The sequence below is a fragment of the Solanum verrucosum genome, unplaced genomic scaffold (assembly GCF_900185275.1).
Source record: "Solanum verrucosum unplaced genomic scaffold, falcon-dt-bn FXZP01000038.1, whole genome shotgun sequence".
In the NCBI taxonomy this organism is placed as follows: Eukaryota; Viridiplantae; Streptophyta; class Magnoliopsida; order Solanales; family Solanaceae; genus Solanum; species Solanum verrucosum.
In genome coordinates this window covers 5,354,668-5,426,756 of record NW_026020564.1, presented here as the reverse complement: position 1 = coordinate 5,426,756, position 72,089 = coordinate 5,354,668, and the positions used below count along the sequence as shown (strand labels likewise).

General features: G+C 32.5%; 8 protein-coding genes across 10 annotated transcripts; 3 read left to right on the top strand and 5 right to left on the bottom strand.

The window, feature by feature from the left end:
- Positions 1-5,745: 5,745 nt before the first annotated feature.
- Positions 5,746-10,680, bottom strand: LOC125810257 (U-box domain-containing protein 5-like). Its single transcript, XM_049489769.1, has 4 exons — positions 10,610-10,680; positions 6,993-7,175; positions 6,424-6,531; positions 5,746-6,166 (listed from the first exon to the last, which is right to left on the bottom strand). The coding sequence occupies exons 1-4, from the start codon at positions 10,664-10,666 to the stop codon at positions 5,792-5,794; spliced, it is 723 nt and encodes a 240-aa protein (XP_049345726.1). The 5' UTR covers positions 10,667-10,680; the 3' UTR covers positions 5,746-5,791.
- Positions 10,681-16,127: 5,447 nt separating this feature from the next.
- On the bottom strand, positions 16,128-20,739 carry LOC125810256 (U-box domain-containing protein 5-like). 2 transcript variants are annotated; one of them, XM_049489768.1, is made up of 6 exons: positions 20,722-20,739; positions 20,262-20,326; positions 19,410-19,595; positions 18,737-18,844; positions 17,253-18,361; positions 16,128-16,927 (listed from the first exon to the last, which is right to left on the bottom strand). In XM_049489768.1, exons 2-6 carry the CDS (start codon positions 20,316-20,318, stop codon positions 16,177-16,179), a joined length of 2,211 nt encoding a protein of 736 aa, XP_049345725.1. In that variant the 5' UTR covers positions 20,319-20,326; positions 20,722-20,739; the 3' UTR covers positions 16,128-16,176. The 2 variants fall into 2 exon arrangements, with proteins under 2 accessions (XP_049345725.1, XP_049345724.1); XM_049489767.1 differs by lacking the exon at positions 20,722-20,739 and adding an exon at positions 20,465-20,482.
- A 15,419-nt stretch (positions 20,740-36,158) lies between these two features.
- LOC125810359 (uncharacterized mitochondrial protein AtMg00810-like) lies at positions 36,159-36,614 on the bottom strand. The gene has a single exon (XM_049489859.1). It carries the CDS (start codon positions 36,612-36,614, stop codon positions 36,159-36,161), a length of 456 nt encoding a protein of 151 aa, XP_049345816.1.
- An 8,431-nt stretch (positions 36,615-45,045) lies between these two features.
- Positions 45,046-46,229, top strand: LOC125810358 (late embryogenesis abundant protein At3g53040-like; the record flags this gene model as incomplete). The annotated part of the gene is made up of 4 exons (XM_049489858.1): positions 45,046-45,268; positions 45,353-45,417; positions 45,481-45,663; positions 45,757-46,229. Coding segments are annotated over exons 1-4 (927 nt in total), but the record flags the coding sequence as incomplete, so codon positions are not given.
- LOC125810314 (uncharacterized) lies at positions 46,230-46,550 on the top strand. The gene has a single exon (XM_049489821.1). It carries the CDS (start codon positions 46,230-46,232, stop codon positions 46,548-46,550), a length of 321 nt encoding a protein of 106 aa, XP_049345778.1.
- Positions 46,551-46,704: 154 nt separating this feature from the next.
- On the bottom strand, positions 46,705-47,013 carry LOC125810313 (60S ribosomal protein L6, mitochondrial-like). Its single transcript, XM_049489820.1, has one exon. The coding sequence runs from the start codon at positions 47,011-47,013 to the stop codon at positions 46,705-46,707; it is 309 nt and encodes a 102-aa protein (XP_049345777.1).
- Positions 47,014-59,903: 12,890 nt separating this feature from the next.
- Positions 59,904-64,591, top strand: LOC125810254 (protein AE7-like 1). Of its 2 annotated transcripts, XM_049489761.1 has the most exons (6): positions 59,904-60,043; positions 60,786-60,889; positions 62,113-62,212; positions 63,512-63,557; positions 63,866-63,955; positions 64,149-64,591. In XM_049489761.1, the coding sequence occupies exons 1-6, from the start codon at positions 59,927-59,929 to the stop codon at positions 64,169-64,171; spliced, it is 480 nt and encodes a 159-aa protein (XP_049345718.1). In that variant the 5' UTR covers positions 59,904-59,926; the 3' UTR covers positions 64,172-64,591. The 2 variants fall into 2 exon arrangements, with proteins under 2 accessions (XP_049345718.1, XP_049345719.1); XM_049489762.1 differs by lacking the exon at positions 64,149-64,591 and having other exon boundaries at positions 63,866-64,142.
- An 869-nt stretch (positions 64,592-65,460) lies between these two features.
- LOC125810357 (RING-H2 finger protein ATL11-like) lies at positions 65,461-65,871 on the bottom strand. Its single transcript, XM_049489856.1, has one exon. The coding sequence runs from the start codon at positions 65,869-65,871 to the stop codon at positions 65,461-65,463; it is 411 nt and encodes a 136-aa protein (XP_049345813.1).
- Between the last annotated feature and the right edge of the window lie 6,218 nt (positions 65,872-72,089).

The following is a 72,089-nucleotide window of genomic DNA, read 5'->3' as shown; positions in this document are numbered from 1 at the left end:
GAAAATGAGCTAACTTTTCCAAGCAACGGAGAGCGACAAAGACAAAGGTTTGTTATTTAATTCAATAAATATATTTGTTAATGAAAATGATAAATATGTGTTACTTGTTAGACTACGGTGATAAATATATTGTATTTGTTTCACATCGAGAATATATATATATATATATATATATATATATATATCACTTTTTAACAAATAAAATAATACATAAAATGTTACCTCTCATAAAATTATCTAGAATTTATTTCAATATTATAATCTCTTTATCTGCCAACAAAACAAGCCCTATATAGGATAAACCAACTTCAGAATGATTGAGAATGAGAAACCATAAACAACATAGTTAATATTTAAATTAAAGCACATTATTTGAATAGATTTTTAATCCCCTTCATATGGGTGTGCCCCCCCACCCACCCACCCACGCCACCTTTTTTTAGTTCATCATGGCTCCACCTTCTTTACCTAATTAATCATCAAATCAATCAGTAGTTCAATTAGTTGATTATCTGAATTTATATTTATTTGATGAGGGTTAAAGTTTTCATTTATTAGTAAGTCCTTTTCATTTCTCCCTTTTAAAAAATTAATCAACCTTGCACAATATCATTTCGCAAACACCACATCATTATCCAAATACAACATATATATATATACTAAATTTTTACAGATATATATATTTTGATTGAATCAGTAAAAAAAAATAGAAATTTTTTCATATGGAAATGAAAATATGTTTTCTATAATGCGTTTTTCTAGTAAATTGATTCGATGAAAATGAGATGGAAATTTATGTTTTATAAAATAAATTTTCTATTAATTTGTGATGAGAAAACCATTATTTATAGCGGTGATAATACATTTGAATTAATTGATTAAAATCGTTTGATAATGTATTTTATTAAAGTATTTGTGAGTATTAAAATTGCTTTTACTAATAAGTATTATGTGTTTGGATTTAATTAAGTGTACATTGAAATTGATAATAGCTTAATAAGTAGTATCTATGTTTAATCAGGCGGTCGAAATTAACTTATTTTGAAAAGTATTTCTTATCAAAAGTGTTTAGTAATTTCGTTTATAGTTTGTGTCTGGCCAATATTTTCGAAAATTGATTTTAAGTGAAAAATTACGAAAAAAGGAAGTTATTTACTAATTATAATTTTGCAATGCATGCATGATTTTTTGTATACGGGTAATCTTGTCCTAAAAAAGATCAAAAATGTTATTTTTTGGCAGAGCCGTAAAAAAGGGCCGGCCCATCCCCATCCGGCCCAAGCCTCACGGGCCAAGGAATTTGAAGGGTTAGGCCAGGCCGGCCCTTAATTTGGAAGGGCCTGAAAATCTTTAACCCAACCCAATTCTAGAAGGGCCGAGGGCTGGGGCGGGCTAGCCCTTCTTTTTTCATTTTTCATTTTTGTTCTTTTCAAACTTATAGTTCTACAACATCAAGAAAATGAGAAGATTTTCAAATCAAATATGACAAACAATGGTGTTGTTTCAATAACACTAGCAAAAAGTTTAGTGTAATTAGCATGTATCTTGCATACCAGATATGCGAGCGAAAAAAGAGAGTGACAAGCAAGATGGGAGGGAGGCGAGGGCGCGAGATTTGTCTATATATCCTAGACACATGCGAATCTACTTGGATAGAGTGTATCTAGAACAAATTAACCTAATTTTGAGTCCATATATTCTGAGATACATGTAACTGGACGTTCCACAATATGGTAAGATTCATAATATTACAACATAGCGTGTATTTAAGTAATTATATTATATACTTGAGAGATTATTGTAAGTTACTTAAATAAATAGTTTTGACCCATGGGCTGACCCCAGCCTGGCCCTAATCAAGCTTCAAGGGCCAAGAGCTTATATGAGTCGGGCTTATAAGCTCTAGTTTTAAATTGACTTGAAAAATCATATCCCAACCCTACCCCAATAACGGGTTGGGTTGGGCCGGCCCCATAGACTAAGCCCGTTTTGACGGCTCTAATTTTTTATGAAACTATACTTATCCATCTTATGTCATTGTTTCCTAAAAACTTAATCAAACACCTTCATTTCCTAAAATAAATACTTTAAATAAATAAGTATTTTTGATCTTTTGAAAAGCTTGGCTAAATAAGTTAGTGGTAGACTGGTAGTTGACATATTTGTTAAACAAAGATTTTTTCATGTCAAAAAATTTACAATATTCTTAAAGCTATTCAGAACATATAAAGTAAAAATATTTTTTGATTAATAGGTTACCAATGCAATACTAATAATCAGTAGCTGATTCGTGAGGACGATCAGTCACATGGAACTAAGACAACGCCCAACATACTTTAATTGGAGGTGGCAACAGTGCGAAAATTTCCACAATAAATTATACTTTGTCTCAATTAATATTATACGTTAATTTAAAATTGCTATAAGACCTCATAAATTAACTTCAAATTATTAATCCTATCGGAATCCAAATAACTCCCTTGCATCATGTTCTTGATTAGTGGAGAAAATCTAGAGTACTCCTATATCCACTCAACTCTTATACTATGATTTTTGAAGGGATAAAGAATAAGTCTCCAAGCAAGTCAACCAATTGAATTCATTCATGCACCTTATCCACTTAAGAGTAGTAAAATATCCCTATGTTCACTTTTTCTTGTCACACTTTGACACACAATCATTAAGAAAATTATTATTGATATAGATATTTTATCAAACTATTCTATATTAAATGATGTCTTGAAAAATGATTTGAAAAATAAATATTTAATGTTGAGGGTAAAACATAGAAAAAACTTATTGACTTTTCTTGATATGTCAAAAGTAACAAGTAAAAATAAAAATCTATTTTAGAAAGAAATGACAAATAAAAATAAACGGAGGGAATATTATTCTTGTTTAAAGATTTGGGGTGTGGAGAAGTCCAAAAGAGAAGGAATAAACTTTTCTTTTTGGGTAATTGAAATAATTTTGATGTGATATGAATGATGAAAGATGCAATGTTTCCAAATATTATTATAATCAATGATGATGTTTTTTCTTCTCTCTTTCTAGTTGGAAAGCCAAAATTTAGAACAAAGACAATGAACTAATTATATGATGTGTTTTCTTTCCAAAAATGGTTACTAGTTAGTGCGTCCCTTCGAAAAAAGGAAGTAAAACCTTTTTATTTTTTTGCTTTTGGAGGAAGTGAGTTGAATAGGTGGAAGCTTTTGAATGACTCACCATTTCAAACTTTATTTTCTTTCCTAAATCCATTTCCCATATTCCTAAGTCATTAAATTGTTTGTATATCGAAAATCGAAAGATGTCAAATAAACTACTCTCTCCGTCCACAATTGTTTGGCACGTATACTAAAAATAGATGTCCAAGATTAATTGTCAATTTAAACAATCAAGAAATAATTAGTCACTTTTTTCCAATTCTGCCCTTAATGATTGTGTAGTTCAATTGAAAAGTTATGTGGACTTTTGATATTCTTGATATAGTAGGGTTATATTAGTCAAATTACACCTTCTATTAAATTTTCCTTGAAGGATGTGCATGACCTTATCCTGACAAACAATTGTGGACGGAGGGAGTAGGATAAAAGAAGTAATAGGTATATATGGGAAGGAGCAATAATGGAATCTTGAAGTAATTGCAAAATTATTTATATGTGACTTATAGTTCATGAATTTTTGATCAATCGCGTGGAATCAATCACTGATGCATGCTTCTAATATGTTATCCATATCACGCCCAAAAACAGATCCTAAAGGCCTGCCAGGTGTTATAATTTTGAATCTCTTGAATACCAAACTAGAGGTTAGCTTAATGGTTTAGTGCATTCAAAATTCACTTTAATTTGAGGTTCGAAATTCAAACTTCGAGTACTATATTTTTATTTATCACGTAGCAATCGTCAAGTGTTGTGTATTTTTACTTTTAATTTTAAAATTGTTCGATTTGGTGTAAAGAAGGAGCTCAAAGTACTATATATATTCAATTGCATCACATGATTTCATCAATGGAGTATAAATATATGTGAAGAATTAGTAAAATTTTAACAAAAAATAAATTTTGAATCCACAATTTTTTATATGTATATAATTGATTCAATGATAAAACTTAAATTTTGATTTTGATTTCACCTCTAACATATGTTCATATTAAATTCTCAAAGAGTAAATTAGGCCCTACATTAATTATTCCTATCTAATATATGGTGGACACCAACAAAAAAGTTGAGAACAACAGAAGGGCAACCATACTTGGGTGTCCTACAAATTAAACCAGTACCCAAAGTTTCATAAAATTATAATCCTGTTTGATTATGATTTCTCAATAAATTATATATACATATCAAATGAATTATTATTATTTTTAGACAATCTAAGATTTGAATTTAAATTATTGAGTTTTATCAAATCTATAGCTAAAATTACATCTTTGCCCTTGAAAGTTGGGACCTATTCTCATTGAGTAAAGGCTTTACACACCGACATGAGTTGTGGTGCACTGGTAGGACTACTCCATCCTTAACCAGATGTTTCAGATTTTAAGTCATGGGTATGAAGAAAATCATAATAGGAGTGTCACCCCGAATGAGTCATGTAGTGCGTGATCTAAATTTAGTCGGAGCTCCAATACAGGCTCCGGACACCAGATGAAAAAAAAGCATTTACACTACTGCTCCAAACAGCTATGTTTGGGCCATACACACAAATGATCCATTGCACCTGAAGATCAATCTGAATATTACAATCTTCAAGTAGGCCTAACTGATTGTGCAAGTTAGTGTTCCAAACTTACTTGCGTAGTAGAGATGGCAATAGGACGGGACGGGTTTAGAGTGGGGCAACACATGCAGGGCAGATTTTATGCAGGGCGGATTGAAACAAAATAAGTCGAATTGTTATCTTAAAGTTTTGAGTTGAATGCTTAGATTCTTTCGACATTCCATGAGCTGGTTTTTCTCAAACGTCAAATCCCTAAACCGAAAGAATAAAAAAGGCTAAAAATATAAGTACTTTTTTTCTTTGAAATGTTAAATATTTTCTCAAAGCCACGAAGTTTGGTTGCATCTAATGATCTATGTAAACAATTTAAATGTAACATATTTGGGAAATTGGGATCATATAAAGTATACTAATCTAAGTTGAGGACCTATCAGAAACAACTTACTCCATAGAGGTAGATGTAAAGTCTGCATATATCTTATTGTCCTAACACACCAGAAAGGATTGGACATGTATCACTCCCTTCAGCAAACCATTTCTGAATCCGAAATCTTTCATACGTTTGTCCAGACGCAATTACAACAGGACCATACATCAATCTCAAATAAAGACAACAATGACATACCCAATATAATCCCACAAGTCCAATCTAGGTAGGGTATAATGAATGCAGCCTTAACCCTACTTTGGGAAGGTAAAAAGGTGGTTTCCAATCGACCCTCAGCTCAAAAGACAAGCATGTAAGGTAAATACAATAGCAAAGAAGAGAATAGTAGCAACGACACATAATACAATTACTGAAACAAAAGAAATAATTGGTAATACTACAGTTGAATAATAAGATAGTAATAATAGCAATACTAAAAAGGGAACTAGACAACGCTATACCTACTAACCCTCTACCCTAATCTTCGACCTCCATATTTTCCTATCTACAATCATGTCCTCGGTAAATTGCATCTAAGACATGTCTTGTCTAATCATATCTCAAAGACAAAGGACATTTCAACTCACTCGGTGTTAGAGAGCTCCTCAGAACGTCTACTTCAGCACCGTCAAGTTGGCATCTCTAATGAGAGTTCACTTCACACTGGTTGTAAAATGGGTAAGAGTCTTCCTTGTGAGTTTGCTCTGTCACAATTGATTTTCCATGCTTATTAAGGAGCCTAAGAAATATTGATAAGATCCTCCTTTTCGTTGTCTCACCCTCACCAACTCTATCCATCATCTCTTTTATGGATCGTTTTTCAATTGAAAGAGCTTTTAGAGATGTGATATGAAGCTTCCACATAGCAACTTGAATTGCCTCAAAGGCATATTCTTCAGCTGAATCTGTTGTGTTGACATACCGATGAAGTAATTCCTTTATAACCTTCCCTGCCTCCTCTTCAGATGGGTCCATGCTGAATATCGCACCCCTTAGTTCAGCAATCAGTTGTAAAATCTGCAGCCAGTATTTTTCATTAAAGTGGAATGCCACCAAGAAAATACAATAGATATGGAGATTAGTTGAAAATAATGTGCAGCCAAATGAGCATTACGGACTTTGTCATTTAGTTGAAAATTCTACTAACTAGCATGCACCACGGGCTTGTATATTCACTTATAGAACTGAAACACATCAAGAATTATGCAATCAAGACCACCAGAAATAGAAAATATGCATAGATGAACCTCTCATAGGAATGTTTTCTGACTGACCTCTGCAGCCAGCGATACTGGAACCATATTTTGCACCTGGTTTAAGCTTTGCTCAAACATGTTTCTTGATTTCTTACATCGTGAGAGTATAGTATCTCCTGTGAATGCCTGGAAACGCAATATAGATTGTTGTTTAGTGACTGAAGATAATAGAGTATCTTCATTGTATGTTTATAATGTTTAGAAGTGTTACATTGGTCATGCAAACACTTAATTGTATAAACCGATGAATTGTGTTAGAAATGCTATGATATGAATGTGCCTCTACCATCCTACCCGTCGCACATAGTCTTAGACTCCCTTCCTTGACTAGCCTAAGCTGCTGGCCTCCATGGAAACATAAACAAGATAGCATTAAGAAAAACCCCTTGTATATTGATGGAAATTCCACCAGTATGTTAAGTTCTGTACTAGTTCAACTGACTAAGTTTTGGAGGAATGGGGTCAATGTAGCATTACATAAGAGATATATTTAACAAAAAAAAGTGAAGTATAGCTTATTTGGGAGGTAAATTTAACAAAAAACTCAACAAATAACTAGTTGGTTTAGCTTGTTCCAGAATGCATACCAAGTATAGCTTACTAGATTCACTGCAGTGCTGATGCAGTGTCTTAGCTTTGTCAATTTCACTGTTCAACCGACAAAGTGCCTCTGTTCCGGAGCATCCAGGACGGACTGCTTCAATTTCAGGAAGTAATATCGAAACTCTAGTTACAAACTGAATTAGTTCCATGCACATTAGATGATGCACCTGTCATCATCATAACCAACAGGAGATATTAAGTTGATTTGCAAAAGGAAAATATCAGTTTAAAGCTTAAAGCAAATGGCACCATAATATGGGATAAATGACAAGGAAATATTCAGGAATTGACTGATACATCAGTGCATTTAGAAAACTAACAATGTTCAACTAAAAAAATCCCAGCCAGCAGAATTTTCCCAAGAGGCAAAAACCTTTTGGTTTTAATAATTTTTCTGTTCCCTCATGGAATTCTAACTACTATATATTTTAATACCGTGGTGTCTGGGCCAGCTTGTGTGTTCCTCGACTAATACCCATGGGCACATGTTACCTCCCTCCGACACATGTATTGGGTGACTCTGTCCACCAACGTTTGGAGCGATGAAAAGTGTTGAAATAAAGATGCAGAAACGACGAACAAAAGCCACACTTTTGGGAGAAATTTCCTCTTCCTTTTCTATTGTTCAATATTCACAATATCGCCCTTCATTACAATAACTCCTTCTCTTTCCTAATTGAACTACAATGATTCAATTACCATAATTATTACAATTACATAACTACCATAATACAATTTATCATAATATTTACTACTTTACTCTCCTCCCCCCCCCCAAGGTGGAGCATGAGGATCCATATGCCCAATTTGCCAAGGAGATGTTCATATTGCGACCTTCCGGATACCTTTGTAAAAATATCAACCAACTGATCATTCGTGGAACATAGCTTGAAGATATACGACCGGCCAACGGCTCATCTCGGACATAGTGACAATTCACTTCAATTTGGTTTCATGTCGGGGTGTTCGACTACAGAAGACATACATCTCATAAGGAGAATGATGGAGCAGTATAGGGAGAAAGGAAGAGGAGCTTACATATGATGTTCATTGACCTAGAAAAAACTTACGATAGACCCTGGAGTCTAAAGGCTTCAGGTTGAGCAGGACTAACACAATATACTTGGAGTGTAAGTTCAGTGATGTAACTCACGTGTCATATCTCAGATGTGGAAGTGAGGATTAATGCACAAGTCATATCAAACAAAGGAAGTTTGAAGTATCTGGGGTCATAATTCAAGGAAATGGGGAGATCGACGATGATGTTACATATCATATTGTAGCGTGGTAAATGAAATTGAAAATCGCATCTAGTGTCTTATGTGATAAGAATGTACCATTAAGACTTAAAGGCAAATTTTATAAATTTGTCGTCGGGCAAGTTAAGTTGTATAGGGGGGAGTGTTGGCAGGTCAAGAACTTGAATGTTCAAAAATTAGGAGTAAAGGAAATGAGGATGTTGAGATGGATGTTAGAAATACTAGGAGAGATAAGATCAGGAACGAAGTTATTCGGCATAAGGTGGGAGTGACTTTCGTGTTGGACAAGATGACGTAGGGAGGCTAGATGGTTCGAACATGTGAAAAAGAAGATGCACATCTGCTCCAGTGAGGAGGTGTGAAAAGTTGGCTATAGTGGGTCTTGGGTAGACGTATTAGACAGACACTCGTGCAATTTACTAAGATCATGACCCAATATAGGAAGAAATAGAGGTAAAAAAACTAGGATGGAAGCTAGTAGGTAGTTGAGCGTTATCGAGCTCTCTTATCAGTATTGTTATTATTACTATATTATTTGATTTGGTATTACTTGTTGTTTTCATTGCTTCATTTACCGTATTATGTTTCCCCTAGCAAGTTTTTTCGTTGCTTTTACTACTTTCATTTTCATATTCCCTTTTTCAAACTGCTTTGAGATGTGTTACTTAAGCTGAGGGTCTATCGAAAGCAACCCTTCTATCGCTATGAGGTAGGGGTAAGATCTACGTACACTCTACCCTCATTAGACCTCACTTGTGAGATTATTTTGGGTATGTTGTTAAATCTGTAACATAAAGGACATCTTTTAGCCATGTTGAATCATTCAGCATAAGGGAACCCTCTTTGGTGGCAATCGAGTTGCTTCCGTCCAGAAGTCCAATCGGACACTTTGGAATGTCCTGTTGATCACATAATCCTTCTGGATTACCTGTTATATGATTGGTGGCCCTAGTGTCAATGATCCAGTATTTATTTTCAGGTCTACCATCCATCTTGTCATTTGTATTCAATCTTTTAGCTTTCAACATCTCGATCACAGTTTTCCACTCCTCAAGGCTCAGTTCTGGTTGTTCCATCGAGCCTATGTTCATCAATCTTGTGTTCGGTCCTCTCCCATCTTTGGTCACTACAACATTGGCGCGACAATTGGTTCTTCCTCGTCCAACGCCTAGACCACCTTTCTGCTACTATGGTTGACCTCTTCCTCTGCAACCTATTCTCTCTTCACATTTTGGGTTGTTTGAACATTATTCTGGGTAACCCGTGAGTCATTAGCATATTCTTGCTTCATGTCCGAGTTGCTTTTTATCCCTTATTTTTTGAGAAAGTTCTTGTTCGAGTTTCTTACAATGTTAACATACCACATTATTGTTTCTCCCTCACCTTGGTTCCGGTAAGTGTAGCCTACTTGTAGTGCAAACGCCATTGTTCCACTCCGATCATCTTTTCCACAGGCGACACCCGCTCTTCCTGCACCATCTTTGAATAGACGGTAAAGAAGATTGGACCTCACTGTTCCATAGGTTGTTTCATCCAATCCCATCAGAAAAAATGTACCCTTTTTCTTCTTCTCTTTCGATCTCTAGAATTGCTCCCAGATTGCCTCCACTGGGACTCAAACCTAAGACCTCATAGTTCTCAACCCACTTCGTTGAACCCTAAGCCACACCCAAGGGGCCATTCTAACTAAGGAATCATTTGATGTAAGGTATAAGATATAATAATCATAGGACTAAAATGCAGGACTATTTTATCCTGTTTTTGGTTGGAGGTCTTAGGCAGTCCTGAGATTATTTATCCCACAATTTATACCTTAGTGATGAGATATATAACTTATCCCGGGATGACTTATTCCCAACCAAACAACCCCTACTATTAGGGGTCGTTTGGTTTGAATACAAATTATGTTTGAATTAGTTATGATATGAAAAGTTATGTTGGAATAAGTTATGATGTGATTAGTTTTACTAAGATTATTTTTTATTGGTTGTTTGGTTTGTCATATTGAAATAATATGCATGGCATAATTTCTAATAATAACTTGTTTGTTTGCAAAAACGCCCTATAAGAACAAGTTGTTTGTTTATAAAGGAGGGTTTAAGGGGTACTTTTGTTATTTCACATTTTTATCCTAGAATAAGTTATCTCGGAATTAGTATTCCACCCACAAGTAGGGATAACTTATCTTGAAATTATTTTTCTTTATCTATCACATCAAACGACCCCTTAAAGTAAGACTTCTCATTACCCTCATTTTTTTCTCAATTTCTCACCCTTTGGGAATGTAAATAAGGAACTAGAAAACAGAGAAAAAGAGAGGAGGAGCTTAGAACTCATAATACCTTAATAGCATGATGAGATGGAGGTGTCTCACTTACTTCAGCAGCATCAATCCACATGATAATATCTGGTAAAAAGAACACAAAACTTAGTGTCACATTTGACATAGTACTAAATATTATCAAGAAGATGCAAATACAAAGGACAAGAGACTAAGAATTTCAAGAATGCTTACCTAGGGGAGAAAATACAAAAACCCTTTTCTTCTTAAGATGAAAAACAAACTTCCAACACTAAGCCCAACTCCACAATTCAGAAACTCATAAAATTCCCAGAAAAAATTTCAAAACTTGGGGTTCAAATAGAGATTTCTTTACATAAAAAGATCCAATTTTTCTCCTTATTTTTCAAATATAAGTCATTTCAAGAGAAACCCACAATCAAGAAACACATTCATTTGCATTTTGCTTTATGAAAGTTAAAGCACTCAGCCTCAGCGTTTAAAGTGTACAAATTCAAGGCATATAAAGTGAACTTTTGGATGGGTCCTATTTATAAAGTAGTTATTTTGGTCATGTTTAAATTCAGCGAAAACCCCTCATTTGATACCTTTTACGGTAGTAGAATCAATCTAAAAGTTGTATAAGTTGTATGTTCGATGAAATTCAATAGGTTTTTACCTCAAATTTAAGGGCGAATTAAATGTACCGTATTTTATGACAGAGAATTTTCAGGGTTCAAAATATGAAAAAGTAATTTAAAATAATGAAAAGAGATTAAATATCTATTATATATACATAAAAATAATTTTAATCATATATAAATAATATAATTTTTTACCAAAAACTCGACTTGGCTTTGACATTGATGGTACTGGGTTTGAATTTGTGATAAATTATTTATGCATATTGGATTAAATATCTTAATACAAATAAAATTGGGAGCAAAGTAATTAAATTATGTCATATTCGTAAGCAAAACTATAGCTTTGTCACTATTCCTGCCCTTTGGTATCAATAAAAGGAAGTTTTATTGCATGAGTTTAATAGCTCATCTATCATAAGATTAATAATTCATTTATTTTAATTTATTTGTCTTTTTTTTTTAAATTTATCTAAAAAGAATAATATTTTTTGACAATTTTTTAATTGTAACTTTTTATTTTGACATGTTTAAAATTATGACATCAAAACATATTTCTATATATTATACATGTTTTAGATTAATTTGTAAGATTTAAAATCTTTTTTATTTTTTAAAATTTTATACTAAAATTAAACAAACAATCGGAGAAGTAATATAATTGACCATTAATACCAAAAGAAGGCGAATGGAAGAAAGAGCATAGACTTTTTTATTTGCAAGTGTCTTTTCTCTGTTTTTCTTACTCACACGTACCTTCCAAAGTTTATTTTTATATAATATATAAAAAAAAAAGAAAAAAAAAACATCTCTAGCTAGTTTGAATAAAAATCTTCCTACCCCTACTTTGTCTTTCAGTCGTACGTTCCTAGAAAATTATTTTTAGATATATTGGAAAAAGCTCAAAACTATTCTAAATTATTCGAAATGGCTTAAATTTATCTTTAAATTATATTTTGAATCAAAATTACTCTTTCTGTCAAACTATTGAGTCATACATATTCTTCTAATTAACAGAAGTATGATAAGTGCCACTTGAAAACCTTGACCGCACTGACGATATGAATCGCGTATGTGGAGGTGAGAGATGCTTGGCGCTTATGTGGCATCCATGTGGCACCTAACACACTTCTGTTAATTAGAAGGAAGGGTAAGTATGACCCAATAGTTTGATAGGAAGGGTAGTTTTGAGCCGGAATATAGTTTAAAGGTAAATTTAAGCTATTTCGGATAGTTTAGTGGTAGTTTTGAGCATTTTCCGTAGATATATTGATATGGAGAATTTTAATAGCTTGATTGATTCAGTAATTAATTGACATAATATATAGATATGCTTTTAACTTAGTTTTAGCTTGTATTAATGTCCTTAATTTTGAATGTATACAAATAGGTACTTAAATTTGTATAAATTTAAATAAGTAGATATATGTGTCATATCTGGCGTTATATGTGTATTAAGTCACATAGAACGTGTGTTTATTTGTTCAAAATTTTACAAGTTTAAGTATTTATGTGTATGTATTCAAAGCTAAAGGGCATAGATGTCAGTTGAGGTCAAGTTAAAGGACATGTTTATGTATTATGCCCAATTTTTACATTGTTGGCGAGGATTGAATTCTCACCTTGTAATGTCCTTTATGTTTTCCCTTTTTCGATATGATATACTTTTATGTGATGTAATTTCTTTTTGAATCTTTTTTTAAAAGACATAATAGATAAACGTGTATTTTAACTTAGTTTCAGTTTGCATCTATTTCCTCTAACTTTGGATGTGCACAAATAGACACTTAAGTTTGTATAAAATTGAATAAGTAGACATGTGTCCTATATGACGTCCTATATGGTCAATATGTCTCCTACGTGGTATTCTAAGTGTATTATGACATACACGTGTGTGTCTACTTGTTTAATTTTATACAAATTTAAGTTCATACTTGTGCACATCTAAAGTTAGAGAGTATAAATGTCAATTAAGACCAAATTAAATAGTGTGTATTTATTATAAAGATCAAGTTACATGACATGTTTATATATAGGAGCCTTTATTTATAATAATAAAATAAAATAAAAATATTTATTTTTAATATTAATAAAATGATTTATAGTTAAACGTATGTCTATGTCTTGTTTTAGGTCATATTTTTTTTTAAATAGTATATATATATATATATATATATATATATATATATATATCCGATGTTTCATGTTAATTGAAACGGAGGAAGCACTATATATTAATGAGAATCTTGATCTTTCATTCATATGTAGCTGATAAAACACACAAAAGGAGGACTTAATTAGGAGTGTGTTTAAAATATTAGTTTAAAAATATTTATATGTAATCTAGCAAAATACTGTGCAGATAAATGAAAAGCAGGGATTGAGGGTTTTGAGAGTGGTAGTCGCACGGGTCGGGAAGGTCAAGGCATAGGGTTGGGTGGATGGGGACGAGACAATATTTTTCTTCTTCTATATTTTTTAAAAAGGAAAATAGGAAATGAGACTATAATGTGGAGAATCGAACTCTTACCAATAAAGTTTAAAATGTCATTTATAAACTTGTTTTTCCAACTTCTATCAGAAAAGTCATTTTATTCATTTTAAGAAACTTGTTTTTTCAGGAAAAATATTTGACCAATCAAACATGAAAAAAGTTTAAAATATTTTATAAAAATATAAAATATACCCTAAATGTGTGCTATTTAAGAGAGAGAAAAAAAGGAAAAAATATCCTCTCTACCCTTTCTTTGTATTATTTGATGATAGAAAGGAACTCTAATTTGAATGAGAATCCTCCTACCCTTCCTTTGTCTTTCACTCATTTCCAACTTTGTTTTCTCAAACAATATATAGTTGACTTATTAATCTTCTACTTGACTAATTAAATACTTTTTCAATATACAGCTCCAAATTTGCAAAATAAAATTAATTTAAATTCTCATTTTATCGATTAATTAGAAGTTTTATAACATAAGAAGGTTATGGAATATCTAAGACCAAATTACAAATTTTCTATTCTTTTTTAATCTTCTTGCCTATTCAAACTTTGTCACTTAAATTGAAATAAGTGGAGCAAGTTATATTACTAATAATTACTTTATTTGTCCTTATTTATGTGACATTTTTTTATTTTTTAGTCGGATCAAAAGTGAATACTTATATATTTCTATATTTAATAGGGGAAATACGCAAATAAGCAAACATATGCTAGTTAATTAGCTAAGTTATAGTTTGAATTAATTACCACTCGCAACCTCTTTTTAGCTAACATATACTCTCCTCTCTTCCTCTCTTCCTCTCTTCCTCTCTCTCACACATCTCTCCTCCTTTATACATATACAAAATATGCATATACATACAATTATGTGACATCTATACAAATACAATTCGCTTCTCTACACTCTCCTCCCTCTCTCGCTCGCTTCTCTCCTCCCTCTCTCTATCTTGCTTGCCAGATATATAAATACATACTTATACCAGTTACATATATACAATTATCTTACATATATAATTCGACAGATATACAAATACAATTCACCTCTCTCCACTCTCTGTCCTCTCTCACTCGCCTCTCTCCTCCCTCTCCCAATTTCGCTTGCATCTCTCCTCCCTCTAACATGTAGCTACGAATTGTAATTAGCAAACTATAGTTATGGAGCCTAGTTTTAAGTCATTTTTAGTGGCTATTTGTGAAATTTCCCTATTTAATACTCCCTCCGTTTAAAAAAGAGTGATCTAGTTTAACTTAGCTCGTAGTTTAAGAAAATAAAGGAAACTTTTCAATCTCGTGGTCCTAAATTAAAGTTATGTTACATATACCAAAATTTCCTTTATTTTTGCAGTCTTAAACATGTCACGTATTGGAAAGTTGAAATTAAAGTGTTGCAAAAAAAAAGAAATGTTTCATTCTTTTTTAAATAGACTAAAAATGAAAGGGAAAACTACACAAACTGGACCCATACAACAAAATATTTATTCAAATTGGACTCAATCCAATATATTTACCCTGATTGGACCCACTGCTCAAACTATTTACCCGAGTTTCCCTTATTTTATTCACTGAATCATTGCTTCTTTGATACCATCGGAGTATATAATATACATTTTAATGGTATCTATATACTCTGATTGTATCAAGCAGTAATTGAACAGTTTTTTTACTTAACCACCGTCTCTTCCTCCTTGATACCATCAGAGTATATATATATACTCTAATGGTATCAAGGAGTAATTCAGTAGTATTTTCACTGAAGTCTTTCACTGTGATACCATCAGAGTGTATATATATATTAGTGGTATCAGGCAATAAACGTGAACTAATAGTTAAAAATAAGGAGGGGGGGGGGGGTATGAAAGTAAGGAATAATCACTTGTAAATAGTTTCTATTTTTGGGGTACAAGTATTTTTTCCCCCCAAAAAAATAGGTTTTTCTTTTTTAAATAGAGGGAGTAATAATTTAACTTTTAAACTTCTCATAGTACTTTATAGAATAACAAATATCTCTTTAATTTTATTTTAGAAATTTTTTTAAAAGTTTTGGCTTCATATTCTTGTACCATTTTCTTTTACTTAGATACATAACATTTTTTTGTGGGCCATATATTTAGAAGTTAGCCAGTTTTTTAAAAATTTAATCAGTGATCAAGATAATTTGTTTAGATACAATTTGCTTTCAGTTTCTAAGTTGACTAAAGAATTACAATGTTACTTATTTTTTCCTGACTTTTGTGCTTTTCATGATCTCTTTATTGGTATTCAGTGACAGAGTCAGAAATTTGACAAAAGGTTTACAAATTTTCTTCTCAATTGCATTAAGCCTGTGCAAAATTAAGTATACACTCATTACAACTAATATTTAACCTCTACACACCACATAATTTTTCGATGAAGGGCGTGCACCAGACCACCCTTCGTGTAAGGTGGCTCCACCCATCTAATACATGTTTATTTACAAGAAATCAGCACACTACAGAGAGTTTTGAGCATCTATTTTTTACTTTTAGCAACAGAACCTTGTTTCGAAAATAACTTCCGGAGTAAGCCTGGAGCCTTTGAACTGGATTTTCGCTGAGTATAGACGACGGTAGAGACTTTAGAAATGTCAACATCTGCAACTGAAGATTCTCCATTATTATTAAACAGGTTCAGTAACTTCAAAGCCATTGCCTTCCCATTGCTACTTCCGTTGGCATATATATTGGCGAGATCAGAAAAGACTCGTTCATCCGTGTGGATGACAAGCTTACAGTACTGAACGCATTGAGAGCACAAAGAGAGAAGGAGAGACACTGCATGCTCCTGATCCTCGAGACTATCACTGTCGAGTAGCTTCACAACTGAAGGAATGCATCCATCGGTCTCAGCTACGGAAGCTGTAGCAACTTCAGTGATACACAGGTTTTTCAAAATAATAAGAGAGTCTCTTGCTAGAGCTGTATCTTCTAGAAAAGGGATCAACTTGGGAATGACATCTGAAAGTGTGATGAAGGAAACAATTCTGCTGTTTCCGGACAAGTTACATAATATTTTGATGGCTGGTTCGTGCAATTCCCTGTTCTGCAGGTCATCAAGCATCTTTAGAATGGGCGTCAGAGCACCCGAAGCCACAATTTTTTGTTGACAATATTGGTGGCAGGACGACACCTTCAATACAGAAAGGGCTTCTTTGGAAACCTCCGTTCCAAGAAATGATACCAGAAGTGCAAAAGTGTCGTCATTCAAATATGCCAAACTGCTCCTGATATGAAAGAACCCGTGTAGGATTAGTATGAGGAAACAAACACAACACTAAAAGAGCAAGAGAACCCAAAAACCAAACGAAACAGCAGACAAGTTGAGCTTGCATCATTAAACATTAAGCATGACTTTTTTCTTTGGGAGACGTTATGCTGGACTACTACTTAACATTCTAGTATCATATTCAAATTCTGAACCAGAATGCTTCTGAAAGGCCTTAACCAACTGGAACAAATTCATTTCACACTCTAGTAAGCTTTACCTTAAAAAGCGTAGAACCAATTTCACAAAAATTATAATACAAAGGGGGCGGGGTAAAGGTTTACCTGCATTTCTGCAGAACTGTTGATAATGATAGACATCCCAGTATTTGGGAATTTAGATCATTTAAATCATGTGCATCTTTCAGAAATCTAATCATAGCTGGAACAAAATCCTCGAATGACATCCAATTGCAAGCTTGATCATTATATTTGAAAATGTTACTAATTTTTCCGACCAAGATGCATTGTGACCCCCAAGAAAGTGAACTGAGCCTGGTTAAAGGATTCAGGTCCATATCTTGAAATTGAACTCTGTGAATACTGTCATTGCTTTCCTCTGAGATCGCATCGAAGTTGCTTAGTGTCTTAGCATAGGACACTCGACCAGCATCTGAAGATTCATGAGATAAATTGCTGAAGCTGGGAAGCAGTAGATTATTCATTGAGCTGCTCAAGCTAGCAATCGAATTAGAACGAGATTCCAACAAGTGAGCCCCTGAAGCCTCCATGCTGGGGTCGGGAACGCTAACTCCATGTGTTGCACTCCACCTTGATATTAGGTCCTTCATTGTGTGATTCGGGATCAAAGATAAGTTAGCCAATTTCCTTCTAGTTGTTGGACATGTATCATTACCTTCAGCAAACCATTTCAGAATCCGAAATCTTTCATATGTTCGGCCAGATGCAATTACAACAGGCTCATACATCAATCTCAAAGACAAAGGACATTTAAACTCATCCGGTGGTAGAGAGCTCCTCAGAATGTCCACTTCAGCATCATCAAGTTGACATCCCAAACGAGAGTTCGCTTCACATTGGTAAGAGTCTTCCTGCTGAAGAGAGCCATTCTCTGTTTGCTCTGTCACTATTGATTTTCCATGCTTATTAAGGAGCCTCAGAAATATTGATAAGATCCTCCTTTTTGATGTCTCACCCTCACCAACTCTATCCAGCAGTTTTTTTATGGATCCTTTCTCAATTGAAAGAGCTTTTAGAGATGTGATATGAAGCTTCCACATTGCAACTTGAATTGCCTCGAAGGCATGCTCTTCAGCTGAATCTGTTGTATTAACATATCGGCGAAGTAATTCCTTTAGAACCTTCCCTGCCTCCTCTTCAGATGGGTCCAAGCTGAATACCACACCCCTCAGTTTAGCGATCAGTTGTGAAATCTGCAGCCAGTTTTTTTCATTAAAGTGGATTGCCACAGGCCACCAAGAAAATGTAGTAGAAAAAAGAAAGGAAAAAAACACGGAAAAGACGATGAAACCTCATGGAGAAAAGAAAGCAAGAACATAGAGAAACAACATACATGGAAAAAAAAATACACTATGGATATGGAGAAATTAAATTCCATATAACATAATGCACAGCCAAATGAGCATTACGAACTTTGTCATTTAGTTGAAAAATCTACCAACTAGCATGCGACACAGGCATGTATATACACTTATATAACTGAAACACATCAAGAATTATGCAATCAAGACCACAGGAATAGAAAATATGCATAGATGAACCTCTCAAGGGAATATTTTCTGACTGACCTCTGCAGCCAGCGATACTGGAACCTGATTTTGCACCTGGCTTAAGCTTTGCTTAAACAAGTTTCTTGATTTCTCACATCTTGAAAGTATAGAATCTCCTGTTAGCGCCTGAAAACACAATACAGATTGTTGTTCAGTGAATGAAGATAATAGACATAGAGTATCATCATAGTGCATTCATAATGTTTAGATGTACTATATTGGTATCATACATACACATAATTGCATAAACCGAAGAACTGTGTTAGAAGCAGGAATGACAATACTTTGAATGTGCCTCTAACATCCCACCCATCCCATATGGTTGTACACTCTTCCTTGGACTAGCCTAAGCTACTGGCCTCCAAGGAAACATAAACAAGATGACATCAAGAAAAAACCCGTGTATATTGATCTAGAATGGAAATTCCACCAGAATGTTAAGTTTTGTACCAGTTTACCTAACTAAATTTCTAAGAAATAGGGTCAATCTACCAATACCTGGGAGATATACTTTACAAAAACAGCCAAGATGAAATTAGTCGGCTGCACACAAAGTATAGCTTAGCTGGTAGATCTCCCATTATATTTGAGATATATTTAACAAAAACAGTTTAGTTAAATATTTGGAAGATAAATTTAACACAAACACTCAAACAAAACTGGTTGGCTTAGCTTGTTCCAGAATGCATACCAAGTATAGCTTACTAGATTCAGTGCAATGCTGACGCAGTGTCGTGGCTTTGTCAATTTCAATGTTCAAGCGGCAAAGTGCCTCTCTGCCGGAAGAGCATCCAGGACGGGCTGCTTCAATTGCAGGAAGTAATACTGAAACTCTAGTTATAAACTGAAATAGCTCCATGCACATTAGATGATGCACCTGTCGTCATCATAACCAACAGAGATATTGACTTAATTTAGAAAAGGGAAATATAAGTTTAAGACTTACAGAAAACGGCACCGTGGTATGGGAGAAATGACAAGGAAATATCCATGAATTGGTCATTTGCATTTAGAAAACTAACAATATTTCAACGACAAAAACCCCTGCCAGCAGAATTTTCCAAAGAGGAAAGAATCTTTTGTTATAAATAATTTTTCAGTTCCCTTTATGGAATTCTAACTAGGACCATTTTTTTTTTACACTGTGGTGTCAGGGGACCTCCGATTCCTACCAGCACAGGTACTATGTAACTCTGTACACCAAGGTTTGGACAAATAGAGTAGTATTTTGCTGCCGGAAACTGAACCAGAGACCTTATGGTTCTCAACCCACTTCATTGACTCCTCGGCCACACCCTCGGGTGCCATTCTAACTAGGACTATTGAAATCTCCTAATACTGGGAAAAGCCTCTACCTTTAACTATGTAATTAACCAAGAACAGGGATTAATAACTACTTGTGCTAAGAAAAAGCCTGCTTTTAGAGTAAGCTCTCTCATTCCACTAACAGTATAGGAGCAAAATTTAACCAATTTCTCACCCGTGGGGATGCAAAAATGGAACTAAAGCACAGAAAAAAAGAGAAGAGCTTAGCATCATATACCTTAATAGCACGATAAGACGATGGTGTCTCACTTACTTCAGCAGAATCACTCCACATGATAATTTCTGGTAAAATTGAGCAGAAAACTAAGTGTCAAATTTAACATAATACTATTTTTTTTATGATCAGTTAACATAGTAGTAATAAATACTATCAACAGCAAATGAATACAAAGTGAAAAAAGAGAAGTGATTGTCAGCTACAAATCAAAAACAGAAGCCTTGAAATTACAATGATAGACAATTTTTTGGTAATAACAAAATCCTTCAACTGAATTTTTTTCTTTTTCCAATACTCTTCAAAGACAATCAGAACTGTTCATTTGTAAGAAATATAACCAAATCTTTATCCAATTACAAAGCTTTCCAGAGGTAGCAATTCCAAATATTGAAAACAATGAATATAACAAAATGACCATCAAATTCAGAATTTTAAAAAAGTGAATATTTTCCATAGTTACCAAGAACTAAGCTGACAAAAATTTCAAGAATTATCACCCCAGAGGAGAAAAATAAAGTACCCCTTCTCTGCTTAAGATGAAAAACAAACTTCAACACAGTTTATTCAACTCTTCAAAACTGAGCCAAACTCCACATTTGAGAACATGGGGTTAAAAGAGAGATTTCTCTACTTAAAAAGATTCAATTTTTTTGCTCACAGTTCAAATTTTATATAAGTCATTTCATCATTCACTTGGTGGGCATGAACAGAAACCCCAGAATCAAGAAACACATGGGCAAGAACAGAAACCCCACAAACAAGAAACACACTTATTTGCATTTTGCTATATAACACATTCAGCTCAGCCTTTAATAAGCCTTCAAAGTACAAACCCAATTAAAAAAGACCAACACAAAATGCCAAAACTACACATATAACGACCTGTTCTGACATTGGTCCGTCAATGTGGTAAAGGCGGTAACTTTATGGTCGTCGAAGACTTGAGACAAGAATATATAAGAAAAAAAAATCTCACAATTATTTTAAAAAAAGTTTCATATCTAAATTAATACGTCTCGCCTTTGAATTTTCATTTATGTGACTCTTTTTTTTTGCTTGACATGTTTTTTATATATGGTTTCAATTTATATTTTCAGTTGGACTTGTTACATGTGTTAGTTATGTATTGCTATTTTTATCACAGTGAAATTATTTTCCGTGTGGTAATTCATGTGGCACTTCAAAAATAAAAGGAAAGAAAGAAAGAGGTGTAATACACACACCAACAAATATTATTTGAGGCGCGTTTTTCAAATTTATTAGCGATAATTTAAGAGTGTTTCTCATATTTTGAATAGCTTAGATATGAAACTTTTTTAAAAAATGATTTAGGTGTGTTTTTTACACTTCACTCTTATTTTTCTTTGAGCAAATGTATTGGAAAGAATATCTTCATCTATGACCATATAAAGGTAGGATACGCATACACTCTACTCTTTTTAGACTTCAATATTATATGGGCTTATTATCATTATTATTCTAATAAGGGAAAACTATGCGTATAAGCAAATATATACTAGTTAATTACTTAACATAGTTATAGTTTTTCTTAATTACAATTCATGACCTACTTTTAGCTATAATTACGCGGCTCAATTTTTTAGTTATGTATAATTCACACATTTGTATAATTCCGAATTGTATAATATAATTTGTATAACTTTTGTATAATTCGAGATTTGTATAATATAATTTGTATAACTATTTACACTTTTGATGGTTGTAATTGTATAAAATCATTATTTCGAGTTTATACTAAAATAACTGAATTATATAAATGTACCCACGAATTATGCAAACGAGACAGCTTAAACTGTAGCTACAGCCCGTAAATATGCAAACTATAGCTATGAGCATAATTAAGTTTATTATAGTGGCTATTTGCGAAAGTTCCTCTAATAATAATTCGAATTTCGAGAGTCAAATAATAAAAATTAATTATAATTTATTCATATGTCTTTTAAATATTTTAAATTTTGTTAAACTTTATAACTTATAATACCTTTCATGTATAAATTTTTAAAATTATATTAATTATTTTCAAAGTCTTAAAGACAAATACAATATTCAAATACTCCCTCCCTTCATTTTACTTTTCATTGTTTGACTTTACAAACTCATTAAAAAATTTTATTATCATACTATGCCTATTAATTGATGTTTTATTAGGTTTTCAAGAATGGTTTGGAGAATACGAGTAGTATTTAATGCTAAAGGTAAAATATGAGAAGAATAATTGTCTTCTCTTAATATGTCAAAAATAACAAATAAAAATGAAAATTCATTTTAAAAATAAATAACAAGTAAAAAAAATGGAAAATAAGTGATTAAAATTTTAAACAAATTAATTTTTAAAATTCAAACTACGTAATGAATATGACAGGAACAAAAGTAGCAGATTCTCTTGAATGTTTGGTCAACAACACTGTTGCTAGTGATTATATTTCCTTTTTGCATGGTTTAATATATTCGCATAAGAGGTGATTAAATTTAAATTTGCATGATGTTTTTTTTTTATAAAGATAATTTTATATCCAAAATGTTCAAATAAACAATACTTATCATTTCAATATAATATTTATTCGTTAATTTGTATAGTTGATATTTTTTACTTTTTTTACTTTATTATTTATTGTTATATAATTGACTAAAAAGAGAGCGCTATAAATTTTAAAGAACCTTATGCTATAACAAATTAACAAGTACCAATAAAAAAAATTGACTAATCAGTATCTCTTTTTTAAAATGTGCTCCAAAACTCCACCAAATTTGAACTTGTGTCTCATGAATCTCGTAGACTCATTTATTAGGAAAGCACGCAGTTTCTAACAATTTTTATTTTTTATACTTAAGCTTCAAACTCAAATTTTTTAATTAAAAATAAAAAGATCATATTGACTGAATTACGACTTATATTAGTAGTATATATATATTGATGTGATGTGCTTTTTTTTTGGGTTCAAAGATAGTGCTGTTGATAAACACAATGAGACTAATTGTGAGGGCCAAAAATAACAAACCCTTTTTTTGTGGAAAAGTTTTTACAAGTATATTTCATCGATCCTTCTTTTATACTAGATATAGGATCCGTGCCAGCACGGGGCCCAATATATATTATTTTTTTATTTTAATTTATGTCATATTATGGAATTTGAGAAGTTATTGAAATTTTTATATGATTTTAAAAATATTTTAAATTTTTAGCTATTGTGATTTGTAGTACTTTTTTTTTAACATAATTTTGAAAATAATATTTATTACTCTGTTTGTTCTAATTTATGTGGCACACGCAGAATATCAAATATTAACCATTTTTTATATGTCTCTTTAATATATTAAGTTGTTAATTATTGTATTTTATAGTACATTTTGAACCTAATTTTTTAATAATATATGTTATTTGCCATGTCCCAATTTATGTGGCATTAATTGATAGATTTGTTGGAGTCGAGAGATTTATTTTGTTAATTATTGTAATTTATAGTTTTTTTCCGTCAATTTCAAACAATATATGTTGTTAATTGATAGAATACTTTTAATGTAATTTTTTTAAAAAAATATGTGTGACTCTCCATGTCCCAATTTATGCGGCACATGTAAAGTTTTGACAATTAACCAAAAATTTAATACATTTAAAAAAATATTTTTAAGTCGTTAAATTTTAAGTAATTTAAATTGTTGTATTATTTATTACAATTTATAATACTTTTAAAGTAGTTGAAATATTGTACTATTTATTATGATTTATAACACTTTTTTATTAATTTATGTCATATTATGGAATTTGAGAAGTTATTGAAATTTTTATATGCTTTTAAAAATATTTTAAACTGTTAGCTATTGTGATTTGTAGTACTTTTTTTTAAACATAATTTAGAAAATAATATTTATTACTCTATTTGTTCTAATTTATGTGGCAGATGCAGATTTTCAAATATTAACCCTTTTTTATATGTCTCTTTAATATATTAAGTTGTTAATTATTGTATTTTATAGTACATTTTGAACCTAATTTTTTAATAATATATGTTATTTGCCATGTCCCAATTTATGTAGCATTAATTGATAGATTTGTTGGAGTCGAGAGATTTATTTTGTTAATTATTGTAATTTATAATTTGTTTTTCGTCAATTTCGTCGACTATTTTTTTTATTAATTATTGTAATTTATTGTTTCTTTTTCTTCAATTTCAAACAATATATGGTTATCATATAATCCATTTTATGTGGTACCAATAGAATTTAGAGAGTCAATTAAATTTTTTATATAAGTTTTAAATAATTAAGTTGTTAATTATTGTAATGTATAGTATTACTTATATTATTTTTAAATACATTTAAATATTATATGTTAGGTTTTTTATCCTAATTTATATGGCATTGATAGAATTTAAAGTGTCAAATAATTGTTAATTATTGTAATAGATAATATGGAGTATTTAAGTCATTTATAGTATAGTAATTAATATATAATATGTAGTATTTAAGTGTTATATTATGGAATTTGACAAGTTATTGAAATTTTTATATGCTTTTAAATTAAATTGTTAGCTATTGTGATTTGTAGTACTTTTTTTTTTACATAATTTTGAAAATAATATTTATTACTCTGTTTGTTCTAATTTATGTGGCACAAGCAGAATTTCAAATATTAACCATTTTTTATATGTCTCTTTAATATATTAAGTTGTTAATTATTGTATTTTATAGTACATTTTGAACCTAAATTTTAAATAATATATATATGTTATTTGCCATGTCCCAATTTATGTGGCATTAATTGATAGATTTATTGGAGTCGAGAGATTTATTTTGTTAATTATTGTAATTTATAGTTTCTTTTTCGTCAATTTCAAACAATATATATTGTTAATTGATAGAATACTTTTAATGTAATTTTTTTAAAAAATATGTGTGACTGTCCATGTCCCAATTTATGTGGCACATGTAAAGTTTTGACAATTAACCAAAATTTTAATACATTTTTTTTAAAAAATTAAGCCGTTAAATTTTAAGTAATTTAAATTGTTGTATTATTTATTACAATTTATAATGCTTTTAAAGTAGTTTAAATATTGTACTATTTATTATGATTTATAACACTTTTTTTAAAATTTATGTCATATTATGGAATTTCAGAAGTTATTGAAATTTTTATATGATTTTAAAAATATTTTAAATTATTAGCTATTGTGATTTGTAGTACGTTTTTTTAACATAATTTTGAAAATAATATTTATTACTCTCTTTGTTCTAATTTATGTGGCAGATGCAGAATTTCAAATATTAACCCTTTTTTATATGTCTCTTTAATATATTAAGTTGTTAATTATTGTATTTTTTAGTACATTTTGAACCTAATTTTTTAATAATATATGTTATTTGCCATGTCCCAATTTATGTAGCATTAATTGATAGATTTGTTGGAGTCGAGAGATTTATTTTGTTAATTATTGTAATTTATAGTTTCTTTTTTGTCAATTTCAAACAATATATATTGTTAATTGATAGATTTTTTGGAGTGTACTATTTTTTTTTATTAATTATTGTAATTTATTGTTTCTTTTTCGTCAATTTCAAACAATATATGTTTATTATATAATCCATTTTATGTGGTACCAATAGAATTTAGAGAGTCAATTAAATTTTTTATATAAGTTTTAAATAATTAAGTTGTTAATTATTGTAATGTATAGTATTACTTATATTATCTTTAAATATATTTAAATATTATATGTTAGGTTTTTTATCCTAATTTATATGGCATTGATAGAATTTAAAGTGTCAAATAATTGTTAATTATTGTTATAGATAATATGGAGTATTTAAGTCATTTATAGTATAGTAATTAATATATAATATGTAGTATTTAAGTGGAAGGTAGTGGGGCCCACTTATATAGTTTGATAAATATATTGGATATTAGTAGTGATTTATAGTATAGTAATTAATAATATATAATATGTAGTATTTAAGTGGAAGGTAGTGAGGCCCACTTATATATTTTATAAATATATTGGACATTAGTAGTGATCTTATTGGAACATTGATAGTCATTCCTAGACTTTTCTATAATAGAGTAATATTTCTATTAGGGAATGTTACTCGTTGGGAAAATAATAGTATACAAGTGGGAAGTATTTAATTAATTGAAAAGACACGCCTTGTAATTTCATCTCTTATTTTCCCTTCTCTTGCTCTCAATTTTTTTTATGAAAAAACACAAAATCGATAAACATGATGCAACTATTAACGATTTAATATTCAAAATTTATTGTTTGTACTTATTTAATTTAGACTTTTTTTAACATTCATAATAGATTTTTTTTAACATATATATATATATTACAGAGTTACGAACCTTTGAAGCAAATAATAAAGTAGCATTAATATTTTACGTTTTATGTGTAATTATGTGTTAATTTAAGTGTTGGTATTCCACCACCAAGACCTATGGACAATATATATTCTATTTGTACTAATTTAAGTGTTGGTATACCACCAAGTCCAAATCACCAGATCACCCTAAAGGATAACAAATATTTTATATTTTAAAGCGTTATTAAAATTCAAAGTTTCCGCGTTAAATAAATCTTATTCTCATGAGGAAGATTTCAAACCTCAAGTATCAACATCTTATATGGTCATTTTCTCTCCTTTTTTGACAAAGAAATAAGTCAATCAAGTAGAGCAAGTATTATATACTTCATTCATTCATTTTAATTTATTCGACATATTTTCATTTGACATAAAAAAAATTTTAAAAATAATAATTATGTGATCGTAAATAAAAGATATGATAAATATACCAAATAACTTTGTGACTTAAATATATCACGTAAAAAACTGAAATGAAAAACTATTTAGATGCAAAAAAATATTTTATTGAAATGGACTAAAAGAAATAGATCAAACAAAAACGAAAAAAGTATAATAAATTGACCAATCTCCTATTTTTCCCCCTTTTTTTCCCTAGGTGAAGAAAAAACGGTCTTTTAATTCTAATATTTGGTCTACTAAAGAATTGGCAAACAAAAGAAAATCTTGGTGGTAACTGCTTATTCCTTTATACATTGTATCATCATAATAGCTTGTGTACCTGTTTAAACTAATTTTTAAAAAGAGTTGGGTAATTTCTTTTTAAATAACTAAGGTTTTAAATCAAGTTAAGGGTTTTTCATTATAATTATAGGGTGTTAGATTATGTTTTGATTATTTTCCGCATGTCTTAATCGGTTTGGGGGTTGAAGGTTCTTCTATCTAGGTGTTTAGAGTAGGTGTCTGCATGGTCCGGTGGGTTGGGTCGTGACATTTTCCTTCTTTTCTTTTAACGGTAATTTTACCATGTAACCAGAGGTGGAGCTAAGATTAGGAGTTTGGGAGTTATAAATTTAGTATTCGAACCTACAACTCTAGCGTGGAAACTATTTCCACTACCCCTTCATTACCACTAAGCTATCAATCAGTATTGTTAAGGGTTCACGAGTTAATATACATATATATTTATTTAATTTTCTAATATAAATACAGAAAATCTATGAAAAGCCACTAAGTTTATCCGAACCCATGAACCCCCAACCTAGCTCCGCGTTTGCATGTAACCTTATTTCTTCATAGTATTATATAAATTTATCCTTTAAATTATCGACATATGATATTATATAACGATGAAAATAATAAAATTTATTAAAATATTATATTTATCAAAGTAATACAAATAATATAATATAATACACTATAAAACTATATATAACAAACAAACAACAGGTGTTTACCTTAACTATTTAGTCATTTTCTTTACTCATAAATTTGGTGGTGTTTAAAATATATCAAGTCAATTCAACTTTGTTCATTGGTTGATTTTGGAATCTCTCAAGGTCAAAGTAATTTGATGTAATATATATATATTATTTATTTTAAAATTTTAATTAACATGAATTTATATCTCATGAGTCGTAGGACTCATTTTCTAGAAAATCACTTTCTAATAATTTTTGCTTTTCATATTCAAACTTCAAACTCTAAACTTTTAATTAAGAATGAAGAAATCATATTCACTCTGTTACGACTCTTATTAATATATTGATGTGATGTGTTTTTAGTCGAAAGATGTTGATATAATTAATGAGATGTTGATGAAGAAGACAATGAGACTAATTATTGTGAGGGCCAAAAATAACAAGACTTTTTTTTTGGAAAAAAATTACAAGTATATTTCATCTATCCTTCTATATAGTATTTATATTTATTTTAGGGGATGTAACTCGTGGGGAAAAGAATAGTACACAAGTGGAAGTATATAACTAATTGAAAAGAATAATCTCACAAAAATTTAGTCACACATTGTAATTCTACCTCTTATTTTGGCTTTTCTGTTTCTCAATTTTTATGGAAAAAAACACAAAAACAATAAAATATAATAATTTTTTTTTGTGAGATTATTCTTTTCTTTTCATCATTCTATGTAACTAATTCTAGGAGAACGTTCAAACTTATTCATATTCTTTTCATCGATAAGAATAGTAAATATATCCAAAATGAGAATTTATAACTTTAAAAATATATTAAATTCAATGCTAAAAACCTAAAAGATTGAAACCATAAAATTTAAATTTGAAATTCGCTTCTACTCAAATTCTAAATGTATATTAAAAATGTCATTTAATGTGTATAAATATTTTTTCCTTAATCTAATAAGCAAACAAAAAAAAAGTTGTGATTCAGAAAACCTAACAACAACGTACAACAAAATACCTAGTATAATTTCACGAGTGTGATTTAAAGAGGACAGTGCATGCGTGGATCTTACCTTCCCACCATCACCACTACCTTAGAAGGCAAATAAGTTGTTTCTAATAGACCTCCGGCTAAAAATAAAATAAAATAATTGAAACGAAAAAATAATGACAAAAAACTAATGGACATGACAAATCATTCTTTCTTAAAAGAAATAATAACTAGAATAAAATAAGACTATAATCCGAGTATAAGAAACAATAAATAATAACAAATGGCAATACATTATAAGAGCAATATTATAACTATCAGTATGAAATAATTATAAGCGAAACAACACTCAACTCCTTACTAAATTTCTACCTTAATTCATACTCTTAATAACTTTCTATTTAAGATCAAAAATCAAAAATTTAATATTCTGAATCCACCTCAACCGTCTTCTTCCCGTCTCAGAGCATCACTTAAAAATAGTGGAATAAAGAAGATAATCATATTATAATTTTCAGAGATCGATTCAATATTTAAACTATATAAATTTATATTTGAGCTTCTAATTTCTATCATAGTTCATTTGATTTATTATATGTACTCAGAATTTATTAATTGTACTTATTTAATTTAAATTTTTTTAAAACATACATACAGATTACAGAGTTACGTACCTTTGAAGCAACTAATAAAGTAGCATTAATATTTTACATTTTATAATTATGTGTTGATTTCACTATTTTGTATTCCACAACCAAGACGTATGTATGGACAATCTATATTCTATTTGTACGAAGACTTCATATTTTGAAATTAAACGGCATTAAAATTTGGTAATTTTAATGTAAATTATGTATATGTTGTTATGAGTTTACTTAATATATAAATAATTTATCAAAAATTAAATTTAAAAAATATCATAAATTCGAATTTTTCGCGTTAAATTGAAGAATTACAGAGTAGAGGATTCAATCAAAGAAGAAGAACTTTTCTCTGTATTGAATGATAATCTGATACAATGCAAATAATGCCTAACACTACTCTATTTATAGTGTATCTTACTACAAGCTAGTTAGTCTAACTTAACTAGAGTTACCTTTAACTAACATTATAACAAACTTTTGTAACTAACATTTTGTAACTAACTTTACTGTTACATTGATCACAATACGTAACTTTTGATTCTCATATTCATAACACCCCTCCTCAAGCTAATGGCTGAAAAATGTCTTTCATGCCCAACTTGGACATAAGATGTAAGTGTGGAGCTTTCCATAAACATTTTGTGAGCAGATCTGCCAACTGATCTATTGTGGATGCAAGATGTCACTACTAAAAAATTGTCAAAATACGACGGCCAAAAGCGACGGACTACGTCGCTTTTTTGGTCAAAAGCGACGCAGTCACCTTTGTCGCTTTTTTGGTCAAAAGCGACGTAGTCACCTTTATCGCTTTTTAGCTCGACGCTTTTCAAAAAGTGACAGACTGCGTCGCTAAAAAGCGACGGACAACGTCGCATTTTTACTATTTTTTTTTTGAATTTTTTTTAAAAAAGCGACGGACTCCGTCGCTTTATTTTAATTTTATTTATTTTTATTTCTAAAAACCGACGCAGTCCGTCGCTTTTCTAGAAATTTTATTTTTGAAAATCTCAAAAAAGCGACGGACAAAAGGACACTGTCCGTCGCTTTTCTGGAAATTTTATTTTTAAAAACCCAGAAAAGCGACGGACAAAACCACGCTGTCCGTCGCTTTTTCTGCAATATTTTTGACAGCAGAAACTGACAGTTTCTGCTGCCCACCTGCAAATGCAATTCAATTCAATTCTACAATATTCAACCCAATCAAACACACACAATTATAAACAATCTAAACAAAACATAAAACAACAAACTTAAAATAACATTCAAAAGTATCTAAATCATAAATTAAAGACTTATAAAGTCTTTTAAAATTCGTTTAAAATTTTCAAAAAGTTCATAAATGTCCAGAGATCTAAACTAGGGAGTGAGATCTACATAATCATCTCGTCGGTGTCATCGGGAGCGGAAGTAGTAGGTCGACGAGCGAGGTTCATCACTTGTTCTTTGATTTGCTAAACGGTCTCACTCATGCTTTCTTGTTCAGCTACTCTTCTCCGCTCCGACTTTGCTAGTGCCGCTGTAAGTTTAGCTATTTGATCCAACATAGCAGCAATCTGAACACCGTCAAGTACCTCGGCTTGACGTGACGATCCAATACCTTCTAAGCCTGACTGGAGTCGTATGTTCAATAAAATTTCTAATACCGTCAATAAACTCAGGTTTCAAACCATCACCAGTTTCATAATGCATATTATACATCCACAAACGATGATCCATCTACAAAAATATAGATATCCAATTATATTATAAATAAAATTTAATAATAATTTTACTAGTAGTAGTCCTAAAACTAGTTTAGTATTGACAAAACCACATTATTTATTTTAACTTATTTAAACAACTCAACAACTTTTTAACTTGAACTAGTTTAGTTTTGACTTAATTCCAACAACTAAATTCATCAACAAAACCACATTATTTATGTTAACTTATTTAAACAACTTTAACTAGTTTAGTTTTGACTTAATACAACAACTAAATCCACCAACTAAACCACATTATTTATTTTAACTTATTTAAACAACTTAACAACTTTTTAACTTTAACTAGTTTAGTTTTGACTTAATTCCAACAACTAAATCCATCAACAAAACCACATTATTTAATTTAACTTATTTAAACAACTTTATAACTTTAACTAGTTTAGTATTGACTTAATTCAAACTACTAAATCCACCAATTAACTAAATCACATTATTTATTTTAACTTATTTAAACAACATAAGAACTTTAACTAAATCCACCAATTTTGTCATCAATTGGATCAACTAGTGTTGGTACTTATGCTTAACAAATATATTATTTCTAAATTTAAAGCTAAGTGTCAACACTAAATGGACACAAATCGATCTTGCAATCCACCAATTTTGTCATCAATAAATCAACTAGTGTTGGTACTTATGCTTAACAAATATATTATTTCTAACTTTAAAGCTAAGTGTCAACACTAGATAGACTCAAATCGATCTTGCAAGAAAATCAATTTTGTCATCAATAGGATCAACTAGTGTTGGTACTTATGCTTAACAAATATATTATTTCTAAATTTAAAGCTAAGTGTCAACACTAGATGGACATAAATCGATCTTGCAAGAAAATCAATTTTGTCATCAATAGGATCAACTAGTGTTGGTACTTATGCTTAACAAATATATTATTTCTAAATTTAAAGCCAAGGGTCAACACTAGATGGACACAAATCGATCTTGCAAGAAAATCAATTTTGTCATCAATAGGATCAACTAGTGTTGGTACTTATTCTTAACAAATATATTATTTCTAAATTTAAAGCTAAGTGTCAACACTAGATGGACACAAATCGATCTTGCAATCCACCAATTTTGTCATCAATAGGATCAACTAGTGTTGATACTTATGCTTAACAAATATATTATTTCTAAATTTAAAGCTAAGTGTCAACACTAGATGGACACAAATCGATCTTGCAAGAAAATCAATTTTGTCATCAATAGGATCAACTAGTGTTGGTACTTATGCTTAACAAATATATTATTTCTAAATTTAAAGCCAAGGGTCAACACTAGATGGACACAAATCGATCTTGCAAGAAAATCAATTTTGTCATCAATAGGATCAACTAGTGTTGGTACTTATTCTTAACAAATATATTATTTCTAAATTTAAAGCTAAGTGTCAACACTAAATGGACACAAATCGATCTTGCAATCCACCAATTTTGTCATCAATAAGATCAACTAGTGTTGGTACTTATGCTTAACAAATATATTATTTCTAAATTTAAAGCTAAGTGTCAACACTAAATGGACACAAATCGATCTTGCAATCCACCAATTTTGTCATCAATAAATCAACTAGTGTTGGTACTTATGCTTAACAAATATATTATTTCTAACTTTAAAGCTAAGTGTCAACACTAGATAGACTCAAATCGATCTTGCAAGAAAATCAATTTTGTCATCAATAGGATCAACTAGTGTTGGTACTTATGCTTAACAAATATATTATTTCTAAATTTAAAGCTAAGTGTCAACACTAGATGGACACAAATCGATCTTGCAAGAAAATCAATTTTGTCATCAATAGGATCAACTAGTGTTGGTACTTGTGCTTAACAAACAATCGATGAACACAAAAAAATTATCACAAAATTAAAGCCAGAATACTAGATGGACACAAACACATTATTGAAAACAATTGTACTTGAACTTTAGAAATTTAGAAGCACCAACCTTATCTCCTACTTTGATGAAAGAAGCAATATAGTCTTGTATCAACTTTTTTAAATGTTGAGCTTCCTCAGTTGCCTAGCACGAAAAGTTCTAAAATTAGTTAAATATAAACTTCAAATCCAAGAATATTAGTTATATATATATATATTCAAGTTTTAATAAGTTCAAGTTTTCAATTTAAGTTCATATCTATTTCTAAACTTAATTAGTTATATATTCAAGCTAATTAGTTCCAAGTTCAAGTTCTAATTTCAAGTTCAAGTTCTAAGTTCAAGTTCTAATTCTAATTTCAAGTTCAAGTTCTTAGTTCAAGTTCAAATTCTAATTTCAAGTTCAAGTTCTAAGTTCAAGTTCAAGTTCTAATTTCAAGTTCAAGTTCTAAGTTCAAGTTCAAATTCTAAGTTCAAGTTCAAGTTCTAAATTCAAGTTCAAGTTCTAATTTCAAGTTCAAGTTCAAGTTCTAAGTTCAAGTTCAAGTTCTAAGTTCAAGTTCAAGTTCTAATTTTAAGTTCAAGTTCAAATTCTAAGTTCAAGTTCAAGTTCAAGTTCAAGTTCTAAGTTCAAGTTCTAAGTTCAAGTTCTAATTTCAAGTTCAAGTTCTAAGTTTAACTTCAAATTCTAAGTTCAAGTTCAAGTTCTAAGTTTAACTTCAAATTCTAAGTTCAAGTTCAAGTTCAAGTTCTAATTTCAAGTTCAAGTTCTAAGTTTAACTTCAAATTCTAAGTTCAAGTTCTAATTTCAAGTTCAAGTTCTAAGTTCACGTTCAAATTCAAAGTTCAACTTCAAAGTTCAACTTCAAGTTCTAAATTCAAGTTCAAGTTCTAATTTCAAGTTCAAGTTCTAAGTTCAAGTTCAAGTTCAAGTTCAAGTTCAAATTCTAAATTCTAAGTTCTAAGTTCAAGTTCAAGTTCTAAGTTCTAAGTTCAAGTTCAAGTTCAAGTTCTAATTTCAAGTTCAAGTTCTAAGTTCAAGTTCAAATTCTAAGTTCAAGTTCAAGTTCTAAGTTCAAGTTCAAGTTCTAAGTTCAAGTTCTAAGTTTAACTTCAAATTCTAAGTTCAAGTTCAAGTTTAAGTTCTAATTTCAAGTTCACGTTCAAGTTCTAAGTTCACGTTCAAATTCTAAGTTCAACTTCAAATTCTAAGTTCAAGTTCAAGTTCTAAATTCAAGTTCAAGTTCTAATTTCAAGTTCAAGTTCAAATTCTAAGTTCAAGTTCAAGTTCAAGTTCTAAGTTCAAGTTCAAGTTCAAGTTCTAAGTTCAAGTTCAAGTTCAAGTTCTAACTTCAAGTTCAAGTTCTAATTTCAAGTTCAAGTTCTAAGTTTAACTTCAAATTCTAAGTTCAAGTTCAAGTTCAAGTTCAAGTTTTAATTTCAAGTTCTAGTTCTAAGTTCACGTTCAAATTCTAAGTTCAACTTCAAGTTCTAAATTCAAGTTTCAAGCTCTAATTTCAAGTTCAAGTTCTAAGTTCAAGTTCAAATTCTAAGTTCAAGTTCAAGTTCAAGTTCTAAGTTTATGACATTCAAATATTCATCATCTAAATTCATGACATTCAAACATTCATCATCTATTCATAACACTTTAATTACTAATTTCTAAGTTCAAATTATTAACACTTTACTAACTAGTCCTAGAATCAAATCCAAAAAAATCCCAATTCAACCTCAAATTACATATTCTCAAGTTTAAACTAGTCCTAAAATATAAAAATGCTAATTCTTCACTAACTAACAATGCCCAATTTAAAAATGCCCATTTTTTTTTTTAAAAACCCTAAAATAAAAATCTTCAATTATCTATACCTGACTAACAATAATCAAATCAAATCAACAATTGAATAACACAACCCAACAAATAAAAACAATAATATACTAACAAACAATCAATTATAATCACTAGAATTGAAAAAAAAAACTAAAATCTAACCCTACCTGCAGCGACGGCGACCGGCGACGGGGAAAGGCAGCACTGGGAGAGGACGGCGATGGGGAAGGGCGGCGACGACAACGGATATGGGGAGGTATAGATCGATATATATATATAGAGAGAGAGAAGTGAGAGAATAAGAGTGAAGAGAGAGGAAAATAAGAAAATGACAATATGTCTTTTAGATATTTAATAAAAAGCGACGGACAGCGTCTCTAAGTCCGTCGCTTTTTTTAAATATAGTTGACCAATATTTTGACCAAAAAGCGACGGACTAAGAGACACTGTCCGTCGCTTTTTAAAATAGTTGACTAGATATTTTGACCAAAAAGCGACGGACTAAGAGATGTCGTCCGTCGTTTTTTTAAAAACTAATTAATAAAATAAAATAAATTTAAAATGACGGACAACGTGGTTATTTTTAATTTATATATAATTATTTTTAATAAAAAGCGATGGACGACGTCTCTATATATATTAAATAAATAATTATTAATTATATATATATTTAGCACAAAAATCCGCAAAAAAAGCGACGGACTAAGAGATGCCGTCCGTCACTTTTTGGAAAATAATTTTAAAAATAATTATTTTTATTAAAAAGTGACGGACAGTGTGGCAAAAGGCGTCGCTTTTTGGAGCAGTTTTTTGGTAGTGTGTATCTGAATCATTTTTTTAAGCAGTTTCTCTTTAACAAAATAACAATCAATATCAAAATGCTTAGTTCGCTCATGAAAGATAGGGCTGGCTGCAATCTGAATTGCAGCCTTGCTGTCACAAAATAGATCAACTGGTTGCTTGATGGTTACTCCTAGTTCACTGTATGAGCCAATGAGCCAAGTGATTTCAGCTACTGCAGATGCCATACTCCTAAACTCAGCTTCTGCAGAACTTCAAGCAACTGTTTCTTGCTTCTTTGCCTTCCAAGATACAAGAGCATTTCCAAACTTCACCAAGTATCTAGTCACAGATCTTCTCGTTTGTAAGCAAGTACTACAATCAGAGTCACAGTAAACAATCAATTGATTAGAATCTTGTGAGGGCATAAACAAACCAAAGCCTGGAGCTGACTTGATGTATTTGACTACTCTAAGTGCAACTTCCATATGAGACTCTTTAGGTGTATGCATATATTGACTTAGAACTTGTACTGCAAATGAGATATCCACCATGGTCATAGTTAGATACAACAGTCTCCCTACAAGCCTTTGATATCTATCAATATCTTCCAAAGGTTTGTCACTTGATGTAGTGTTTGCCTCTTGTACACATGAGTTATATTCAATAGAGGTTAGTCTGAGGTTTGGATCCAATGGAGTGTTGACTGGCTTGGCACCACTTAGACCCATTTCTGAGACAAGTTCCAAGGCATACTTGCGTTGGCTCATAACAAATCCTTCTTTTGATCTAGCGAATTCAATTCCAAGGAAAAACTTCAATTAGATCTCCTAGGTAGGTTTCAGATCATTCCTGGTCCTATCAATTAGCTTCTTGCAGCTTCCAGCTATCAGAAGGTCATCAACATAAACAAGAATTATTATAAACTCTTTATTTTCACTTCTGGTAAATGGAGAATAGTCATAGTGGCTTTGAACAAACCCCAACTGAAGTAATGCCTCTGTTAGTTTAAGATTTCATTGCCTAGGTGCCTGCTTTAAACCATATAGTGACTTATGTAATTTGCAGACTTTACCAGACTCCCCATGTCTGCAAAAGCCTGGAAGAGCCACCATATACACTGCCTCAAACAGGTCACCTTGGAGAAATGCATTATAAACATCCATTTGGAACACAAGCCATTGTTTAGCAGAGGCCACAGCTAGAACAGACCTCACAATAACCATCTTAGCAACATGGGAGAAAGTTTCAAAATAATCCAAGCCTTCTTTCTGATTGAACCCCTTTGCAACAAGTCTGGCCTTGTATATTTCAACAACACTAGATGCAAGATATTTCACCTTAAACACCCATTTACAGCTAATTGGATATTTATCAGGAGGAAGATCAGTGATAGACCAGGTATGATTCTTTTCCAAGGCTTTGATCTCAGCCTGCATAGCTACGACCAACAAAGGATTGAGAGCAACCTCATGGAAAGACTTAGGCTCAGGGATGCTGGAATATGCAGCTAAGGCTAAGCCATAAGGTGGAGACAGATGGTGATAGCTGACATGATTGGATAAAGGGTAAAGACAAGTGGACTTAGGCTGAGTAGTAACATAGTCATGAAGCTAAATTGGAGGTTTGGGATTTCTAGAGGATCTTCTTAAGGGAACAGTTGCAGACATATCAGATGCAGAGGCAGGAGAAAAGAGAGAGTCAGATACTATAGAAGCTGGACAAGGAGAAGAAAGAGGAGTAGCAATGGGAGGAACTAGAGTGGACTTAGTAAATGACTCTGTAAACTGAAAGACAAGAAACAAAGGAGGACATGAAGAAGTGGTTTGAGTAAAGGGAAATATGCCCTCTTTGAAAACTACATCTCTGGACACTAAGAACTCTTGAGTATGAAGAGAAAACAATTTGTACCCCTTTTGTAATGTAGAATACCCCAAGAACACAGTAGGGAAATCTATTGGAGCAAACTTGTCAACCTTTCTGACTTCAGATCCAAAAGCAAGACCCAAAGACTCGAAGATGATCAAGAGAAAGAAATTTAAGATGAAGCAACCCATAAGGTGTCTTGTTGTGTAAACAGATGAAGGCAATATGTTGATCAAATAGACACTAGTAAGAGCATACTCACCCCATAATTTAAGAGGCATGCTAGATTGAAACCTCAAGGCTATAGCAACATCAAGTATATGCCTATATTTCCTTTCAACAACCCCATTTTGTTGAGGGGTATATATGCATGAACTTTGGTGTAAAATACCTAGAGACTCCATGAGAACAATCATCTGGGAATTAAATAGCTCACAACCATTATCTGTCCTTTATATTTTGACTAAGGAAGAGAAAACATTCACAACCATAATAAGGAACTTTCTGAGTGCAACTATGACCTCAGATTTGGAGGAAAGCAATACTATCCTGGTATACCTTGAGTAGTCATTTACTAAAGTTAAAAAAATACCTTTTATTATCATGAGTTGGAACTCTATAGGGACCCCATACATCAGCATGTAAAAGTTGAAAGCAAGCAGTAGTAGAAGTAGCACTTAAAGGAAAAGATAGTTTTGATTGTTTAGCTAAAGGGCATACAGTACAAGGTGCATCAGTAGTAGAATGCAACTGTTGCAAAGAACTAAATTGTCTAAGAGTATTAAAAAGTACATGACCTAGGCGTTTATGCCACAAGAATAGACTAATTCTAGATGAATGTAAAGAAGGTACATGACAAGACTTAGAAACTGCATTAGCTTGATCTTTAGGTGAACTCAATTCTGCTCCTTGAGAATGCAAATGACAGTCAGCAGTAATCACATACATGTCATTCTCCAACTTGCCAATCCCCCTTACTTTCCCATTGGAGAGGTCCTGGAAAATACAGAAATTAGGATAAAACATAACACTGCATTTCAACTCCTTTGTTAGTCTAGGAACATATAATAAGTTGTATTGAAAAGCAGGAACATGAAGCACATTAGTGATCTCAGCCCCTCCTAAGATCTGAGATGAGCCAATATGACTAACTGGCGCAAGATTGCCAGTAGGAAGATACACCTTTCTTTCTTGAGACTCAGATAAGGTATTATAGTGATTGAGCATATGCAGACTATGAACCATATGTTTGGAAGCTCCTGAATCAACTATCCACTTGGAAGTAGGAAACAAACCTGATATACCTGAGATAAACGCAAGAGCATCAGTGGTAGTCTTCCCATTTCCCTGATCTAGCAGTTGTAGGATCTGTATGTACTGCTGGTGGGAGAAATGAGGATGTTGTGGCTGTGAAGTTGCAGGAGGTTGAAACTGTTGATGCTGCATGTTAGTCATAAATGCATGAGAGACACCAGTATTGCTAACACTTGATGGAGATCTGCCTGAGAGGCTACTAGGACCAAAACTAGCAGCGGCAAAACTAGTTGTATTAGTTGAACCAGGACTGATATTCTTCTTACCTCTCCAGTCAAATGGATAACCATGAAGTTTGTAGCAGTGATCCCTTGTGTGACCTTTCCAATTACAGTAATCACAAAACAAGTGACTGTTAGATGGCTTCTTAGGTCTGGAAGTAGATCCAGTAGTACCAAGACCACCAAATCCCGATCCTCTGGAGCCTAAGTAGGTATGATTACTACCACTAAAGATGGCTAGAGCCTCCTGCATAGATCCATGGTTAGAAGGCATCTCACTAATAGAATTTGTCTTACCAAGGATCCTCTGACTCTCTTCTGCAATCACTAGTGAGTAGAACAGGATCCATCATCATAATTTAGCTTCTACATTGGTTGTAAAACTCATTAAGACCTAGGAGAAACTGCATAAGCCTTTGATACTCAAAATGAATTGCATAAGTCTTTGAAACTGCACAGTCACACCCAAGACAAGGCATGAGAGAATCAAACTCCATCCAAAGCTCTTTAAGCCTGGAGAAATAGATGGAAACAGACAATATTCCTTGAGTGAGTGTAGCAATCTCCTTATGTAGATAGAATATATGTGATCCATCAACCTTATCAAACCTTTCATTCAGATCATTCCAAACTTGCTGAGCACTATTAGCATAAACTATCCCACTGAGAAGTTCTCGACTAACAGAAATCATGATCCATGAAAGGACAATTGCATTGCATTTCTCCCATAGTTATGGAAGGAAGCTTGGAACTTATCTTTAGAACTAGATCCATCCACAAATCCTATTTTACCTTTGCGTAGCAGACCTATCTTCATAGACCTACTCCACAAAGAATAGTTTTCAGATCCAGTTAATTGAGTAGAGACCAGTGAACTATCTGGAGTGTCACAAGCTTGAAGAAACAAAAGATGATGTGAATCAACTATGACTTCTCTACCACCAGCTGAAGGAGTAAGAGTGTCAGGATTGGAGCCTTCACCTATCGTCATTGATGAAGATCTTCACTGAATCAGGAGCAACAAACGAAGTAAAAAAATAGGATTGCTTCTAAGACAATGCAGACTCTGTTGGAGAGCCTTTCGTGTGCACTGCAAACAGAAGAGTTTAACAACCTAATTTGCGGAATACATCAAGAGAGCATTCATGGCTCTGATACCATGAAGAATTACAGAGAAGAGGATTTAATCAAAGAAGAAAAACTTTTCTCTATATTGAATGATAATCTGATACAATGCAAATAATGCCTACACTACTCTATTTATAGTGTATCTTAACTGTACAAGCTAGTTAGTCTAACTTAACTAGAGTTACCTTTAACTAACATTATAACAAACTTTTGTAACTAACATTTTGTAATTAACTTTACTGTTACATTGATCACAATGCGTAACTTTTGATTCTCATATTCATAACAAATCTTATTCTCATGAGGAAGATTCCAAACCTCAAGTATCATTATCTTATGGTCATTTAAAATATTTTTTGTTCACGCGTACGTTTCTAAGGTGGAAAAAAAAAGTCTCTTAATACTACTCCTATCAAATTTTAGCATAATATTTGATAAATATTATTATATATATTAAATACAAATAAATAAATAAATCTATTTTTTTTTATAAAAAAAAAAAACATTTGCCTTACGCACCTCAATATCAACATCTTGTGGTCATTCCTCTCCTTTTTTTTTAAAAGGAGGATAAGATAACATCATTGTTGTCAAAGCAATACGTGAATCAACTATCACAAGATTATATTGATACTTTCTCAGTACCAAAATAAGTAGTATTATTTTAATTTTTTCATGTTTATTAAGAAAAATAATACAATAAAAAGTTATAGTTTACTGAGTTATTTCTTATTTAGATGTTTTTGGAGAATGAACACTATTAAAAAGAAGTATTTTTCAATAAGAGTATGATTAAAAACAACACTAATTATCATCTTGAACTTTTACGAGAATTGACCATGACTTATTTGGCTAAAGCTTATTTTTAATTAAAAAAAGTGTGTGTTTTTGAAGAGTGAGAAGTTTAACCAAGTTTTCGGGTGAATAAGTGTGTTTAGAAGTAGCAGAAGTTGTTTTTCAGAAATTAAAAATATAGTTTTTTTTCTAAAAATACTTTTTTGACGAATATTTTTAAAAAAAATACACTTAAAATATTTTTTAAAAGCTTGATTAAATACTAATTGTTGCTTATAGTGTTTTTATTTATATTACGCAAACAAAAATAATTTTTTTACCAAACATACTTTTTTTTAAAAGCATTTTTTAATATAAGTTAGTTTTAGAAATTCAACCAATCAGACTGTTAATCATGAAAGAAAAGAAATGGAAGAAAAAGGATAGGATAGCTATCTGAAAGAGACTCCTCTATATTTTTTTTTATTTTTTGTTCACACTACATACCCAAAGAAATGGTTATTGGTCGATGTCTTTTATTGATGTGCTATTTCTTTTTGTTTGTTAGTATTAAGAAAAATGACATTTTAAAAAATATTTAAATAATAATTCAATTTTAAATTTTCATGATGTTATTTTAGTGAGATTTTATTATAATTATTATAAGGAGCTAGATAAATAGAGTAGAGTTGGCCAATATGTACGTATGAAATGACGACCTAATCAAATTTTTATTTTGCAAGAAATAAAATAGATTTCGAAACGTGGACAATATTAAGATGGAGGCTAAACATTAGATTAAATAATGATTTGGGATAAGTTTGATTCTGATGTCATGTTAAAAAAATGAGCATTATTTAATTCAATCTCTAAAACTAGCATATGAGACGTGAAGATTTTTCAACTCGATAAAAGAATCCAAAATGTTTATGGGGAAAAACCTTATTTTGATTAATAGTTAAATTTGTAAAAAAGAGTTAAAGATAAGTTCTAAGGTCGATTCAAGTTCATTTTCTTTGTGATGAAAGATCAAGGTGATGAACAAATACACGAGTATAATCTATATATATTAAAAAGAAAAAAGAGTATACAAGTGAGCAAAAGGTTTAGAGTTTCTCCCATGAACTAGATTGAAAGCTCTTGTATTACCTTTTTGGATTTTCTTATACCTTCTATTCTTCTAAGAGGCTTTTCTTATAGCCCATAAAAGTCAAATTGTCGCTTCAATGTGAAATGAATGCACATTCAGCACTGAAAAGATTATCTAGTAACACATGTACATGTCTACATAGTGATGGTTTGCCTGAAACTTAATTATTGGGGGCAGGCTGATGAAAGACTCGAGATAATTGATTATTGATCTCTCTGCAAGTCATTATGAAGGTGTGTTTAATTGTAAGGTGACTTTTCCCCAGGAAAGGTCCTATAGGAATCCTGATCTCGAGACAACTTTATATGGGCAAGTATTGAAGCGTCTCACATCGCATTGGGAATGATCCTTCCCAATCTCCCCGGGTTGTAAAAAACACTTTCTTATTCTTGATTTTACCATGTATCACGGTCTAATTTATTTGTTCCATTCTTAAGGCATGATTCTTACCCCATACACAAACTCCCTTCCCATAGCTCACATTGGACTCAACACAATCACTTCATTCTAGTTCTTTTAGATTATAAAATAATGCATCTCACCAAAGGCTATGGTGGAAATGATAAAAATTTTCTATCTTTAATCAGAGATTTTAAGTTTAAGCCTTGAATATAAAAAAATTATGTTAAAAAACAATTTTTTCTTTAATGAACCTTATAAAACACAAATTCATGCATATTACACGAAACTCCAATTGGATATTAAACATAGAATAGGAAGTAAAAAAAAATTAAATTATAATAAGTAATAATTTTAGTAGATAGTCTTTCTTAACCAATCTCCAGTTTTTCCTGGTACCAACAATAGCATATGTATATATGTAGTATATTTCAACAAGTGAAGTATGGAAAAGTGAGATGTACGTCAACTTTATTTTACTTTGTGAGATAGAAATATTAATTGACAACGAATCAAAATATATTACTTAAAACTCATATTCCGAAGATATTTTTGTTTAAACTTATAGGCTTGTACTCTTGTCTTTTTATTAGATGCAAATCAAAATGAAACCCACAAATCAAAGATATCTAGAATAAATAATGACGCAATTGTAAAAAGTCAATTACTAGACTTCCTAACTTCTAAAGTGGGATTGGCAAAATTACAATTTAATGTCTTTAATTTGGACTATCTAATTTTACAAATATGTGCAAATTATATATATATATATATATATATACACTACGATCATATTAGTAAACTAAATAACCTAATGATATATTTACATAAAATTTCCTGATTTATACCAAGTAATCATTTTCCATTTGGCTTTGCCTTCAGAAGTTAACCAAGTTTTAAAAAAATAAATCAATCATTAAGATATTGTTTTAATTTTTAAACTCCAGTTTAAGTGCTTTGTTTAAAATTTCAACAGGGTCAACTTTTAAATAGAAGGCCATGAAAGTGGTTATTTGTGTAAGAGTCAAGAGTACTATAGTCTCGTTAAGCCTGTATATCATACTTCTTGGGTCATTACATAAATTTATAAAAATAATAGGGTAATTTTTGCATATAGCCACTCAAAATAATTTAATTATACTTAATAGCTATAGTTTGTTAATTACGATTCATAGCTACATGTTAGAGGGAGGAGAGAGACGAGCAAGAGAGGGGAGTGAGTGGAGATAGACGAATTATATTTGTCAAATAATTGTATATATGTAACTGGTATACATCTGGCGAGCGAGATTGGGAGAGGGAGGAGATATGTGAGCGAGAGACGACAGAGAGTGGAGAGAGACTAATTGTATTTGTATATCTTTCATATAATTATATATGTATATGCATAATTTGTATTTGTATATGTATAAAAGAGGAGAGAGGTGACGTAATTACAATTAAAATTAAGCTATGAGTCGTAATTAATTCAAACTATAGTTATATTAGCTAATTAACTAGTATATGTTTGCTTATCCGCATAATTTTCCCAAAATAATATTATTTCATGTTGCTATTTAATTTTTATTACATTTCAAAAATTTGTATAAAAATAACTTTTGATTTAAAATTTAGAGTTCAATTTTTGAAAAGAACGTGTATCAAAATTAAGGAGATTTAAGCGTGCTATTAATAAAATGAGCAGGGAAAAAGCGATTCAATCCTATGAGATAATTTAGGAAGATCATAGATAGGAGAAGTATGGAGTGATTAACTCGATTGATAAATATCATTTTCAAGACGATAAATTTTTAATATGATTAAAGTATTTAACATGTTTTATACAGTTAAATTAATTATTATAAAAAAAACTAAAATATAGATAAAGGAATTTCAAATTCAAATCGAAAATGATTAGTACAAATATTTTATTAAAAATTGGGGGGATTCAATTAAAATATGATTAATTTCCATCTAAAAGACAATACTAATTTAATTTCTTTTTTATCTATTTTAAAATTTTATTGTTTTAACAGGAACCTTACCCACAAAAGAGAAAGTACCACTAACAGGTGACTCGACATACGTGGCAGAATCAGAGAACAACACGTTACACACACCATCCAAAATACTGCCACATGTCTCATTTAGCCCTTTTGAAAACCAACCGCCTCTTCTAATTTTTATTTTTTTTTTTAAAAAAAACCGCCCTTTTTATATCTTGCTTATTTCACTCCATTTCTTCATTACACAGTTGAGAAAAATTCCCCAAAATTTACTTTAATACTAACTAAAATTGTTTGAAATTACTAAGTATAGCTCTTTTTTTTGAGGATTCAGTTGTAGAAATGGAGAAGAGGAGAGTGTTGTTTGTACTATGGGTAGCGGCGATGATGATTATGTGTTCGTGTTGGATGGAGGAGGAAGCGGAGAATGCAAAGCGGAGAACGAATTTGGCTACCGGAGAGGTGAAAATTGAAGGCGAAAAGGCTATGCATAGTGCTAAAGAGAAAGCAAATTCTTTGGGTGATTGGGCCTCTGCCAAATTCTCCCAGTAAGACAATTCCTCTGGTTTTTTATTTACTAGCTATAATATATACATGTCTAGCACGGATCACATATTTACTTTAATCTTTAGGTATCAACAAGATGCGAAAGAAGCAACATCAGATGCTAAGGACACTATAAGTTCTACCGCATACGGTAATGCGCTTCGCAGCATCTAAACATTTTGAAAGAGTAACTAATGATCAGTTTCGCTGGCAGGAACCGAAAGAGAGGCGGGTCAGAAGGTTAGTGGAATGGTAAACATGGCATCTGATACTAAGAATGTTGCTTGCGAGAAGGCAAATCAAGCAATGGATGCAGCAGCTGAAATGGCTCATCGTGCCACCGAGAGAGGGAAACATAGTGCATTCAATGTATATGACTTTGCATCGGAGAAAGCAAGTATGACAACAACAAATCCAGTGAAATTTCTTACTTAGCTATGCTGTTCTTTGTAGTTGTATAATATTTTGTTGTGGACTTCCTGTTTGGCAGGTGATATCGATAATAAAGCGAAAGAGAGAGTTCATTATGCTTATGACTCTGCCTCTGATGAGGCTGGCCGTGCTATGAACACGGCCTCTGACATGGCAGCCAATGCCAAAGAAGGAGCCAAACATAAAGCTTCCGAGGCCTATGATTTCGCTGCTAAGAAAGTGGATGATGGAATGAACACAGCTTCCCAAGTGGGCAGGGAAGTGAAGGATAAAGCTAGCCATGCCTATGGTTTTGCCACTGACAAAGCAGGTCAAGCCATGGACAAGGCTTCAGACATGGTAGGTGAGGCCAAGGATCGCGCCAAAGACGCTTATAGATACACATCTGATAAGACGAATCAAGCAAAAGACATGGCTTCTAGTAGTACAGCTAATGCAAAAGACACAGTGGAAGATAAAGCATCCGAGGCCAAGGATAGCGCCAACGATGCTTACAGGTACATATCCGATAAGTTGAATCAGGCCAAAGACATGGCATCTAGTAGTGCTGTTAATGCAAAAGACACGGTGGAAGGTAAAGTGTCGGATGCATACAACCAAACCATAACAATGACTACTGATAGAAGTACTATTGATGCAAAAGACTCGACTAGGGATGCGTTGGTCGAAGGGAAAGATAAAGTTGATGATAATTATGAAGATGCAAAATCGAAGGCTTATGAATCATATAAATCTGCAAAGGATACTATGAATGAGCAAGCCAAGGAAAAGTATGAAGATGCCAAAGAGAAGGCCTCAGATGCTGCTGGCAACCTTGGCCAAAAGATGAGAACTGCGAGTACAGAACTATGAGGAATCAGTAGTCACCTTTTACCTCTTCTGTTTTTTTTTTCTGTATGTTCTTTGTTTATGATCAAACGTTATTTTTAGAAAACAGCTTAGCTAATCAAGAACTATATATGTGCATTGTCTCTTTAACCACTAGGCCAAGCCCTGGCCAGATGCATTACCTTGATTTCTTCCCCTGCTTCTTTTTTACAACTTCATCAATGTACATTATACCTTTGCCTTCATAAACTTCAGGAGGTTTACAGCTCCTTACAGAAGCAGCAAATTGCTGTACCCTCTCCTCGTCAATCCCGGCGCAGCATATGATATTGGGTTTGAAACAGAACACGCGAACGGCAGGTGGAACGGTCAGTTCAACCTCATGGCTACAAACAAGCCTGAGGTATAAGAGACGGCCTTGAGATTCTGCTTTCGCCTTGTAGCCAACCCCAACAATCTTGAGAAAGCGGAAAAATTTAGCTTCCATTGGTACTAAAGTTGTTATCGATCAGCTGAAATCTGAAATGAGATGTAATATGCAGAAAACTACATCAATAGAGTACAACGACTACTACAGCTCGATTTCAAGCAAGTTGAGTTGGCGAGATAATCCTAATTGTCCATTTCACTCTATGTAAGCTCGTTATCGAAATCTAATAGAAATTTGTGGAAACAAATTCCTATTTTCAGATTTTCTGCAAATCAATATGCTCCTCAAGTGAGGAAAAGGTACCTAATTCCTAAACATTCTCAAACGGAGAAGGCATCAACAGCTACAACGATCAGTGCTATGGCCAATTATCTCTAACAGTAAATGCGAACCTCTAATAGATAAGCTCAATTGGAAGGTTTACATTTGTGTTCTGAAAACTTGTTAAAGTCCGAAATACTATTCACCTCGTTCATCAGTAACACACCTAAGTGTGTGCCATAGTAATCCGATTCTTGTACTAGTGGGAGCCTGGAGTTAAGTACAATAACAAAATACGCACAAGCTCATCTAGACACCACTATTATCAAAAAAGCAAAACAAATAAAGAGGCTTGCAGCAACCGCAACTATGAATTCAGCTAAATTTGGAATATTTGGAGCAAGTACCTATCTGTATGCATTTCCTCTTTAATAATTGGTAATCTTGGTAGAACAACAATATCTAATCACGCATGGTGTCTGGGAAGGGTAGGATGCACACAAATTTTATCTAGTTCCGCATGGTAAGACTACTTACGAAAAACCCTTGGCTCAAACAACACATTGTAAAGGCAATTTTAATAAGATATAATTACAGAAAAAAAGCAGGCATAACTATAACTAGAGAAATCATTACATGACATATAGAAAAGTGGAACAGTAACAATAACAAAATGATGTAATAATCGAAGCAAAGAAATAACAAGTAGTAACAAAAATCGAAGGACAAAGGACCACTAATACTACTAGTATGCAAGGAGCTCAAAATCATTTCTTTAGAATTTCTTTTTTTTCTTTTATAAGTAATCAGTACATAGAATTTGGTAATTGAATTTCATCACAATAGCAGAAAACTCAAATTATGATGACACATATTCATCTTTTATGACTTCAGTTCCCTTTTCTTTCCTTTTTCTATAGCTGAAGTATCCTAAGATTTGACCACTAGCTCAACCCTCTATCAAATAGTAATCCAATACAACAATAACATATCTTTAATCCTATAAGTGGATAGGAGAGGTTAAAATGTACCTAGACTTTACCTCTATCTATACGGTTAGAGAGCATGTTTTGTATAGACCTTCACTCAAAAGATAAGTTATTTGAAGTACGGATCAAATAGGAATCAAATACAACAACAAGATACACAGTATAATCTCACGAGTGGGGTATAGAGAAGGTAAGATGTACCTAGACCAGTGACGGAGCCAACTTATGTGAATGTCTCGGAAAATTACACTGTTTAACTAGATTAAGATTTTAGTTTTATTTATAAATACAATAGGTGTCCTCCCTAAATAAAATTACTTTCGCTACCGATTCAGCCTTTACTACTGCCTGTGCAGTTAGAGAGACTGTCTTCGATAAATCAGTTCAAAGACACACCTTATTCCTACCTTTGCAACCTAGCTCAAAAGAGAAGTTATTCGAAACGGGGATTACAGGAATCAAATAAGAACCATATTCTTATGATAAATAGTTGTAATTTTTTTTTAGGGATAAGGTTCTGAAAAATATCTAATTTTGGTCGGATTTGCTGTTGTGATATTAAACTTTCATGAGGACCTATTACCTCCCTAGATTATTTAATACCATATTTTAAACATATATATTTACCCACGCGGACATAAAAAATAATGCAAAATTATAAATAGTAATGTGTCCACGTGGGCACATATATACCTTTAAAATATACTATTAAATAGTTCAGGGGTAAAAAAAACAGTATTAAATAGTACATGGGGGTAAAAAATACGGTATTAAATAGTTTAGGGAGGTAATAGATCGTTGTGAAAGTTTAGTATCGCAACAACAAATTCGACCAAAGTTAGCAGTATTTTTCAAACCTTTATCCCTTTTTTTTTATAATAGAATCTTCTTACATAAAATTGATTAATAGCAAATAATAATACATACATATTCCAAATAAAACAAACCCAAGGGGAAACTCACAATTTCAGATTTAGCCGCCGATGAAAAATGGAGAAAATGCCAAAGATAACAGTGAAGGGAGAGTGGTGTCAGTTTCCACCGGAAATTTTGAATCGATCTGCTTGATTTGTGAAGGTTTGAGTTGAAATTAACAATTCGAAAATATCAGGACTCACATTATAAGGTTGAATATCAAATTTAGAATTTGATTGAAAAATGCGTTGTTGAAATTTTGCACGGAAATTTATATTACGTGCCAAAATTATAAGAAGGCAGAAGTATTTTAAAAGACAGGTGTGTGAGGTGAGAAGTTTTATACCGTATGAAATAAGACGTAAGATTTGAAATACAGGGATGTAAGTCTTATGATTTTTATTTGAGAACGTACTGACAACCAATAATGAAGAAAAAAAGTATTATAATTACTATTTGAGAAATATTACTACACCTATAATAAAAAATATGATTTAAAGCAAACTAGTTAAAAAAAAAACGCCCGGAGCTTATATTTTACTCCCAGGACTTATGTTTTTACGCTCGAATCTTATGCCTCAAATTCTAGGACTTGCGCCCTATGAAACTATGTCTTCAATTTGCGTGTGTTTTTTATACGCCCCCCCCCCCCCCCCCCCCCGCGTCTTCTCCAAATACCCCTACTCTTCTTCAAAAAAAATTTCTTTTTTACCCTAATTAGCAAGTTTAAAATTCACCAAAAATTAAACTTACTCCTCTTTAAAATTCTATTATACTACTGCTTCTTCACTCCTCAGACACCCAACAAATTTCCAAAAAAATTTCTCCATTAGAGACAGACAAAATTCCTTATTTCCTTCTTCCCCACTGCCTCTGTAATCTCCATTGCCGGCTTCCCTAATAAACCAATGCAACTCTCATTTGTCACTTTTCTATATCCCTGAAACCCAACTCAAAAATTCCCAATTCTTTCGTTATTTTCTTTCTTTTCTTCAATTCTCGTTCTGTAATTCAGGAGTGAACCATTTGATCTTTCTATACTTTTTTGTGATTCCCTTTTGGACGTACTGTAGTGGGGTTTTCGAGATGTTTGATCTAAATTTCTAAAATAGTTTCCATCATTTTTCATCATTTTACTTTATCTATTTTTATTCACCATGTTGGATATTTAAGTTTGCAAAAATGGTGGCTGAAAATGGGAAAGAAGAAGAAAAAAATAATTAAAAAATCGACTAAATAGGTTTTCACGCGCGCTCAATAAGTGTATTACACTCACTATGCCATGTAAGCAAAAAGTGTCAAAATGACACAGCGAAACCCTACATGAGGTGTCTAAAATGAACATCATCCACTTGAGGTGCCTAAGTGAAATTTCGTGCCAAATTTAAGGGGCTACCGATGGGTTAGGCCTAAAATTTATGGCCAACTTCTAGAAATTGTCAAGATGTATGATAATCAAAATGATGAATTTTATCACTGAAAGGAATGATTAAGATAGATTGGGTTCTAATGGTGAGGTTAAAAGTCCATATGGATCAATAAATTAATGCTGCTTTGATTAATTAGAAGACTCATTAGTTACGAATAAAATGACATTATTCCAATATAAGAGTGCATTTTTAATTAAAAGAAAGTGTTATGGGTGATAAGGATAAGGATATAGAGTCCTAGTACGTTAGTATGTTTGAGTCATATACGTAGTTATTTCTCTTTCTCTTTAGGTATCTTACGTTCAATAGACTTCTTTATCTTCTATACTTGTTCATGTATAAATACCACACATTGTATCAATAATACTTAATGCTTTCATAATCATATACAACTCTTATATGGTATCAAGAGCCTCCTAAACACTCTGACGAGTATATCCGATCGTCTTCTTTTTTTCTAGATTCCAACTCCTTTTTTTCTCTCCAGAATGCCTGCTACTTCCTCCTCTCCTAACTCTCCAGCAGTCTCTCTCAATCAAGGGGGTGTCGTTCAGCCCTCTCAATTGATCTCTTTTAACCCTGCGTCACAGCTATCCTTCAAGCTAACAGGAAGTGCAAATTATCCAACTTGGAAATCCCAAGTTACCACTCTATTGTTTGGCTACGATGTTCTTACTTTTGTTGATGGTTCACTTCCCATCCCAACTGCGCACATTATGGACAAAGACAATACCCAAATTCCTAACCCCAACTTGAGATTGTGGCAGCGACAAGACGGTCTTGTTCGCAATGCCATTATGGCATCCGTTGACGCTACAATCGCTCCCCTCATTGCCCTGCTTCCACTGCCAAAGAAGCTTGGAATATTCTCTAAACAACCTATGCGAGCAAATCGCACTCAAGAATTTTCAGTTTGCGCGATACTTTGGCGAATGTCAAACGAGACGCACGTTCAATCAGTGATTATATGAGAGAAATCAAGTCCATTGCAGATGATTTGTCCTGCAGTGGTTCACCCGTTAACAGCGAGGAACTTGTCATTAAGGTCCTGAGTGGTCTAGGTCCTGAGTACAAGGAGTTATCTGCAGCAATAAGAGCTCGTGATAATCCTATCATATTCGAAGAACTCTTTGATAAACTCCTTGCACAAGAGATGTTCAACAAACACTTAGAACCTAAGGTCGACACACCCATGATCACTGCTCAATTTCATCAGCATTCCACCAATAATGGTCCCAAAAATAGACAGACTAACTCTTCCAATCGTAGGAACACTTCTCCATCAGGTTCCTACAACTCTCGTAATCAATTTTCTGCCACGAATAACAATTCATTCACCCAGCAGAATACCTCCAAGAGCAACAATCAACGAGTTCAATGTCAACTTTGTGATAAGTTTGGTCACATTGCAAAGGTATGTAGGTCCAAATCACACAGTGCTACTGAAACATATGCTAATTTCGTCAACCGTCAGTCTTATGCTTCCAATTCTCCAAGCCCTTGGGTTGTGGATTCCGGAGCGTCGCATCAAATTACAAACAACTCTCACTCTTTTCAGACTCCAACTGAGTTTTCTGGAACGGATACGATAATTGTTGGTGATGGTAAAATAATTCCTATCACTCATATTGGTCACACTACTTTATCTTCTCCTAATCTTGTTGCCAACTTTCTTTTAAAAAATGTTCTTTGTTCTCCATTTATAAAAAAAAAAGTTGATTTCGGTTGCTCAATTTTGTAGGCAAAATCTAACTTCCATTAAAAAATTTCCTCGTCCTCAAGCACATTTTGTTGCATCAACAACTCCATCATTGCATCTATGGCATGCTCGTCTTGGCCATCCTCAACCTCGTATTACCAAAGCTTGTGTCTCTTCTTTCAACCTACCAGTGAACCATGCCGAGTCTTTTACATTTTGTAATTCCTGTTTATGCAATAAGAGTCATCGTCTACCATTTGGTCGCAATTCAATTACAAGTTCTAGGCCTTTTGATGTTATTTACTCAGATGTTTGGGGTCCCTCTCCAACTATCTCTTTTGATAATTTTAGATTCTATGTTATTTTTGTTGACCATTTCATGAAATATACTTGGTTGTTTCCTCTCAAATCCAAATCAGACGTTAAGGACATTTTCATTAATTATGTTCAAATGGTTCAAAACCAATTTCAATTGAGAATTAAAACGTTATACACTGACGGGGGATGTGAATACGTTGGCCTTAAATCAACTCTCTTGAATTTTGGGATCCAGCATCTTATAAGTCCTCCATACACTCCCCAACTAGTTGGAGTTGCCGAAAGAAAACATTGCCACGTTGTGGGCACCGCTTTAACTCTTCTTCACCATGCTTCTGTCCCTCTTAAATTTTGGTCTCTCGCATTCCAATCTGCAGTCTACCTCATTAACAGGCTGCCAACACCACTCTTTGGTCTTAAATCTCCATTTCAGTGTCTCTTTAACGCTATCTCAAACCCTCTTAAACTAAGGGTTTTTGGTTGTCTTTGGTATCCATGGTTTAAGCCCTACACATCAACCAAACTTGATCCTAAGTCCAATCCTTGTGTGTTCATGGGATATTCCGCTGCCACCAATAGTTATGCTTGCCTAGACCTTGCCACTTTAAAAATCTATATCTCTAGGCATGTTGTATTCGTTGAACATATTTTTCCATTCACAACCAACTATCATCAGTTCTCTCGTCCACAAGTCTCGCACATGGAAAAATGGTTGTGTCCAGATGACCCTTCCGACTCTTCTTCTTCCTCACAATCTCTTTCACCTCTTATTGTTGCAGACCCAATTCCAATTCCTGCTACTACTAATTTGGTCAACTCTATGTCTACTCGTGGATCGCACACTCAGGGCCATCAAGATGACGCGCCAACCGACTCCACTGTAAGTCCTCCTACACATTCTGTGTCTTTTTGTCCTTCTCAAAATAACAGTCCATATACATCTTCACAACCAACTCCTGATACACCATCAAATCGATTGGTCACTAGGTCTCAAAATAATATTTTCAAACCCAAAGTGATTTTTGATTACCTTGCAACCTTCACAGTAAAACGCCTTCCGCTTACCCCAAATACCTTTAGTCAAGCATCCCAATATCCTGAATGGCAGGCTGCTATGACAGAAGAACACATCACTTTAATTAAAAATAAAACTTGGTCATTGATTCCATCTAGTCCCTCTCAAAACGTAGTTAGGTGCAAATGGATGTTTCGTGTCAAACACAAGCTTGATGGATCCATAGAGCGTTATAAAGCTAGATTAGTGGCAAAAGGATTTCATCAGCGTCCTGGAATTGACTTCCATTCCACTTTCAGTCCAGTTATTAAAACCATAACTATTTGCCTCATCTTGTCCCTAGTTGTGTCTCTTAAATGGCCGTTGCGTCAACTTGTCGTAAATAATGCCTTTTTACAAGGTACTCTACATGATGTCGTTTTCATGCAACAACCACCTGGATTTGTAGATCCCCGATTCCCTAATCACGTGTGTAAACTACACAAATCTATCTATGGACTTCGCGAGGCACCACGCGTATGGTATACTGAAATAAAGACGTTCCTCTTATCATGTGGCTTTGCTCGTTCCAAATCTGATGATTCTTTTTTCATCAAATGGTCTCCTAATTCTCTCATTATTGTTATGATCTATGTTGATGATATTGTTGTTACAGGCTCTAATAACTCGCAAGTTTATGCAACAATTAAGTTGTTGGGTGATAGATTTTCCATTAAGGATCTTGGTCCTTTACATTTTTTCTAGGTGTTGAAGTTATCCAGCATGATCATGGATTGACTCTCACACAAAGTAGCTTCATTGCGGACATACTCAGCAAGTTCAAAATGCTGGATGCAAACAGTGTGAGCACTCCTCTGTCCACAAGTGAAATTTTATCCTTGGATGATGGTTCTCCTTCGGCAGACGCTACACTTTATAGGTAGGTCATTGGCTCATTGCAATACCTCACTTTCACACGGCCTGATATATCCTTTGCGGTAAACAAGCTCGCTCAATTCCAACACTCTCCATCAACTAAGCATTGGCAAGCAACAAAGAGGCTTCTTCGTTATCTAAAGGAACCATAACCTATGGACTTCACTTCAAACGTGGTGACTCTTCTCAGTTACTTGCATACTCAAATACAGATTGGGGTGGTATTCCCGATACTAGACACTCCACTTCAGCCTACGTTATTTTTCTTGGAAAGAATCCAATTAGTTGGTGCTCCAACAAGCAATGCACTGTTGCCAAATCTTTAACAGAAGCAGAATACAGGGCTGTAGCAAGTGTTGTAGCTGAGCTAAATTGGCTAACCAACCTACTGCAAGAACTTCGGGTCAAGCTGCCTTGTCCCTCTAAGGTCTTTTGCGATAACATTGGTGTCACTTACCTATGCCGCAATCCAGTCTTTCACAGTCGAATGAAACATGTCGCAATTGACTTTCATTTTGTTCGTGACCAAGTGGAAAGTGGAAAATTTTCAGTTCATCACATTCCCACAGGAGCTCAACTAGCAGATGCCTTAACTAAAGCACTTCCCAGAAGGTCCTTTGTCCACCTTGTTAGCAACATCGGTCTCAAGTAAATTGAGCCGATGTTGAGGGGGCATGATAAGGATAAGGATATAGAGTCCTAGTACGTTAGTATGTTTGAGTCATATACGTAGTTATTTCTCTTCTCTTTAGGCCTCTTACGTTCAATAGACTTCTTTATCTTCTATACTTGTTCATGTATAAATACCACACATTGTATCAATAATATTTAACGTTTTCATAATCATATACAACTCTTATAATGGGCAATTTTGATTCAATATACAAAGGAGGAGATTTCAGAATGATTTTCAATATGTTTAAGATATTTTAAACCTTTTCATATTTTTTAGTTTAAAATTATATGATTCAAAATTCGAAAGTATTCTTTATTTTCGTAAGAAAGAAAATTCAAATATACTATGGTACTTTAAAAAAAGGCTCATCTATCCGTTAAAAGTTTGATTCATCTATGCATTTTCATTTGAGAAAAGACTCATCCATACTATTGTTTATTATTTTTTACACGTTGTCAATTATGATTCGGCTACGTCATTAATCAAATCATTTTAAAGGAAAAAAAACTCAAATATGTCATTAAACTTTGAAAAAAGGTTCATCTATAGTCTATACCATCCGTTAAAAGTTTGACTCATCCATGTCATTTTAGTTAACAAATAATGACATGGATAAGCCTTTTCTCATAAGAAAATGACATCAATGGGGGAAAATTTTAACGGATGACATAAATAAGTCTTATTTCAAAATTCAATGATGCATTTGAGCCTTTTTGCCTTTTTTAAAACTTTATATCAAGTCAAAATAAAAAAATTAATTAAAACAAAAGTCTATTTAGAGGAGCTACTAGAGATGATACTGTAACACCTCGGTAGTTGAAAGAGTTAAATTTAGAAACAACTAATTTGGAAAGAGCCAAATCTGAAATTTTACAAGTTATGCTTAAGTTATGAGTTTTGGGTCAACTTCAAACGACCATAACTTTCGGTACATGAAGTGTTAGGTGGCCCATAAGATGTCAAATGAAAGGTCTTTGAATCATCTTTCCAACGCCACTGAGTTTGCTACGTTTCGAGTTTGGATGAGGGAGATATGCCCATTTGAAGTTAGCATGTCCATTTAAGGAAAGTTACCCGAATTAATGAGGGGTATTTTGGTCTTTTCCTTACCCTATCAGGTTTAAACGAATTTAGTAATATTTTTTGGGTCAAATCTGATTCGGGTCAGTTTTTATAATCCCAAATACGCTTAGAGTTTTGAGAAGAGTTCAAGAAGAGGAAAAGAGGAGAAAAAAGGAAAGGTTTAAGGCGTTCGTCAAGATTCGTGAGATTTGTCGAGGGATTTCACCAAATCGAGGTATGTAAGTTCATAGTGTTGGTTTCTTTCACCCACACGTCAAACATGATTTACATATTCGAATCCATCCATAAAGATTGAGTATATTTGAGTTCTTGATGAATTCTTGAAGTTTGTGATCTATTATTTAAGTATGAGGTTTCGTTGAGTTCTTGTTATGAGGATCTTGTGTTTGAGTATTGTTCTTGAGTAATTTAGAGTGGATTTCGTTGTAATTATGTTGGGTCTAAGAATCCATAAGAGTTTGAGGGAAATCGTTCGATTCTAAAGGAGTTAGACATGAATTTGAAGCAAGAAAATTCATCAAAGTCTGGGCAGGGGGTTGGGGAGCCGCGCCACTCAGTGCACCCCAACTAGTGCTCTGTAGTTTGGGGCCTGGCACACCGCGCCACTCAGTGCGCCCCAACTACCTTCAGTAGTTCAAGGGCTGGACGCTACTCAGTGCGCCAGGGTCGCCAGATTCCCTACCCTTCCGACCTTCTTTCTGTATGACTTCTCTCGAATTGTACCTATGTTTTCTACTTGATATCCACCCTCTAAACAATGTATAAACATCGAGAGATCATTCATAACATGAATCATAACCCTCGAATTCATAATTCAAATTCAAGATAGAGTTAAGAGTAAAGTCTTGAAAGTTCTTCGAGTCTTTTTGAGAAGTCTTTTAAAATCTTTTAAACTTGTTTTAAAGACTTGAGTACTTGAGTTGAGGAAGAGTAAAGTTGAGTTTCATTTTTTTCAAAATGAATATATGGAAACTAAATATTCCCAAGAGTAAATGTTTTAACATTTAAAATGAGGGGAAACACCGATTTTCAAAGGACTTCATGAGGAGTTTTAAGTAACATCTCTTTTCAAAGAAATTTTTTGAGTAATAATCTCAAAGTTGTGGATGAGGAAATTTTTTTAAAAAAACATATGAGCTAAGTTATATTTTGGGAGTAGTATTGAGCACCGATATGGGGGAGAGTTCAAACAACTCACAGCCCCATAAACCATGTAGCCGACGTGGGTAGAAAGGGTCATACTTTTTAGATGATTCCTTATTGGTTTTTAAGCATAGCTTAGTAGATCCACTTAGTTGAAGAGTTCTATACCCCGACAAGGTATAGGACAGTTCTGACAACGTGGGCGAGACGTTGTATCATCACATAACTCATAGTGATGGTTGTCAATTAGAGAATCTCCCAAATAGAGTTTATTTTGTATTTTTACATACAAATTGAGTTATATTGTATTTTTCAATACATTGAGTTTTTATCTACTATTTAAAAATATTTTCTTTATATCGCATTATTGTTATTGCTTTTATATTGAAATGAGTTGACATTGAGTTGAGGTTGAGTTGAGTTGAGACGAGGTAAGTTGTTTCTTCAGTTCTAGTTCAAGCTTATGTCATGTTTTATATATCCCCTTACATGCTCGTACATTCCATGTACTGACGTAATTTGTCCTACATCTTTCATGATGCAGATACAGGTTAACCATGATCATTAACCAGCGCTTCGTTGATCTAGTTGAGTTCCAGAGTTGTGTGGTGAGCCTCATTGCTTCCGGAGGATCCATTATTTATGTTTTATCATTTCAATTTTGTTATTAGGATGTCGTGGGTCTTGTCCTGACGCCCATCTCAGTTAGTAGAGGCTTCACAGATAGATAGACAATAGTTCTTGAGTCTTTTCATTTTCAGTTGTTAATGTTTTAAAGACTTAAGTTGCTTATTTCTGGCTTGTTGAATATTCTTATATATTTTGAATTTAAGTATTTGAGACTTTTGAGTTAAAGCTTTCTTTTGAGTTCATTTATTGATGAGTAAGTCTTCCGTTGAGAGTTGAGCCAGGCCAAGGATTCGCTCGGGGCGTGACAGATACAAACCTCTACTTAGATTAACTTATTATGAAGATAAATTTCGAGAGTAACTTTGCCTACAAAGTGTAGAAAACTAAGAAGCAAATATTTAATATATTTTATCCCTCCCAAAATTTAAATCTAGATCTTCAACATTTGCACAAAGCAAGTGACCCATTATCACAGCTCACCGAACCTCATAGGTCACATATTAATTAATTTAAGAAGAGTTTGATTACCAAATTGACATTAATTGTTTGTCATACTTATCTCTTAATTAGACTAAAAAAGGGGACTATGTGGGCATCTTATACTATATTAATCCACTATCTATATAATTTAATTAATGGATTATGATTATAAACAATTGGTGAATAAAATAAATACTAAGTAAAGTTATCTTTACAAAAAGAAAATGTCAAAACTGATTCCTCATCTTTTTGGAGAAATAGATTTAAAATAATCTTATCTCTTAATTAGACTAAAAAAGGGGACTATGTGGGCATCTTATACTATATTAATCCTCTATCTATATAATTTAATTAATGGATTATGATTATAAACAATTGGTGATTAAAATAAATACTAACTAAAGTTATCTTTACAAAAAGAAAATGTCAAAACTGATTCCTCATCTTTTTGGAGAAATAGATTTAAAATAATCTTTTAAAAATTATTTGATAAATTCAAATTCTCTAAGTTTGTCATAAAGTGATCATTTTCGATCTCTGTGTGATACTATCAAATTATGATTATTGAATTTAATCAAAACTGTAAAAATAAAAAATAAAATAATGGAAAATATATCATTTTTGTTCTCTTTTCAAAGTTATATGTAATTTTAGGTGTTAATTTTTATTTTGTCTGAGGTAATTTCTTATGATGTGATTACTGTGATTTTCACAAAATCTCTGGTATTTCTGTTCTTTTCTTTCATAATGCCAATTTAATGTAGCAATGAAACTCGATAAATATGTAAAAGAAACCAAATATGTTCACTTTTAACAAATTAAAAAAATAAAAACTATATAAATAGCAAGGAAATATTTTGAACCTACTACTATTGAATTCTCACATCGTTTGCGGATAAAAAAATAATCTTTAAAAAAAATATATATATGTATATAGTTAGGATTAGAGAAAAGAGAAATGGGAAAAGACTCACAGAAAATCGATCTCTTATCAAAGTTTAAATAGCCAACTAATTAAACTATTAAGATTTCTTTCATTTCTTCATTGCTAAAGCATCACTTTTGTCTTTATATATACAAGTACTGTACTTACTATTTGGCAGCGTGTTACGTATAGTGGTCACCAGCAGACAACTTTATATAACTATAAAAATCGCCAGTTGTTTTAACGAGAAGCGAGACGCAGAGTCCGTGAACTTTGTGCGCAATTGGACCTAGATCCTTCTTTTTTTAGTTCTAATTTGATTAGCTCTTAAAATTTTCATAATTTAAATAATTAGTGCACATCCAAATTTAATCGTATTTTAATATGAACAAGAACAATTGAAAAACAAAATATAAATGAAAAAAAATCTCGGACCATATATATTTAGAGCAGTAGAACGAGGGAGTGTATTTAGAGAAAAATTAGGCGAGATGACTTTGGGACTGATCAATGCAAATCCAGTGGTTCACGCTAAGAAGGAACGAATCGCTCGTGTTGATGATCTTCCTCACGCCGATGACGCTGTTGATCCTCTCGAAATTTATGATATCCTTTTCTTCTCTCTCCTATAATGCTTCAGCTAAATCGGAGTTCATAGCTGTAATTTCGACTCTGGTAGAAAATTTGAAGAAACTTAGCTATTTTTTTTCAGTTTTAGTATGTTGATTTGCTGAAATTTGGAGTTACTGTGTTTTTTTTGTAGATTGTGAATTTCTCTCTCGATTTTTACAATTTTTTGCGATTTCTCTGTGTTTTGAATGCTCAGCTAAATCGGAGTTCATTGCTGAAATTTTCTACTGGAGAAAATGAGTAAGAAAAAAAAAGGAGTAACTTAGCTATTTCAAATTTTAGTTTGTTGATAAAATTTGGAATTGCGATTTTTTGTAGTTCAAATGTTTGTGAATTTAATGTCATCCTCTTTGCTATTCCTGTGTGTGTGTGTGCTTTGTTTTTGAATGTTTCAGCTAAATTGGAGTTCTAGTTGCAATTTCAAAATTACGTTGTTTTAGCTGAAGATTTCTACTGGAAAAATTGAGTAAGAACAGGAAGAAACTTAGGTATATCATTTGGTTTGTTCATATTTTGTTTTCCACTTTTTATTATGTACTAAAATTTGGAATTGCAATTTTTTGTAGTTTAAATGTTTGTGAATTTACTATGATCATTTTTTGCCATATCTCTGTTTTTTTTATTGGGTGAAATTTAGAGTTTGATTTTCTGTAATTTAATTGTTTGTTGAATCTACTGAGTCTGAAGTTGATGTGATCCTTGATTTAAAAGTGGATACATTTTGTGAGGGATATAAGAGATCCGGAGCATCCATATTCTTTAGAGCAGCTGAGTGTACTCTCCGAGGAGTCCATAACTGTTGACGAGAAGCTTGGGCGCATTCTGTATGTTCATTGTGACCTTCGATTCTTATATTACCTTGTTTATTATATATCCAAATAAAATATTGCTTGTTTATTCTTTTCGTTTCCAAATAAGGGAGGAAAAAGGAGAGAAACGTGACGTGTTTTAGCCATATCTTGTTCGATTAACTGATTGGTGAGTCGTGTAAACTTATAGTTAGTCATATAAGTCATCTTCACTCTGGTCACGACAAAAACAACAACATACCCAGTGATCATCTTCTCTCTAGTCACTGTTGAAAATCCAGCGTATTTGTGTTGGAGTTAATTTTTTCGTGCTCACTGCTTAGAATTCATTTAATTGTTTTTTTTTTCTGAATGCTCTGTATTGCTTTCCTTATTAGTTGTCATGTTTTCTTTCTCATAACTACTTTGATTTGCTATACTTGACCCGAGGGTCTTTCAAAAACAAACTCTCTTACCTTTGCGAGGCAGGGGTTACCTCCCCAGAACCCAACCCACTAGTGGGATTACAATGGGTAGGTTGTTATTGTTGTATTGTTTGGAATTCATGAACAGTTTTGCCATGAAATGAGTTGGACTTCCAACTTTGTTGAGGTAACTATTTTTTTTTTTTGGAGTTTCACCACCCTTATTTTACTCTACTAGCAATGTGATGTCAAGTACTCCGAGTTATGCTTTAATTTACGCTTTGTGGAATTTGAAACTGATGAATAAATTCAATACAATTTTACCAGAATATACATCTTATGTCCAAAGATTTCGTGTTTACTAATGTGGAAACAGTTACCTGGTTCATTATCTTGAGTTGACAATATCCTAGATTCGTGCAATTTCCTATAAGTTATGGTAAACAAATATGTTTCTGTGATTAGCAAAATAGGGCAGAAGAACCCCAAAAATACAAGATTTGAGCAAAATAGCTTCTAACTTTGTAAACTAGACTTGAGCCTTAATATTTCCATTTTGTTTGGCACTGTTTTCTTATGAGTCCATCCCTAAAAGATTGATACATTTCTATATTAGAAAACAAATAAATTTAACGAAAATCTTTTATAGCCACATAAATGTAATGACATTTAAAAACAGCAAGTTTTAAAGTCTGCATATTTTCTTAAACTTCGTGCGGAGTCAAATTATTCCAAACAAACTGGAACAGAGGGAATAATGAACAAGTTACTCATAATTCCTTGACTCATGTTTCTTTTGCTTATTTATCTACGTTTTCTTAAAATTATTTGCAGGATAACTTTCACCCCAACCATCCAGCACTGTACCATGGCAACTGTCATTGGCCTCTGTTTGAGAGAGAAGTTGAAGAATTGCTTCCCTCCACATTTTAAGGTGGCGTTCCTTATCTCTGACTTGGATCGAAATAAGGTCGTGTTAGATTTTGGCTGTTGATAGTAGTCTATTGACTTAATTAATCTGAGGAAAGAATATCTAGTTTTAGACTTTTCCGAAACATCTCCCATATACTTAGCAGAGGATTCCGTGTTTTAACGAGTAAGGGAGTGTATGTATTCAAATGAGCAAAGTAAAAATGGTGTATTATTAACTTGGAAAGAGCACACGGGTGTACTTTTACTTTCAAGGAGCATCCTGCAATAACTACTTGCAAGAATAACAAAGAAGGTGTAGTTTAAAAATCTCTTTAATTCTGATCTACGCATCTAATAATCTTGCTTCCGTGATTACAACAACAACATAGCCAGTGTGGTCCTACAAAGTGGGGTCTAGGGAGGGTAGAGTACGCAAACCTTACTCCTACCTTAGAGGTACAGAGAGTCTATTTCCGATGTTGTAACTTTCCTTGTAAAATCAAATGACATGTTAAGAAGCCAGCCACCTCTTACAGATTTTACATCTGCGACATATATTTGCTATGCTGAGATTTTGAAGTTTGGAGAGAGTTAAAGCGGAGGAAATTAGACAGAGTGTGAAAAAAAGGAGAGGGTGGGTGGGCGGGGGAGTGGGAAGAGAGACAGATATATGGTAAGGAGATCTATTCATAAAGTGCAACCTCAACTCTAAAATGGATGTAGGCTTAACTAAAACCCAGTGCAGGTTGAAGTCTATGGAATCTAAGCCTCACTACCCTTACCCTCTTAGAGGTGAGGCCCATAGTTCTAATAGGTTTTCACTTGAGCTTTCCGCGGCAAAGCAAGTCTACAAGTTTGATAGTGACTTCTTTCGTTTGGTAGGGCGACGAAAGGCTACTTCAATGACGGAAACAGCCGAAAACTCGAGAGGGTCGCCTTTGGAGTTCAAGTGGTCTAAACAAAGTATATAAGATCTTAATTTGTATAATAGCAGTTTTGATACCTAGTTAGATTTTTTCACATAATTGGAATGGTCATCTCTGAATAAACAATGAGACCTTTTCAAAATAATAGATAGTATTGTTTCTTTAACTTTATAATATGATATATAAAACAAAACAATACAGTGGATCATTGTGATAATGGTTGCTTTTGTTATCTAAATTCAAGCTCTCCTCAAACTATGTTCCCTATATTCGATGAATTCCTGGAAGATAATTAAGATTGTGCTATCTAAAAATTGACTTGCACTGCTAAAGTGTGATGCACAACTTTTATATATTTGATTTTCTCTTAACTCCTTATTTTTGTTGTGTGACAGGTGGATATAAAAGTGTCTCCTGGATCTCATGCGGATGAAGAGTCAGGTAGAGTTAATTTTAGAGTACCTATAATTTTATTTGTATAGGAAATGAAACTTTTAATTGCGGCATAGGTACAACATACAAGTCTTATGAATTATGAATTATGATCTTATAATGGGCATTGAGAAATATGTGTAAACTTCTCAACTGAGTTGAAAACACAGACTAGTGAGTCTGTTCACAATGATGCCACAAGGTCATGACAAGTTAACCTGCAAAATGCATCTAGTATTAGTTCTATTCTGGAGTAAATTTCACCACTGGTCATTCAGATTTGTGTTTAAGCATTTTGTATTACCATTGACTTGCAGTTAATAAGCAGTTGAATGATAAAGAACGGGTTGCTGCTGCCATGGAGAACCCAAATCTTCGCCAGCTTGTAGACGAGTGTCTCTATTCAAGTGAGCTTTAAACGAACTATGCCTTTCATTTCCTAACAAACTGTATAGTAGGTCAACTTGTCTTTTACAAATGTCATCTGGATATGGATTTGTTTTACGAGATTTTATCACTCTTAATGCTAGGAGTAATATAATGATCAATCTGTTTGATAGTGTTTGGTTAACATGAAGTGATTTTATGCATCATTCATAGTACATGTCACGACATTAACATGAGTTCGACATATGGGGCATGCCTTGTTCTCATCAAACCAAGGAATAATACAAGCAGAATGAAACCTATGACCGCAAGCATTAAGTATCGTCTTGTTCAAATTCACTTAAGCAGATACAACAATCACTGTTTATGCCTACAATTCTTTGCTCGGACCTTGTTCCTTCTTCATCATCAAAAATATCAATCACTACTTCGATAGATGATTTTACCATTGGACATGGGGTTGCCTGAACTCTTTATGTTGCCACAACACCAGCTGGCGCGATTCGCGAGACATAGTTTGAATCTGGTAGTGATTTCTTACGAATATATATCGTTGACATTATGATCACATATAACAACAAGGCTAAGAAAATCAGAACAATATAAGGATTAATTGACATCATTTTAATAGTATTATTTTCGATGTGGATTAAAAATTTATATGAAAAACACTTAAAAGAAGTGTCAAGCAAGGGTTTTGAATATAGGAAAAAGGGAAGGGAAGGGTTTATAATTAAAGTCTTGATTTAGAAACCTATTAGGATTGGGATTAGGATTAACCGATTGGAAAAAAACATATGTCTTGAGTCTTTTTGGATTGGGAATTAAAAAAATTTAGGAAACTTTTTAGGAATAGGAGTTCCGACATATTAAGGAAAAGCATATAATAAAATTATGTATTATTTTTTTTCTAATAAAATATTTTTATGTGTGATTTCATAAAAAAATAGATTTAATTTTGTATGTGTATTTCTATGTCCTCTAACTTAACAAATTTTATAAAAGCTATCATTTTTAAAAATTTTGTGGGATTATATAGGTATATTGTGTTAGTTATTAATTCACTTAGGTATGTTGTTGTAATCACTTTTTAATTCACTGCAGCTCAAAGTGTGAATAAAATTTACTATATGGTTTAATTTATTTATTTTTTAAAAAAACATTTAACTTGCCTCCCACCTCATCTTGCTTTTGATTTTTTTAAGAACAGTTTCATCCCGCATAAAAAAGCTCTCCTAGCTAGTACACCACCCTGAATTATTAGTTCCCCATTGCACAATCTCTAATGGTGATATCTTTTTCACAAAAGAGGGCGGAAATTGAGAGGAGATTACGAGGTGAATTATCTAGAATACTTTAATTTCCTATAGTTTACAAAAAAATAATAATTCAAACACACGTGATTGAAATTTTAAAAATTATTACAATTAGATTTAGGAAAAACATCTCCTACTCACCCCACCCAGCCCCTCCACTAAAAGAAAGAAGAACGAAAAAAAACTCATACACCTATTGTGTGAAAATTTCAAACTATTTCACTAGACTGTAAATCTTGATGATTATCGTCCTCCTTTAAATCATCGCCATCCCCAGCATATTGCAAAGGTGCATCACGAACATGAGTACGACAAATAGGACATGTCTTATTTTCTTCTAACCAAGGCCTAATACAAGCATAATGAAACCTATGACAACAAATTGGAAAAATCAAAAACATCTCCCAATGCTTAATTTCTTCAATACAAATAGAACACTCATTGTTTTTCCCTTTAATTGATGGAGTCGTTATTGCTTCATCTGAAATATCAATCACTACTTCAACAATAGATGTTGTTCTTTCTGTTGTCGATACAAATTCATCTTCATCGTTAGGAAGCACGAATTCTTCTACATCGTTCAACCATGGTCGTTGTTTAACTCTATAACACAACAACATTTTCGTAAATTTATAGAAAAATAACAAAATAAGAAAAAAGACTATTGCAATCACTACGTAATTAGTAATATTTGCCATTTTTTGTTGTTGGGTGTATTGGTGTTGAATTGAAGGTTTTGTAGAAGGCACAATTAGAGGTTTTAATATATATATATATATATAAGAGTTGTTAATTTAGAAACCTTATAGGAATGGGAGTAATTAGATATATAAACCATTTAGGAGTAGGATTAAGGAAATTAATGGATGTGCTAATTAATTAAAACGGAAAAGGTTTAGATATATTTGTAGTATAAGTTGTTTATTTTGGAAACCTTATAGTAATCGGAGTAACTAGATATAAAAACATTTTAGGAGTAGAGGATTAACCCATTAAGGAAATTAAGTAGACGTTTGGCCATACAATTCCATATCACAATATGGTATCGTGAGATGGAATCAACGTTTGGACATGCGATTTTATGTTGATTCTATCTCATGATTCCATATCATGAGATGTGATTTCATATTCTCCAAAAACCATGATATGGAATTATATGGTAATTCTATATCATGATTTGAGATATTTTTAATACAAAAATTGATCCACAAGTTCATATTTTGTTTAAACAACCCCACATTTATATCTACTAACCATTTATTTCATATGTAAATAAAATTTATAATCACATCATTACTTTTTAAAATTTATTATTCTCACCGGCATAAAATTTATTATTCTCACCAACATATAGTCACTTTAACTCACACCAACCGATTGTTAAAGTGATGAAATATTTATGGTCTATAAGCATGAAAATATAGTTGCGGATGATATTGATCAACAAATGGCTCAAAGTAACAATGTTGGTTCGTTTTCTCGGTCACATGATTGAGAAATGCAAGTTCAACGTGAGAAAATTGTCCGTATTATGTGGGAGGATTATATTAAAGACTAGTATACTACAATTTATGTTCATTTTTTAAAAAACTAAATTAAAGTTAGATGAAACAATTACTTAACTGGAGAACAAATAGCTTTGTAATAATTTATTATGAGATTTTATAAATTTTTGTTTATTTGATAAGATTGAATAAACAATTGGGGTTATTTTAATAGTTATACAACTTATGGGATTTTTATGTTTATGAGAAAATATACAACACAAAAATTTCATAACGCATATCCAAACAAAACTTCAATTTCATCTCATGATCCCATATCATGATACCATATCATGATACCATATCACATGGCCAAACGGGCTCTAATGATGAGCAGATTGCAAAAAGGTAGCGCTAAAGTTGGCATGAAATACTATACGTCAAAATAATCAAATATATACACACGAATTAATTACTTACAGAGAGAGCCCCTCAAAGCTGGCACGAAATGTTAATTTAACACTAAACTTTACTTCTGACCAATGATATCTCGTGCCAACTTTAAGGGACTATGCATTTTGGTCTTAACACAATTAAGTGAAAAACCAAACACACCATATGATATATATTCATAGTTAATTTTTGGGAAGAGAAGAAAAGGATGAGAAAAGGAATGCAAAACAAACTCCAAATAATAAAGTGGTGTTTCCTATAGGTTAAAAAGGACAGCCAAATTGCCGCCTAAAAATTAAAAGGAACAAAATAACTATGTTTTAAAGAGTCGACTAAAATTGTATGCCAAATATTTACTAGAAATTTTCAATAATTGAGCTTCAATCTCCTTCTCATTTCTCAATCAACTTACATCCTTGTTTCATAATAAAACTCCACTATTACTAACAACATATTCTTATTAATTTTTATTTCATAAATTCAACAGAAAATTGGTGTTCAACCATTATTGAAGTTCGAAGCTTCAAAGTTTGGAAATCAAATTTTTGCATTTAAGCTTTGTTTCGAGTGGATTTTGTTCCAAAAGGTCAATTACGAATTGAGGAGTCTAAATATGAAATGTTTGGGTGATTTAGTGTAGTTTTTTGAGGTATTGTTCGATGAATATGATGTTTGGATTCAAGAAAAAGACGAAGTCTATCTATTTTTGTAGAATAATGTATAAGATTGTATAATTATAGGAATGGGAGTAATTAGATATAAGTTGTTTATTTTGGAAACCTTATAGTAATCAGAGTAACTAGATATAAAAACCTTTTAGGAGTAGAGGATTAACTCATTAAGGAAATTAATTAAAGCTTCAATATGTCACCTTTAGCTATCTTTAGTTTAGTGGCTTAACCCAAGTATCTTGCATTGCTCCCTTTTTTTACACGGACGGGGCCGACTCAACAAGACAAGGGGACTAAAGCAAAATCTAAGAGAGGGGTCCTAATATTTTGTTGTTTTCACTATATATATTTTTATTTAAAACCTACTTTTCTAGTTTTTTAACATGTGAAGTCATTAATTAGTTACTGTTGTATAATTGATTTGTTTTAATAATTCATTTTTAATTGATAATATAGCTAATCCATTCAATCAACTCTTTTGAGACATTGTTGATCTTAAATAAGATTTAATCAATTTTAGTTTTGAAAAACTTCTTTCGGCTCAGGCAATGGTTACATGAACTTTTAACATTATTCTAAAAGAAATATGTGTATTTGGAAAAGAATCAAGTCTTTTTATTTGATTGAATATTTTTATTAGATCATTATCTTCTATTTGTATTATTTCTCTTAACACTTTTAATTCAAAAAATAAATCTAAACCATCAATATCAGAATAACTATTATGTGTTAAAGAAAGTTCAAGATTAAGACAATGCCTTTTTTAAATTCTCATCATCTAGTGATCTCAATTTGCCACTAAATAAGAAACCAGAAGTATTTTCACATGTTTCAATTGGTTCAAATCTACTTTGAAGTGAAAAAATAACTTGAACTACTATCTATCTATCTATATATATAAAGTAATCAACTCTAATTTCAAGGGACTTTATGATTTCGTTATCAATATTGACCAAAAATCAATAGGGGCCCCAAGCAACGACTTTAGTGGCCTAGGGGTTAAGACAATCCAGTTAACACGGAGACCATTTTATCATCACCGAAAAATTGACCAAAGTTAACAATAAAATAGCACAAGGGAAAAGTTGAGTAGGATACAATACAAAAAGCCACATATACTATGCGCCAACATAATCAAATATGTTGAAATATGAGCTGATGATGAAGCAAGAAGAGCACAAGTTAAAGCTGTTAGGATTAATAAAGGGCAGATTAGTCTTTCTCAATTAGTTAGTTATAACTAACTTTTTGTTAGTAGGTTCTAGAAGTTAGTTACTCAATGTAATAGGAATGAGCTATAAATACTAGTCTTACACTAATGTATTAGTTAGTCTTTGAACTCAAACAATGAGAGTTTCTCTTCTTCAATGTTAGCTCTTTGTTAATGGAGTTTTTCTGTTAATTCTGCTTGTTTTCACTTACGTTCATGGTATCAGAGCCATCCACAACAATCTCTGTGGAAGGTGATTAGTATTTGGATAAAAGAATTGAGTATTCAATTCACAGATTCATCAGTTTTTCAGTAGAATTGCAGATCTAAGCTACCAATTTATCAGTTTTTCCAGTAGAATTGCAGATCTAAGCTAGGATTTGTTATTCAAATTGTGTTGTTTGTCATTTGCTTCCACGACTGTTGATTGATTGGAGCTTCAGAGAAATGGGAATGAACAGAGCAGCTGTAGATCTAGATCAAACACTCAACAATGGCCAGAATGAAAGTACATCAACACCAATTCATGTTGCATCTTTTTCTGGACAAGGTATCGATTACAATCATCCTCTCTTCCTTAGTCCTGCTGATATTAGTGGAGTTAGCATTATTTCATTTCAATTGATTGGTGTTGAGAATTATACCCTATGGAATCGTTCCATTACTCTAGCACTACTAGAAAGGAATAAGGTTGGGCTAGTAGATGGATCCTGCATGAAAGAGATGTTTGGTGAAGATTTGTGGGGACAATGGGAAAGGGTTAATGCAATTGTACTTTCGTGGTTGATGAATTCAGTATCAAAGAGTCTGCTTAGCGGTATTGCTTTTGCATCCAGTGCTTTTCAAGTCTGGAATGATTTAAAAAAGAGATTTAACAGGATAAATGGATCTAGAACCTACAGTCTACATAAAGACATTGCCTCATTACATCAGGGTACTGATTTTGTGTCTGTGTACTACACAAAACTCAAAACACTATGGGATGAGTTTGAAGTTTTAGTTCCTGCTCCATGTTGTAACTGTGACGAGTCTAAAGGATTTGTTGCTCATTTGAATAGGTAGAGATTATATCAATTTTTGATGGGGTTAAATGAATTTTATCATCAGGCTAGGAGCCAAATATTGATGATGAATCCCTTACCAACTACTAACCATGCATATGCTATGATAGTGGGGGATGAGTGCCAAAAGACAGTCACTAACAACATGGGATTAAACTTAGTTGGAGGAGACTCTGTAGTTATGTTTTCTAAAACTGGTACTTCTTCAGGACCAAGTCAAAGATTCAAAAAGAATTCCATTTTGATATGTGATTTTTGTCATTGTAAAGGTCATAACAAAGAATTTTGTTATAAGATAGTGGTATATCCACCAGACTTCAAGTCTAAAAGAAAGGTACATGAGACTTCCTCAAACTCACACCATCAGCTAGCTCACTTCTCATATGGTATGAATACTAATGTTCCTGTTCCGGGATGGGAAAGGAAATCTGATACTACTCAGGTTACTGATGAAGTGATAGACAATTCCAAAGGGCCCAAAGCAATGAGTCAAGCTGAGATGAAGGTCAAACAACTTCTTAAGGGCTGCACTTTTACAAATGAACAATATGATCATATCCTCACAGGTTTCCAGACTAAGAATGACTCTACTTCTTCAGACTGTTATCTTGCACATGCTGCTCACACTGCATGTAAAACTTTCTTTATTTCTGAAAATAGTAAAGTGTGGATTGTAGATACTGGTGCAACAAACCACATGGTGTCTCAGTTGGATATGTTTATCAAAGGGTTTGTGATCAAGTTAGAGGTTCCAAGAGTGTGTATTTCCCTAATGGAAACACTACACAGGTGACTCATGTTGGTTCTTGTACTCTATCAGATAGAAGTATCATTTCCAATGTCTTCTATCTACCTGAATTCAAGTATAACCTGATGTCAGTGAGCAAACTAACAAAGGAACTTGGGTGCGCAGTCACTTTTTTTCCTAATTGTTGTGTTTTCCAGGAACTTTACAGTGGAAAGGTGAAGGAGATTGGTGAAGAAGAAGGATGTATGTATACTCAAAAACTTTTTGGTGGAAAAGAGGGATGTTTGTACACTGATAAGAAGGATACTGCACTGTCAGTTGCTCAAATTGCCTCAGAGATGGAGTTGTGGCATCAAAGACTAGGACATGTGTCCTCAGGAGTTCTTGCTAGGATGCTTGATATGAATAATCAAAGTATATGTAGAGTGTTTAAGTGTCTAGTCTGTCCTTATGCTAAACAGACAAGACTTACTTTTCCTTCTAGTAGCATAAAAAGTTTAAACATATTTGATTTGATTCATGTTGACCTATGGGGTCCTTATAGCAGAACTATTTTTTATGGAAATAAATATTTTCTTACAATAGTTGATGACTTCTCAAGGATGACCTGGATTTTTCTGCTAAAACATAAATATGATGTGAGCCTGTCTATACAACTGTTTCTAAGATTTGTTAAGACTCAGTTTGCTAAAACTATCAAAGTGATAAGGACTAATAATGGTACTGAGTTTGTGAATTCTGTGTGTGAGACTATGTTTAAGGAGATGAGAGTTATTCTTTAGAGATCTTGTCCCTACACTCCTCAGCAGAATGGAGTGGCTGAAAGAAAGCACAGACACCTACTTGAGGTTACAAGGGCCTTAAGATTTCAGGAAAAAATTTCTTTAAAGTACTGGGGACATTGTGTGCTACCTGCATCACATATTATTAATAGATTACCTAGTAGTGTGCTTAACTTTCAAACTCCCTATGAGAAGCTATATGGTAGGAAACCATCATTATCACACTTCAGAACTATTGGTTGCTTATGTTTTGCAAAGGTTCTTTCTGTACATGATAAGCTGATGCCCAGGTCTAAAACTGCAGTTCATATGGGATATTCAGAAATACAGAAGGGGTATATTCTATTTGACATTACTACTAGATCATTCTTTGTCAGTAGAGATGTCATATTTAGGGAAGATGTGTTTCCTTTTTCATAGACAGACATC

What these genes read in the sequence shown, in the direction of transcription:
- LOC125810257 (XM_049489769.1), bottom strand. Translation starts at nt 10,666, where the DNA reads ATGTGGATTGATGCTGCTGAAGTAAGTGAGACACCTCCATCTCATCAT. An exon ending in CATCTCATCATGCTATTAAG is followed by an intron (nt 7,176 to 10,609) that starts GTATTATGAGTT and finishes TGATGATGACAG; the next exon opens with GTGCATCATCTAATGTGCAT. An exon ending in CAGTATCGCTGGCTGCAGAG is followed by an intron (nt 6,167 to 6,423) that starts GTCAGTCAGAAA and finishes TACTGGCTGCAG; the next exon opens with ATTTTACAACTGATTGCTGA.
- LOC125810256 (XM_049489768.1), bottom strand. Translation starts at nt 20,318, where the DNA reads ATGTGGAGTGATTCTGCTGAAGTAAGTGAGACACCATCGTCTTATCGT. An exon ending in CGTCTTATCGTGCTATTAAG is followed by an intron (nt 19,596 to 20,261) that starts GTATATGATGCT and finishes TGATGACGACAG; the next exon opens with GTGCATCATCTAATGTGCAT. An exon ending in CAGTATCGCTGGCTGCAGAG is followed by an intron (nt 18,362 to 18,736) that starts GTCAGTCAGAAA and finishes AACTGGCTGCAG; the next exon opens with ATTTCACAACTGATCGCTAA.
- LOC125810359 (XM_049489859.1), bottom strand. Translation starts at nt 36,614, where the DNA reads ATGGGTCTAAGTGGTGCCAAGCCAGTCAACACTCCATTGGATCCAAAC.
- LOC125810314 (XM_049489821.1), top strand. Translation starts at nt 46,230, where the DNA reads ATGGCATCTAGTAGTGCTGTTAATGCAAAAGACACGGTGGAAGGTAAA.
- LOC125810313 (XM_049489820.1), bottom strand. Translation starts at nt 47,013, where the DNA reads ATGGAAGCTAAATTTTTCCGCTTTCTCAAGATTGTTGGGGTTGGCTAC.
- LOC125810254 (XM_049489761.1), top strand. Translation starts at nt 59,927, where the DNA reads ATGACTTTGGGACTGATCAATGCAAATCCAGTGGTTCACGCTAAGAAG. An exon ending in ATCCTCTCGAAATTTATGAT is followed by an intron (nt 60,044 to 60,785) that starts ATCCTTTTCTTC and finishes AAGTGGATACAT; the next exon opens with TTTGTGAGGGATATAAGAGA. An exon ending in GAGAAGCTTGGGCGCATTCT is followed by an intron (nt 60,890 to 62,112) that starts GTATGTTCATTG and finishes AATTATTTGCAG; the next exon opens with GATAACTTTCACCCCAACCA.
- LOC125810357 (XM_049489856.1), bottom strand. Translation starts at nt 65,871, where the DNA reads ATGTTGTTGTGTTATAGAGTTAAACAACGACCATGGTTGAACGATGTA.